This window comes from Nycticebus coucang, chromosome 19 (genome assembly GCF_027406575.1).
Source record: "Nycticebus coucang isolate mNycCou1 chromosome 19, mNycCou1.pri, whole genome shotgun sequence".
In the NCBI taxonomy this organism is placed as follows: domain Eukaryota; kingdom Metazoa; phylum Chordata; class Mammalia; order Primates; family Lorisidae; genus Nycticebus; species Nycticebus coucang.
In genome coordinates this window covers 59,099,033-59,171,121 of record NC_069798.1, presented here as the reverse complement: position 1 = coordinate 59,171,121, position 72,089 = coordinate 59,099,033, and the positions used below count along the sequence as shown (strand labels likewise).

Genomic DNA, 72,089 nt, shown 5'->3' with positions numbered 1-72,089 from the left:
TGCCAATGCCAACTCTGCTCAACAATTTTGTCCTTTACTTAATACTTCATGAAATCTGATCACAAAACAAAATTAGATGAGTTTGGCCTGATTTGCTCTTGGTGACTCAATGACCATCACTTTCTTTCTGAAAGGCAAACAAACTGCCTCAGCACCTTTCTGTTCTTTTTCTGGAAATGCACAGCAGATCTCTTCAAGTTTTACCTCACTGTGACTTTAGAGCTTCTGGGTTTCCCTGTTGGTTGTGTGAGCTGCCCTTGTCTGTTGCACATTATGTTAAAATCTGAGCTTATTAGCATCATCTTTTGTAGCTGCATGTGTTTTTTTAATATTGTAGTATTTGTCCCTGCATTAGATTCCTTAGTTATTTGGGGTTTTAGAAAGTATACAGCACATAGTTCAATAGTTTTTAAATTTCTTCCCTTTGATCTCCAACCTTTGTCTTCATGTTTCTCAGGCTTCCTTCATATAAATTCAATCTTTTCCTGTTCGTCAAATTTAGATTCAGAGTTTTGATTCTCCTTAATTCATTCATTATTCACTACATTATTAAGGTATTGCTATGCTCAGTGATAATATTAAGATTTGTCTGTTAAAGAGTTTATCAAAAAGATTAATTTATCCTCAAGGCTAATAAAACAAAATGTAGCAGTTGACCCAGCCCTATTTATTAAAAATCTATTCCTTCCCCATTGAATTCTTATTGTACCCTTCTCAAAATCAATTGACTATAATGTAAGGATTATATGTAAGGAAGGAAACATTCTCCTTCCTGAGAGTAGGTAATTATTCATCTATAGTTTCTTCTAGGTTCTATTTTTAACTTTTTATTTTTAGGCAGCCAAGAATTTGATATAAATAATTAAAAAAATTATCAAGGAAAAGATTAGATTTATCAGAATTTGCTAGTATATCTCTACAGCAAGCTATGATTTCTGTAGAGACAGCTAGGGACCTGTGAAAGAGTGCGTGTGCAGAGAATTGCAAGTTGGAATCCCGTGTATTCCATGTACTCTGTGTCCCTCCTAATAAACTACATGTTCCTCTGGGGAAGGACTGTGTGCTGCTCACGTGGGTCTTTCTAGCATCTTTCTTTGCATCTAGTACATCCTGTGCATTCTGTTTTTTGTTTTGATAGATTGAGTAAATGAAAGAATGATATTTGGGTGTGGCCAAAGAAGAATAATATAAAAGCACAGCAGGCCTGCTTCTAGACTGATTACATGCCAGGGGTAATGACAGAGCCGAAAAGGTTTTATGATTGAAAGATAATTCCATTGACTGACCTTCACACCCATATTTCTTACTTCCATAGGATTGTGGATACAGTGTATAAATATTCTTTAGTGCCCAATTGGAAGTTTGGAAGACTAAAACAAATCTGTGGAACTCTGATTTTCGAGGGAGGCAACTGCAAAGAAATGATCAACTTACAATGCTATCTGAATTAAATTTGATCATATGGAACCTTCTTTGTGCATGATTTAAAAAAACTCATGAAGATAGGTCTCATTTATCCTTTTACACTTAATGACTGATATTTAGAACTATTTTATTACTATCATTCAAAAATAGTATTAAGTCTTTGCGCTTTGGGATAGGGTTTAGGCTTTAGAGCATGAGGGAGCACGTTGGGGTGAGCAGAAATTGGACAAGGACAAATATAAGACTGTGGTGAGCCAAAGGCTATCCTTGAGACTTTTCTAATATATAACAGAAATTTCGCCACATGGTAACTCTGGGTCTATCTTATTCATTTCTAGGTACATTCACCTGCTGTATAATAATTTAATAATTTTTTGTTGAATGATAACTTAATATAAAAATAACACATAAATAAGATATGGAAATATGGAAGAACTTCAAGCACTGAAACTTCTTGATTAGAAGAAGCATGTCTCATACTTTTTCGTAGGAAACTGATTTATTGGTATATAATACACATACAACAACATTTATGCATTCACCATCTGATAGACATTTGTTTCTATTTTTGGCCATTATGAATGACACCAATATAAACATTTGTGTACCAGATTTTGTGAGGGCATACATTTTCATTTCTCAGTATAGGAGTAGGATTGATGGGCCATGTAAATATAATAACTCTGCCAGGCTATTTTCCAAATTGTACCATTTTGTTTGCCAAAGTGGCCACACCATTTTATGTTCCAGTTTTTCTATATCTTCACCAACACTTGTCATTATCTATCTTTTTGATTATAACCATACGAGTAGATGTGAAGTAGTATCTCATTGAAGCTTTAATTTGCATTTTCCCTAAAAACTAACAATGTTTGGCATTTTAAAATATTCTTATTGCTTATTTGCAAATTACCTTTGAAAAAGTTTCTATTGAAATCATTTGCCTATTTTCTAATTTTGTTTTTGTCTTTTTATTTTTGAGTTGTAAAAGTTGTTTATATTTTCTGGATGCAAGTCTTTATCAAAGATAGGGTTTACAAATATCTTCTTTTTGTGAATTGTTTTTCAGTTTCTTGCAGCACAGAAGTTTTTGATTTTGATGAATTCTAATCAATTTTTTTGGTAGCGTGTTTTTGGTATATTTAAGAAGCCTAACCTAAGGTCGCAAAGATTTACATTTGTATTTTCTTCTAAGAAATTTTCAGTTTTAGCTCTTAGGCCTTTGGTCAATTTTGAGTAAATTTTTATGTGTGGTGTCAATTAAAGTCCAACTTTATTCTTTTGTATGAATATTGAAGACAGTGAAGTGCTGGCATCAGGATAGAAATATAGGTGAATGACAGAATTGAGAATCCGGAAATAAATCAAGAAGTTTCAGTGCTTGAAGTTCTTCCATATTTCCATATCTTATTTATGTGTTACTTTTATATTAAGTTATCATTCAACAAAAAATTATTAAATTATTATACAGCAGGTGAATGTACCTAGAAATGAATAAGATAGACCCAGAGTTACCATGTGGCGAAATTTCTGTTATATATTAGAAAAGTCTCAAGGATAGCCTCTGGCTCACCACAGTCTTATATTTGTCCTTGTCCAATTTCTGCTCACCCCAACGTGCTCCCTCATGCTTTAAAGCCTAAACCCTATCCCAAAGGGCAAAGACTTAATACTGTTTTTGAATGATAGTAATAAAATAGTTCTAAATATCAGTCATTAAGTGTAAAAGGATAAATGAGACCTATCTTCATGAGTTTTTTTAAATCATGCACAAAGAAGGTTCCATATGATCAAATTTAATTCAGATAGCATTATAAGTTGATCATTTCTTTGCAGTTGCCTCCCTCGAAAATCAGAGTTCCACAGATTTGTTTTAGTCTTCCAAACTTCCAATTGGGCACTAAAGAATATTTATACACTGTATCCACAATCCTATGGAAGTAAGAAATATGGGTGTGAAGGTCAGTCAATGGAATTATCTTTCAATCATAAAACCTTTTCGGCTCTGTCATTACCCCTGGCATGTAATCAGTCTAGAAGCAGGCCTGCTGTGCTTTTATATTATTCTTCTTTGGCCACACCCAAATATCATTCTTTCATTTACTCAATCCATCAAAACAAAAAACAGAATGCACAGGATGTACTAGATGCAAAGAAAGATGCTAGAAAGACTCACGTGAGCAGCACACAGTCCTTCCCCAGAGGAACATGTAGTTTATTAGGAGGGACACAGAATACATGGAATACATGGGATTCCAACTTGCAATTCTCTGCACATGCACTCTTTCACAGGGCCCTAGCTGTCTCTACAGAAATCACAGCTTGCTGTAGAGATATACTAGCAAATTCTGATAAATCTAATCTTTTCCTTGATAATTTTTTTAATTATTTATATCAAATTCTTGGCTGCCTAAAAATAAAAAGTTAAAAATAGAACCTAGAAGAAACTATAGATGAATAATTACCTACTCTCAGGAAGGAGAATGTTTCTTCTATTTTTAACTTTTTATTTTCAGTTAGCCAAGAATTTATTTTGGTCTATGATGTGAGGTAGGGATTTAAATCAGTTCTTTCTCCTAGATACCTAGCCAATGTCCCTAGCACTGTTGGTGAATTACCAAGTCCTTTCTTAATTGGCATTGCTTCTTCTGTCATCTAATTAGTTTTTATGTATGATAAAGTCAAAACATTTGTAAAAATAATATGATCATTATTTATAAAATAATGGTAGCAACTTTATTGAATTGTTGCGAGGTATGAATGAAATAATATGTGTAGGTAATGTACTCCATATCACACCAAAGCTCTCAACTAGAAATAGTGATTAGTTTAGCCCAGTGGAGAACAGGTTCTGTCCAATCTAACCAGTCTTCACTGGGTGGAATGGAAAAAGATGGAATTATTAGTTAATCTGTACTTCCTTCATGGGAATGGAAAAAGGAAAGCCCCCTTCTCTATATAAAAAATACTTTTTCCTAATGGCAATTTGGCAAATTTGGCAAAAATTACAAAGAATAGAACCCTTCATTGTAATCTATATTTCTTTGATTAGCTATAAGGTAAGCATTTGTTCATGTTCACTGGCATTTTTACATTTTATTTCATTTTCTGTTAAGTATATTTTTACATACATTGCCACTTTTAAAACCTGAGTAATTTGTATTTTCTTAATGATTTATTCATATGCTTTTGATGTTGTATATATTAGCTGTACATATATTGCAAATGTTCTCCCATTTCTGCCCCATTTGACCCTTACATTTGATCATTTCATTCAAAGTGTAGACATTTTAATTTTTATTAAACCAAATTTATCTCTCTTTTTCTTTATAACTTTTGCAGGAGAATTTGTTCTTTTTTTTTAATTTGTATCTGTAATTAATTTCAAACTTAATGGAAGCTACAATAATGAAAAAATGATTACCTTTTGGGAGGCCTAGAAGGGAAGGATCACTTAAGGCCAGGAATTTGATATTAGTCTGGTCAATATAATGAGACCCCCATCTCTACAAAAAGAATTTTTTTTATCAAACAGGCATAGTCGTGCACAACTGTAGTGCCCCTGCTTGAATTTCATTCTGTAATTGTGTTTTTCTCTTGCATGGACATGCAGTTGTTTATCTATTGATTTTATTGGTATTACATACATTGAATACTTGCTTTTCCATTCTTGTTGACACTTTACTAAGAAAAATGTTCTTCAAGTCCATCCAGGTTAATACAGAAGATGTAAAATATCCAACTTTTTATGGCTAAATAGTAATATTTCATGGTATCACAGTTTGTTGGTCTATTCATGAGTTGATGGGCACTTGGATTGACTCCACATCTTGAGAAATGCACATAAAAACCACCATGAGATATCAACTAACCCCAATAAGAATAGCTCACATCACAAAATCCCCAAACTACAGACTCTGGTGTGCACATGGAGAGAAAAAAACACTTTTACATAGCTGGTGGGATTGCAAACTAATACAGCCTCTATAGAAAGAAGTATAGAGAATCCTCAAAGAGCTAAAAGTAAACCTTCCATTTGACTCTGCAATCCCATTACTAGGGATCTACCCAAAAGGAAAAAAAATCATTTTACCATAAGGATATTTGCACTGGGATGTTCATCACAGCTCAGTCATATTTTGCTTTCAAAATCTCATCTAAAATGTTTTAAGAAAAATATGTTCATTCTTTGAGACATTGGCTCTGCTCATGGAAAATTTATGGGTTACCCACATGAATATGTGACTCTGGTCTGCACCAGTTCATTGGTCATAAGGTGGTAAATGAGACTGTGTTTTGCAGTTTCAATTTCCAAATAAATTTGATCCCAGACACACACCTTCCTCAGCCACCCAGTCATTACATCAAGAGAAGCCATGGAGACAAAAGTGTTGATGCAAAGTGTTTCCACTACTGGAAAAGCAACTCCTACATCAAGTAGTGATGAACAATGTACAGAGACATTAGAATACACTTTATGGGGGCAAGACATGATTGCAAGAGGGACTTTACCAAACAATTGCAATCAGAGTAACCTGGCTTATTGTACCTTCAATGAATCCCCAACAATAAAAAAAAAATAATTAAAAAAAAAAAGAATATGAATAAGGACAAATTATTGAGGGTCTGGTTGATTGGGTTTCTCCTAAACATCTGCTCTTTATATTGAAGGAAAAATGAGAAATGAAAAAAAAGAAAAACCTTTTGTGAGTTTCAGGTTCTTCTAAGTTCTATTTGATTAAAACCTCAGAACTCAAGCATATAATCAAAATCAGCAGTGTCCAGCTCTTCTTGGCTGTCTAATATCATGCGTGTTTATGAAAAGACCATGAAACAATTTTGTGAATAATAAGTGATTTTTTAAATCTGATCCTTTTGTGTGACAGATAATACAAGGAGCTATCAAGGACACAGGTGACAAAGCTAGGGCCCTCTAACTTCAGTATGTCCCTGCAAATATCCACAGATAGTTTTTTCTCTTAAATAACTTGTTTCCTTTAGAAATTACTATTGATTTTACAGTTGTTTTTAATGTGTTTTGTTGTTCATTTAGATTTGAGACTGTCAGTAAAGATACATTAATTTTAAAATATTGGTAAGGAATTTTCCTACAATGCATATGAGTTTAGAGAGCAGAGTTCAACTTTAAAAATCATGCCATAAAGCAAAGATGGAATCAAATCTAGGAAAAACAATGCTGGGAACAATAGCCTGTGTCAATGTGATTCCAAACTCTGAACCCAGCAGGGTCTCTGTGCAGCCCCCAACTGCCTCATCTTATGGATTGCTCTGAAGAGGTGACATACGTCACTGAAGAATTAGACCCATTCTTCCTTAGTCAGTATTCTCTTTATCTCGGCCTATGGCATAGCCCCAAAATTGCAAAAGGTCATAAAGGTTTAGATCTAGAAAGATGCCAAAGAGGAAAATAATTTCCCCTTTCTCCAAATATCATGCATTTCCCATGTGCCTGTATGGATTTCTTTTTTGTTTTTGTTGTTGCAGTTTTTGGCCAGGGCCGGGTTTGAACCTGCCACCTCTGACAAATGTGGTTGGCGCCCTACTCCTTGAGCCACAGGCACCACCCCAGTATGGATTTCTGTAATTCTACACTCGTAGATATATTTCTTTGGCCATAAAAATTTTAAAGGTGAGAAGTTGTACTGGCAGGGACTGTGCAAGAGTGCCAAAGTTACACATATTTATCATAAATGGGGTCATGCAAACTAATCGGTAAAACCCTAGCTCTACATCAGCAATGAAGATCAGCACCTACTCGTTACAGCCATGAGGGAATCTGGATTAACATGCTTCCAAAAGGACTAAAACTATGCTTCTGTTTCATTATCCACAAATTAAGGGTTTAGATAAAGGGAACTGTAATATTCCTCTCAGCTCTGACATTCTGCAATTTCATACGTGGCACAAGATGTAATAGGGTGCTGTATTTTTGTATATGCTAATTGAATAGGAGGATGATGACTGGATTAACTGGTAATCATACCAAGATGTTAAGACTGAAAGACCTCATTAAATGTCATACTCGGGGATTCAACCTTCTTACACACCCCCAACCACTAAAATTTAACCTCTGATTCATTTATTAATAGGCATGTACTGAGTGCTTACTATATACCAGATATTCATATAACAAAAACTTCTATTACACCCGTGGTCAAACTTTATCAGGCTTAGAAGGGTTTAGGGACTCACTACAAACATATCCTAGTCCCTAAAAACAAGAATGAGAATGGTATTTGCTCTTGTTCTGGCTGCTATTGTTGTTTTTTTCCTTACTGTTCAATTATCTTCTTTACAAACATCACCCAGTAGCCAGAATTTGTACCACCTGATTTGTGGACACACCCTTAGATGTAGCAACGCTTTTAGCAAACTCCTACTGAACTTCAAGAACCATTTGCATCTACCATGGAGACAATCTCTTTAATCTCAAGCAACCATGCTCTTGAAGATGAGTTGAAGAAGATATGAAAGACTAAACTGTAGAGTAGGCAAAATATGCCCAAATCCTTCATCTCCACCTCCAAAATCCCTACCTCACCTATAGACACACAGCCCAGCACTACCTCATGTAATACCTATTCCTTTAATCAGCATTCTCTTGCTGTATCCCAAACCCTAATAGTCAGGCCCCAATCAGAAATTGACCTTTCCTTCACTCCCTTTGAGATTGTAGACATCAATTGGCTGATCTAATAAACCAATGCTAAGAGAAACCTTCCTCTAATATATGTGGCCTTCTCTAGATACCCCTGGCCTTGGTGGACAACCACTTACATCTCAGTGGGGAGTATTTTCAACCATGTGAAAGAGGATGTCAGGATTTTTGGCAAACTTGTAAGTAGAATGCTGGAAATAAGCAATTGCTAACTTCCTTGAACTAAAATGTATGATTGTGTATCTATACAGGGTATCTACCATCAAAAGGATTTCTTCAGTCTTTCTCAATAGAATATAATAAATAAAGAGGCAAATATATAAGCTAGAGTCCCAGTGGCCTTTAGAACAGTCTGATGGGGTTAATTAGGTTGATACTATGCCCAAGATCTTAGAAATGACCTTTTAAATCAACGGGAATTGTGTGATTACATGATTATCTTATGCATGAAACAGCAACACTCATAAATCACACTAAAGATCTTAAAGCTTTAAGATCTCAGGATCAGTAAAAAGAGGAAAAATGAAATGACCCCCGGGAACGTCTTTAATCTATTACTGTACGTGGATTCACTATTATTAGCAAACATGAACTGAATTCTCCCAAGTATTTGAAGTTTGGCAAACCCAGGGTTTTCCCCTTGCAACTCCCCCACATTGGGCAAACATGCTGCACTCTTCAGGCCACAATGTCATAATGAAAGATTCGAGTCTATAGCATCTTGGAGAGCCCTATGACTTTAAAGACTTACTGTTCCTCCCTGCCATGCAGCATATACCTAAGTGTGAATTGTATTTCTTATAGCAAAGCTGATAAATCAAAGTTTATTCCATATAATTCTGTTTCTGAATGGTTCAAAGTCTACCACTTCCATAAGTTTTTCTCAGCTCATTCTTTCTGTCTCTTACCCTCCCCTACTATCTAATTATTACCTTTCTATGGCATGTTTCACTTAATTATACACCTGTCACTGTGATCCCTGGGGGAAGTCATGTATTGTGTATCTGTGGGAAACTGAGACATGCTCACTGACTGATTCTGTTGACTGATACCATTTGACTCTAGGCACTGAGGGCACCTCCTTGAAAGTAAAACATATTTTGAAGGTGACAGTGTGACAGCAACTTCCAACTTTCATCAATAGTGTTTTGATTGATTTCTTTTTTTTTAATTTTTTTTTATTGTTAAATCAAAGCTGTGTGCAATTGAGGGGTACAATGTGCGGGTTTCATATACAACAGTTTGATGATTGATTTCTAACAAGATGAATAAAGAAATATCATTCATCCTAGGATAAGAAATAGAAGTAATCCTGACTCCAAGGGAAGAAGGGTCTTCTTCTGCTTCAAAAGCTGAGACTTGAAAGTTTAGACAGAAGGGAGCTCCAGACCTGGCCTTCCTGTCCCCTTCCTTAGAAAAATGCCTGTATGTGTGCATGATTTAACAAAACACAGCATCAACATGTCAGTATAACTGCAGAGAGTCCAGATCTATGCTGGTGAGAAAACCAATGGGTTGAAGACATCTCCCACCTTATCCTCTAAACACTATTCCTCTTCCAGAAATAGTAGGTAACTTTAGCCTTAGATCAACAAAGAGCTTTGTTTCAGTGGACAGGAGTATCCTACCACTGTGGTGTAGCCTGACTTGAGCTCTATATGTCCAAGTCACCCAGATCACTCAGCAGTGGATAAAGTCATACACACAGGTCACCTGTGTTTCAACAGAGATAATGGCCAAGGCAATAGAATGAGACTCCTCTGTAGACTTACATGGGTATTTCTTTTTTTTCCTCAGTATTACAGTATTCTAGTAATCAAGACTGATTCATTGGAGCAAGTGTGCATTCTACAGGCTTGAATATTATCGTGATAAGGAGTTCCTGAAAGAAAACTTTTATGTAGAAAGTAAGATAAATTAGCACTCTGGAAGGCTGAAGCAGGAGGATCACTTGAGGTCAGAAATTTGAGGCCAACCTGAACAAGAAGATTCCATCTCTACCAAAAATAGAAAAATTAGCCAAGTGTGTGACAGGTGCCTATAGTCTCAGGTACTCGGGAGGCTGAGGCAGGAGGATTGCTTAAACTCAGGAGTTTGAGGTTGCTGTGAGCTATAGTGATGCCATGGCACTTCAACCCGGGTGACAGAGTGAAACCTTCTCAAAAAAGTAAAATGACTAATAAGAGTCATTTAATTTGAACAAAGTGAAAAAAAAGTAACCTAATATTATGCCCAAATTGATAAACATTAATTTTTAAATGATAACTTATTTTATTTTTAATTTCATAATTCTTTTTTTTTAAATTTCGGAATATTATGAGGGTACATACATTTTGGTTACGTAATTTGCTTTTGTACATGTTAGGTCAAATTATAAGTGTACTCTTCACTCAGAAAGTGTGCATCTTACCTGTCAAATTTACCTCTGCTGTTTCACTTCTATATGTCTATTTTATCTGATTTGAACTCTTCCTCCCACCCCACACCACACACACACAGAGAGAGACAATTCCACCAGTTTATGCAGTTAAATGTGCAGGGAGAATGGGAACCAAAGAGCCATTCTTGGCAAGGGAAAACACCTCCAAAAAAGGTGGAAAATGGAGAAATAAGCTGAGTGAGGCGGAATAAAAACAGTTTAGCTAGCTTAATTTTAACCAGCAGCTAAATTACTTATCTGAGTAGTTTCTACTTTTACTAGAATCCTAGACTGTAAGGGATACAGCTTACAAACACCCCTCCTGCATCTGTAAACACTCAGAAGAAGAAAAGCCATAGAGGAAGCTGCATGCAAGGCCTGGGAAGGAACATTAACCAGGCCATCCCCTGCCCAGTCAACGGTCAAAGCAAATATCCATTGTGAGGATCTGTATTATGTCCAGGGCAGAGATCAAGGGAACTTGAGTCCTGAAACATGGGCAAGAGGGCTTGTACAATAATCATGGAGGAAAACGCCTTTGGGTGGAGATCAGAAGAAAATTCTTCTTTTCCACCGATTCTTCAGAGAAGCCCAATGCTGTCACATCTGCTCCACAGAAAACTAGAGGGGATTAACTCCCCCAAGGGATCTGTGTGCGTGACCACAAACAGGAGGCTGCCCCCACACGAGGCTCAGGTTTTGGATTTCTCAAGACTGCTCGGACCCTTAAAGTTAATGATTATAGACAGAATAAGAACTAACAAGCTCACTCAGAGAAACTGCTGACGTTTTTGTTCCCTTCTTCAGCTTACCCTCTGGGCTAATGAGGAAATAGCCTTCAATAAAAGCTGAGTGGAACAAAGGCTCAGGCCACTCGCTGGAACCCCACAAACTAGTGGAGGTCACCTGTGTTCCCACCTTTGAAAACTATTCTGCATGTCCTGTCTCTATCTCTCACTGCTTTTAACTTTATTTCTCTTCAGTAGATAACCACCAGCTCCACAGGTCTTAAAGGACCCTGCCCCCAGGGCGTGACCTGGGCAAAATGTCATTGGTTGTTTCCTCTTATGAAAGAATGATCCACTATATGATTTTATATTGAAGTACTGACATCTGGGCCCATAGAAACCCCAGTACACCCAACACTGAATTCAGTCTATTTCCTGCAAACTGGCTTTCCTCTGTGAAAGTTGTCAGAATCGCATGGAGTCACTGTGTCAGGTCCTTAAAAAATGAACCCAAGGAAAACCAGGAAGGGAAGGTTCTCGGGCATGTGAGCCTGATAACAAGAACAATCACAAAAGACTCTGTGAAAACCACAGCTTGGTGCAAAGGCTTTTCCACCTTATGTGGAGAATACATCTCCAAAGCTATCTGTCCAGCAAATGCTTGTCCCTCCATGGACTGACACTACCCTCATTATTGACTCTTGTAGCCAAGAATAATTCAAAACAACTCATGAACTCATGTAATCCTACTTGTCTGGACTTATAGAACTTTCTCTTGCCTCAGCCTCCTTCAATATTACATAGTTTACTATGTAAGGCACAAATGTTGCCATTGCAGTGCTACTCCTGAATACATATCATCTGAATACATACAGAGTTTCCATCTCTGTTTGTTATTTAGTTTATCTCCTCCTATGTGTTTTATCTTATAGAATGGTCTCGCCATCTGTTTATTCACTTCAGTTTAAAAGCTTGAAGGTTTTGTTGATTTTTCCTTCTGTTTCCCCACCCCCATACTCAAGCCAGCATCAAGGTGCTTTGCTTTTACCTGCCAAACTTCTCTGCATTCTCTCCTCTGTTGTCTGGTTTTCCTACCATTTCCCTGGTATACACCTTTCTTGTGTTTATTTTGTACTGTTTCAACAGCCTCTGATCACTTTCCTATCTCCTACTGAGTTCCCCTATTTCAATGCATCTCCCCCTTGCAAATGCACAGCTGCTAGCCAGCATGCAGGACAATCTCCTGAGTGTGGCTCTAGGCCCTCCACACCTGCATCTTGCCTTTTTCCCCACTCTTCCCAAACACACACACTATAGTCACGCAGGCCCCTACCATGCTCCCAAACACATCTTTCTTTTTCACTGTTCTTGCCTTCCTCTCCAAGGATAGTTTCCACCTCACCCTTATCCTATCTGAGAGATCCTCACCATCCTCCAGGGCTGGGCGGGAGCATAACTTCTGCCACCATTGTCCCATCCTGGTAATGCTGGTCCTGTGTGTGCTCCACAATTAAGGCATTAAGTCTCTACTGAACCTGCACAATGAAGCCACACTTTGCTTATAGGAAATGGGTCTTACCCTAAGGACAAGGTTATTCATGGAATCTGTCTCCATAGAAAAGCAAGAGCCTCACACTTGAAAGCAGAACCAAGGGTGAAGACATCAGTTTGGACTACAAAAGTTTCCTGGGGGCCAAAAGACAGATCTTTGATGAGTTGGTTTGGCATGGGGCACCTTGTTCTACAGCAGCGGTTCTCAACCTGGGGGTCACGACCCACAGGAACTGTATTAAAGGGCCGCAGCATTAGGAAGGTTGAGAACCACTGTTCTAAGGACATGTGGAGATCTAAGACGCAAGCACCCAGGCAAGGTGTCTGAAGATGTGCCAGCCTCATGGGGCTAACAGAGTTTCTCAACATGGGAGCCTTGAAAACTGCCTAGAATTACCTGTGGTGTTTATTCCAAAACACTTCCTCTTTTGCCTACCTTCAATAATGAATCAGAACCCAAAGGAATGGGACCTCAGTATCTGCAATTTACCAAGATTCTCATGAGATTCGGATGCATACAAAACTTTTAGAACTTCTGGAATGAGGGTCAAGGCATCTCCTAACAGCAAGCAAAACAAGACAAGGCTACCAACACCCAGGCTTCAGCGCTGGATTCCACCCAGAAGGCCTAATTCTCATTAAAGAGACTCAGTATTTTCATGGGTTAATTGCAATAAAGCATCAAATGGTACTGGAATGTAGGGAACAAATTTAGGAAGGCAGTCAATTGGTTTGTCAAACTGCAAGGACAGCAGGGGCGGAGTTGAAGAGAAAGCAAAGAACAATTAACACAAGTTCAGGAAACAAAGTGAAGGTCAAGGTACCAGTCTCTACCTGACCCAGGGTTTTCATGGTGCAAATAAATGCAGTAGTGTACACGTATAAAGCATCTAGCACATGCCTGGTACAGAGTAGATCCCAACAGACGTCACGTGCTCCAGGATTGTTTCCACTGATTTTTCTTTTACATGTGCAATTTGCTAAATCATTTTGAAGATTCTAAGAAAGCTAAACCAAGTGGGCACTGCTCCCTAGCCTCACAGGCCTGGCACTCACAGAACTAACTACATCCCGTAAGTGGAGGCTGAGTTCACTGGTCTCATGTAGACAGATGCTCATGCCCAGGGAGGTGCCCTGGGCACATCATTGCTCCCACTCACTCGGACACAGTGCCACTGCCTCCACAGGCCACTCTGCTGAATATTCTGGTCTCCACCTGAATAGGGAAGGAAATCCTAGTCTCACATGGTATAAGATGAGGTCCCAAAAGACTGAGGTAAAAAACACCCAAGACAAATGTGTAAAGGAAGCAAAAGATGGTGACATTGGTCACAGAGTGGGTCCTGGGACTGTCTTTTCAAGTTTCCTCTGGCAAAGGGCTTAAATATCACAGAAAAGTCAGAGTGGTTGTCACTATTCTCCTGGTGTGCAGGGCCCATTGACCAGGGTTCCCTTTGGTTCACCTGCAAGAGACCTGTAGGTCTTTCTATGTGGTGCAAAAGTACCTCCATCACTCATCCACACATAATATTAGCCTACAAATGTAGCAGATCCTTCACCATCGAAGGGAATGAACTTCATATTTATCAAAATGACAAGCCTATAAATCAGTATTTGATGATGTCTCTCAGAATTCCATTTACTCAACACTTCAGGTTGCAATTATGGCTATGCATGCTGATTTACTGCCTCTTCCACTTGACTCGATGCTCCAGGATAGCCTACCATTCCTATCTGGCTCATCACTGTATCCCCAGCACATACCAAAATGCTTGGCAAGTAGTAGACACTAAATAAGTACTTTTTGAATGGATGAATGTCATATCATGATTGATTTTCTTAGGACACAACTTTTTAATCTGAGGTTCAACAGGGTCTTTGAACCCATGAAAGTTTAATCAAAATGTTGTGATATATACTATATAATTTACTAGGTAATAGCATTCCCTTTAGTTCTGAAAGCGGTCTGTGGCCTCCTGAAGATTTAGAACTACTGAATATTTTTTCCATGAAAATTTAATGTATACATAGAAGAGCCTTTTATATCTAGGCTATAAAAGACAGAATCTGGTTAGGATATACATGTAGGAGATAGTTCTGCTCCAAGATTAATTATGTGGCTTTTAACAATGGTTCGATTTACTCGTTTGGTAAATGAAGAGTTAAAATAGATGATTCTTATACCGTAGAAGAGAGGGTCTTATCTTTTGAAGTTTTTTTTGCAAAAGATGATATAACACAAAGGACCAATTAACAGAATTTGTTCTCATCTCTCCTAGCTTTTACCTGTTACCTTGAGCAAGTAATAAGACCTCTCTGAACAAAATCAGGAAAATGATACATACCTATTTTAAAGGTTTGTTATAAAGGTTCGTGAAGTTTTGTATGTGAAAGTATCTTACAAACTATAAAAGAATATACGAATGTAGAGGACTATTATTAGTCTCAGAAGTGAAAATCCCAGGGTATTTTTAGTTTGGTAGTGGTTTCAAGGAGCCTGGACCAATAGTGTGTGATAACTGTGACTTGTCAAAGTATGTTCATGTAGGTCACCAAGGCTTCTGTTTGAAAAGTCGTCCAGTTAAAGGAGAGAAAGTACCCCCATTTAAATCCTCCAGAGAGACTAGTGTGGACAGGGAACCCTAAAATTAGGTTGTAATCTCAGTTCAAGCACCATGGTGCACCAAGCAACAATGTCAAGCCAAAAGCCCTGTATGGTTTTGGTGGGGCTCACTCAAGCCTAAGGAAGTTTCGAATGTTACTCAGAGACTAACTCAAATACAGAATGATAACACCAGGGTTACACAGATCCAAGAAAGCAAGCTTCCCCTATCCCACTTACTCCCCATCTATAAAAACAAACAAACCAACAAAAAACGTAGCATTCATTGGGAAAACACTGTCCTTCTCCAAGTGTAATGAAAATAACTCTTGGTGTAAAAATAATATATCAGATCCACAAAAACCCAAAATGAGGATAACGATGTGTTCCGTGATGGAGGGACAGATAAGACTCTCAGAAGAGATAACATTGAAATAATCCTGAGCATTCCCAATAAAAATGAGTAGGATTTTCACCTCTGTGAGGAAACATGTGTTGTCTACTTTTATCCCACATGCCTAGAACAATTCCTTGCACATAATAGGTGTTCAATGAATGTTTGTTGAATTGAACTAAATGAGTGCAATGAACATTTGTTTCTTGCCTTTCTTACCTTGCTTTTTTCTCACAATAGCTCCAGTTTTTATTTTTAATCCCACATTTGCCCAATGCTCAGTTTTTATTTTTAATTCCACATTTGCCCAATGCTCAGAATTCCACTGTGGAATTCACCCCAGCCCTACATGTAGCACACATGATCAAGACAGGAGCCAACCAACATATAGCCTTGCTCTGTCTGCACTTGTTGGTGCAGCAGGGAATTTGTACATTCAACAAACACTTATTAAGCACCTACTGTATCAGGCACTGTTGTAGGCACTAGAGATACAGCACACCCAAAATGGAAAAGGCCTTTGCCCTCATGGAATTTATACAGGGGTGGAGAGGAAACTGTATACAAATAAATAAATATAGATTTCTTTTTATATAATCTTCATGTACGTACGTATCTGCCTATATATGTATACATGTGTGTGTGTGCTTGCACTGTGGAGAATGGATGGAAGAAGAGCAAGATGTGTAGCAACTTAGAAATTTGTCACAGTTTTCTGGAGGAGGGCCTGTAGAGTTTGAGTGAGGATAGTAGCAGCAGAGAAACTGGGGGATCTGAGAGATATCAGGACATAAAATTGGTTGTGTGGGGTGAAGCAGAGAAACTATTGTGGAAAATGATGAGTCCAGCTTGACATCTGAGTAAATGGAGTTGCCATATGTAAAGACAGGGAACACGAGAGGTAAAGCAGGTGTATGGGAGAGATCACTGATTCAGTGTGGGCCTAACACTCGGGGTGTTTGTGATATGGTCATGTGCGTTTGTCACAGGGAAGCTGGATATGTGGCTGGCTCTGAAGGCAGAGCTAGGAGATAAAGATGGGAGAGTCAGTGGCAGCTTATGACTGAAGTCAGGGAATTGTATTAGTAATGAAAGGGGACCCTGGTGGTTCAATCCTGAAAATATATGAGGAACTCCTACAACTTCATAGTAAAAAACAAAAAAAAAAATTATGTGCTTTTTTTTGTTATGTATTTTTCTTTATATATATATTTTTATTAAGTCAAATACACATAGATCATGAATACATTTATGCATATGTGGGGTACAGTGTGTTGATTATTTTTTAATAGATATTTCTCCAAAGAAGACATGCAAATAACCAATAGGTATATGAACAATGCTTAATGTCATGAATCATTGGGGAAATACAACCCAAAATCACAATGAGATAGACTCTCAACACCTGTTAGGATTGCTCCTATCAAAAACTCAAAAGTATTGGAAAGGAAGTAGAGAAATTGTACTCTGTTAGTGATGATGTAAAATGATGCAGCCACTATGGAAACAACATGGAGTTTCCTCCTAAAATTTAAAATAGAACTACCACGTGGTCCAGCCATTCAACTTGTGGGGATTAATCCAAAAGATTTGAAATCAGGATCTCAAAGAGATGTTAGAACTCCAGCATTTATTGCAGCACTATTCACAATGGTGAAGATGTGGATACAACTTACATGCCCATCAGTAGATGAACAGATAAAGAAAATGAGATATATATAATACATACAATGGAATCCTATTCAGCCTTAAAAAGAAAGAAATTTGTAATAAGGGACATCATGGATGACCCTGGGGATCATTACGCCGAGTGAAATAAGCCAAGCATAGAAAGACAAATACCACAGGACTCCATATACAAGTACTTCAGCTATCTAAAATATAATGGAGACTTAAAAACTGTGACACGAGGGGTGGAGCAAGATGGCGGCCGAGTAACAGCTTCCCTGCAACTGGGCACGGTGAGTCTGGGGAGATAAGACTCCAGGCATCTCTGGCTGGTGGGATCTGCCTATAATTATCCCTTTGAGGATACAGGGAGTCAGCAAGGGACTTCTGGACCCCAAGAGGAGGACAAAAACAGTGGAAAACTGGCAAGTGGTTGTGTGTGTTCGATCGACCTAATCCCACCGGCAGCCATAAGTACAAGCAGCACTGAGATTGCAAACCAGAAAGGCCTTACCTGTGAACTGTCTCAGTGTTTTAGGACTTGGCACTCAGTTGAACTGCCTTGGGGAGAGCTTGAGCAGGAGTGCGGAGAATTTTGGACATTGTCTATGGCCCCAGACTGAGCTGCTGACCGGACGGAGCTAATAGTGTTCAGCTGTGGGCCACAGGGAGCCATTGTGAGAGAACTGCTCTGGCAAACTCCACCCTCAGGGTCGCAGAGCAAGGATCGGGCAGGAGCTAGTAACCTAGTGACTGAACAGCCTAAAGGTGGGAACTGAGCTGCCTTACAGCCTTAACCCTCAGGGGAAGAGTGAGACCAGTTTTGGCACACTGGAGCCTCGGGCTGTTGCCCTGCATAGAGTGCTGTGGCATCACAGCTCATAGCAACGTCAAACTCCTGGGCTTGGTGCTGCCTGGACCTCCATAAGAGCTGGGCCATGACCCGCCACCCATGCTCACTGGGCCTCTGAATGCCCTAACCAGGAACTGCGGGAGCTATGCAACCCTGCATCCTCCCTCCTGTACCCTCCCTGCCCCCACACTGGCCCGCTTATCTGGCCAGGGACTCTGGTAGCTGCGTGCCCTCTGGAGCCCTCCCTGCCTCTGTGCAGAGCCCTTCTCCTAGCCAGAGACTGATGGAGCCTTGGGCTCTCTGTGCCAAAGTCACTGGGGTGCCAGGCACTCCCAGAACCATGCACAACACCTCCCACTCTGTTGCTGGATCCGGGTGTGTCACACTCCAGAGCTGCTTCCACAACCAGAACTCCCTGGTGGGGGCAGCCCCAGAGGAACTACACAGGGTCACTCCCTACAAAGATCCAGCAACAATAGAGTGATCCTGCTGGGGTCTAATCTCGGAGAGACACCTCCCCAACTCTGAGGATGGCCAGAGGCAATGATGAAAAACAATAATGAGGCAAAATCAACAGAAAAACTCTGGCAATATGAATAATCAGAGTAGATAAACTCCCCCAAGGATCAATGGGGCAGACACAGCACAAGATCCCATGCACAAACAAATAGCTGAGATGTCAGAAATCGAATTCAGAATCTGGATAACAAATAAGATTGAATTCGAATTCCAAGCAGTAACCCAAAAGATATCTCAAGAATTCCATGAATTCAAAGACCAAAGGACCAAAGATTTTGACACATTGAGAGAAGAAGTTGCAGCCCTCAAAGATCTGAGAAACACAGTAGAATCCCTCAATAACAGAATGGAGCAAGCAGAAGAAAGGATTTCTGACATTGAAGACAAAGCTTTCGAATGCTCTCAAACTCTCAGAGAGGAAGAGAAATGGAGGGCAAAAACAGATCACTCTCTCAGAGAGCTCTCGGATAATTCGAAGAAAACTAATATTTGTCTTATAGGGATCCCGGAAAGTGATGAAGTGGCTTCACAAGGCACAGAGTCTCTGCTCCATGAGATTATGAAGGAGAACTTTCCAGACATGCCAAGAGATTCTGAAATTCAGATAGCAGACAGTTTCAGAACTCCAGCACGACTCAACCCAAATAAGACATCCCCCAGACACATCATAATCAATTTCACTAAAGTTAATATGAAGGAGAAAATTCTGAAAGCAGCCAGATGAAAGAAAACCATCCCCTACAAAGGCAAGAATATTAGAATAACTGCAGATCTCTCTGCTGAAATCTTTCAAGCTGGAAGAGGATGGTCATCGACTTTTAATCTCCTAAAACAAAATAATTTTCAACCCAGGATCCTGTACCCAGCTAAACTGAGTTTCATTTATGACAGAGAAATTAAATACATCAATGATATTCACATGTTGAAGAAATTTGCCATAACTAAACCAGCTCTCCAGGATATTCTCAGACCTATCCTCCATAAAGACCAGCATAATCCTCCACCACAAAAGTAAACCCACCCAGAAAATTTTGATCAAATTCCAACTTCCACAGTTGCAAAAGGATTAAAAATGTCCACCGGACTCTCAAAAGGCTTATCAATATTCTCAATTAATGTGAATGGTTTAAATTGTCCTCTAAAGAGGCACAGGTTGGCTGACTGGATACAAAAACTCAAGCCAGATATCTGCTGCATACAAGAATCGCATCTTACATTAAAAGACAAATATAGAATCAAGGTGAAGGGATGGTCATCTATACTCCAGGCAAATGGAAAACAGAAAAAAACAGGCATTGCAATCCTATTCACAGATGCAATAGGCTTTAAACCAACCAAAATAAGGAAGGATAAGGATGGACACTTCATATTTGTTAATGGTAATACTCAATATGATGAGATTTCAATTATTAATATTTATCCACCCAACCATAACACACCTCAATTTATAAGAGAAACTCTAACAGACATTAGCAACTTGATTTCATCCAGTTCCATAGTAGTTGGAGATTTTAACACCCCTTTAGCAGTGCTAGATAGGTCCTCCAAAAAGAAGCTAAGCAAAGAAATTTTAGATTTAAACTCAACCATTCAACATCTGGACTTAAAAGACATCTACAGAACATTTCATCCCAACAAAACTGAATGCACATTCTTCTCATCAGCCCATGGAACATACTCCAAAATCGACCACATCCTAGGCCACAAATCTAACCTCAGCAAATTTTAAAAAATATAAATTATTCCTTGCCATCATGGAATAAAAGTTGAACTCAATAACAATAGGAACCTGCATACCCATACAAAAACATGGAAGCTAAACAACCTTATGCTGAAGGATAGATGGGTTATAGATGAGATTAAGAAGGAAATCACCAAATTTTTGGAACAAAACAACAATCAAGATACGAATTACCAGAACCTCTGGGATACTGCAAAGGCAGTCCTAAGAGGGAAATTCATAGCACTGCAAGCCTTCCTCAAGAAAATGGAAAGAGAGGAAGTTAATAACTTAATGGGACATCACAAGCAACTGGAGAAGGAAGAACACTCCAATCCCAAACCCAGCAGAAGAAAAGAAATAACCAAAATCAGAGCAGAATTAAATGAAATTGAAAACAAAAGAATTATACAACAGATCAATAAATCCAAAAGTTGGTTTTTTGAAAAGATCAATAAAATTGATAAACCTTTGGCCAACCTAACCAGGAAAAAAAAAAGAGTAAAATCTCTAATTTCATCAATCAGAAATGGTAATGATGAAAGAACAACAGACCCCTCAGAAATCAAAAAAATCCTTAACGAATACTATAAGAAACTCTACTCTCAGAAATATGAAAATCTGAAAGAAATCAACCAATACCTGGAAGTACGCCACCTACCAAGACTTAGCCAGAAAGAAGTGGAAATGTTGAACAGGCCTATATCAAGTTCTGAAATAGCATCAACTATATAAAATTTCCCTAAAAAGAAAAGCCCAGGACCAGATGGCTTTACGTCAGAATTCTACCAAACCTTTAAAGAGGAACTATATTACCTATATTACCAAACCTCTTCCAAAATATAGAAAAAGAAGGAATATTACCCAACACATTCTATGAAGCAAACATCACCTTGATCCCCAAACCAGGGAAAGACCCAACAAGAAAAGAAAATTATAGACCAATATCACTAATGAATATTGATGCTAAAATACTCAATAAGATCCTAACAAACAGAATCCAACAACACATCAAAAAAATTATACACCACAACCAAGTGGGATTTATCCCAGGGTCTCAAGGCTGGTTCAATGTACATAAATCTATAAAGGTAATTCAGCACATAAACAAACTAAAAAATAAGGACCATATGATTCTTTCAATTGATGCAGAAAAAGCTTTTGATAATATCCAGCATCCCTTCATGATCAGAGCACTTAAGAAAATTGGTATAGAAGGGACATTTCTTAAACTAATAGAGGCCATCTACAGCAAACCCACAGCCAATATTGTATTGAATGGAGTTAAATTGAAATCATTTCCACTTAGATCAGGAACCAGGCAAGGTTGCCCATTGTCTCCATGCTCTTTAACATTGTAATGGAAGTTTTAGCCACTGCAATTAGGGAAGAAAAGGCAATCAAGGGTATCCACATAGGGTCAGAAGAGATCAAACTTTCACTCTTTGCAGATGATATGATTGTATATGTGGAAAACACTAGGGATTCTACTACAAAACTTTAGAAGTGATCAAGGAATACAGCAATGTCTCAGGCTACAAAATCAATACCCATAAATCTGTAGCCTTTATATATATCAACAATAACCAAGCCAAAAAAACAGTCAAGGACTCTATTCCTTTCACACTAATGCCAAAGAAGATGAAATATTTGGGTGTATACCTAACCATGGACGTGAAAGATCTCTATAAAGAGAAGTATGAAACTTTAAGAAAAGAAATAGCTGAAGATGTTAACAAATGGAAAAACATACCATGCTCATGGCTGGGAAGAATCAACATTGTTAAAATGTCTATACTACCCAAAGCAATATATAATTTTAATGCAATCCCATTAAAGCTCCATTGCATATTTCAAAGACCTTGAAAAAATAATACTTCGTTTTATATAGAATCAGAAAAAACCTCGGATAGCCAAAACATTACTCAGCAATAAAAACAAAGCAGGAGTAAATCACGCTACCAGACCTGAGACTGTACTATAAATCAAACAGCATGATATTGGCACAAAAACAGAGAAGTAGATGTCTGGAACAGAATAGAGAACCAAGAGATGAGACCAGCTACTTACTGTTGATCTTTGACAAGCCAATTAAAAACATTCAGTGGGGAACAGATTCCCTATTTAACAAATGGTGCTGGGTGAACTGGCTGGAAACCTGTAAAAGATTGAAACTGGACCCACACCTTTCACCATTAACTAAGATAGACTCTCACTGGATAAAATATTTAAACTTAAGACATGACACTATAAGAATACTTGAAGAAAGTGCAGGGAAAACTCTTGAAGGAATCGGCCTGGGGAATATTTTATGAGGAGGACTCCCCAGGCAATTGAAGCAGTATCAAAAATACACTACTGGGACCTGATCAAACTAAAAAGCTTCGGAACAGCCAAGGACATAGTAAGTAAAGCAAGCAGACAGCCCTCAGAATGGGAGAAAATATTTGCAGGTTATACCTCCGAGAAAGGTCTAATAACCAGAATCCACAGAGAACTCAAACATATTAGCAAGAAAAGAACACGTGATCCCATCTCAGGGTGGGCAAGGGACTTGAAGAGAAACTTCTCTAAAGAAGATAGAAGCATGATCTACAAACACATGAAAAAAAGCTCATCATCCTTAATCATCAAAGAAATACAAATCAAAACAACTTTGAGATATCACCTAACCCCAGTAAGAGTAGCCCACATAACAAAATCCCCAAACCAGAGATGCTGGCATGGATGTGGAGAAAAGGGCACACTTCTACACTGCTGGTGGGAATGCACACTAATACGTTCCTTCTGGAAGGATGTTTGGAGAATACTTAGAGACCTAAAAATAGACCTGCCATTCGATCCTATAATTCCTTTACTAGGTTTATACCCAGAAGACCAAATATCACAATTTGTACCAGACATGTTTATTGCAGCCCAATTCATAATTGCTAAGTCATGGAAGAAGCCCAAGTGCCCATTGACCCATGAATGGACTAGCAAATTGTGGTACGTATACCAAATTGTGGTACTGCCCATGGAATATTATGCAGCCTTAAAGAAAGATGGAGACTTTACCTCTTTCATGTTTACATGGATGGAGCTGGAACATATTCTTCTTAGCAAAGTATCTCAGGAATGGAAGAAAAAGTATCCAATGTACTCAGCCCTACTATGAAGCTAAATTATAGCTTTCACATGAAGACTATAATCCAACTATAGCACAAGACTATGGGGAAAAGGCCTAGGAAGGGGAAGGGAGGGGGGAGGTTAGGGTCGAGGGAGGGTAATGGGTGGGGCCACACCTACGGTGCATCTTAGAATTGGTACAGGTGAAACTTACTAAATGCAGAATACAAATGTCTACATACAATAACTAAGAAAATGCCATGAAGGCTACGTTAAACAGTTTGATGAGAATATTTCAGATTGTATATGAAACCAGCACGTTGTACCCCTTGATTGCACTAATGTACACAGCTATGATTTAACAATAAAATAAAAATAAAAATAAATAAAATAAAATACAGTGGAACCGCCATAGTTGACCACCTCCTTTTCCTGGCCACCTCCTCAAGTTGACCTGTTTTTCTAGACCTCACAAGTGACACTTGTTTGCATCAGTACAGCAGGCCTAGTTCCTGGTGTTGACCACCTCCATACATTAACTAGTTTGTTACAGTCCCTGGGGTGGTCAACTTACAGATGTTCTACTGGTAGTTAAATTCATGGAATCAGAGTGGAATGGAGGAGGGGAGAAATGGGAAGTTACAAATCAAAGTGCATAAATGTTCAGTTAGGCCAGATGAATAAGCCCTAGTGATATGCTATAAAACACTCTACCTGTAGTCAACAATAATATATATTTTTCTTTCGAGACGGAGTCTCACTATGTCGCCCTCAGTAGAGTACCGTAGCGTTACAGCTCACGGCAACCTCTAATTCTTGGGATTAAGCGATTCTCTTGCCTCAGCCTCCCAAGTCGCTGGGACTATAGGCGCCCGCCACAACGCCCAGCTATTTTTTGTTGCAGTTGTCATTGTTGTTTTAACAGGCCCCAGCCGGGTTCAAACCTGCCATTCTGGGTGTATGTGGCCAGTGCCCTAACCACTGAGCTATGGGCACTGACCCAGCAATAATGTATTGTTGTACATTTAAGTTTAAGAGTTTAGAGCTCAAGCAAAGAGTTGTTACCATAATAAAAAAACATATATATTTTAAGCAGGATGAGGGAGTGCCCATAATAAAACTTAAAGAATGTTAACATACAAGGGGCAGCAGCAGAGGTGAAGAGTGCATATCTTGGCGTTAAGGGAAAGGAAACACTTCAAAAAAGTCCCAGAAAAGCGGGAACAAAGGTTTAAGGCTGGAATTTACAGATGGAGAGAAAAGCCCTTGACAGCTGGTAGTTCGAGAAGCCCGGCCTCGCTGTTATAGCGTGACGAACAGCGCCATCTGGTGGACGATAAGATGAACACACGCGATGGACAATTTTCTTAATTGTTATGGCGTTGTTTTTTGGTTTTTGGTTTTTGTTTTATTGTTGGGAATTCATTGAGGGAACAAAGAATCGGGTTACCCTGATTGCATTTGTTAGGTAAGGTACCTCTTATAATTGTGTCATGCCCCCAAGAGATGTGTCACTCACCAGCACTGTTTTTTGACTTGGCATGAACCTTAAGAGTTAGTATTTTTCTTTCTTTTCTTTTTTTTTTTTTTATTGTTGGGGATTCATCGAGGGTACAATAAGCCAGGTTACACTGATTGCATTTGGTAGGTAAAGTCCCTCTTGCAATCATGTCTTGCCCCCAGAAGGTGTGGCACACACCAAGGCCCTAGCCCCCTCCCTCCTTCCCTCTCTCTGCTTTTCCTCCCCCCCATAACCTTAATTGTCATTAATTGTCTTCATATCAAAATTGAGTACATACGATTCATGCTTCTCCATTCTTGTGATGCCTTACTAAGAATGTGTTCCACTTCCATCCAGGTTAATACGAAGTATGTAAAGTCTCCATTTTTTTTAATAGCGGAATAGTATTCCATGGTATACATATACCACAGCTTGTTAATCCATTCCTGGAATGGTGGGCATTTAGGCTGTGTTTTTCAAAGGAGACAGAAGCAGGCCACTATGTCTCCACAAAGGTAACAAAGTTTGATTTCCCCACAAGGTAAGCCAGTTCTCAAGGGACAAAACTGGGACTCGTGCCTGGTTTGTTAGCTACCAAGCCAATTCCATGTTCACACTATACTGACCTCCAGGGGACTATAAATTATAGAAAGCCCGGGAAGTGGATTGATTGTGATCTAGATGTCTGCCAGGGTCTCCCTGCTCCTCAAGGCCTGCACAGTGTTGGCTCGAATCCCCATCCCCTGCCCTGTGGAGTGCCCTCTGCCTTTCTAGGTGTATGTGAGTTCCCTGTCACCTGTAGTTCCAGAATCTTCTTCCAGTGAATTTGCATCCTCAGTCTTGCATCTCAGAGCTGTCCCTTCTTCCCATCCCCGCCAACCACCCAAACATGGAAGCAAAGCCTTTCTGGGCGTCAGGGTTGAGATCACCATCATGGCTCGCACTCCTGCCTCTTACCCCCAGGAATAAGAGGATAGATGAAAATTTACCTGATAACCTTGTGGACAAGACAGAGAAAGGAAATGAAAGTCTGGTTAGGAGTTTTGTGGTTAAGTGGTCAGATAGCTGTCTATTTGATGCTCAAGACAATTATTTAAATGAAGAAATAAATCCATGATTGAGCGTGATATGTTTAATATTACTGAATACAGGGCATAAATCTAATTTGCTGCTTCCTTTGCCTCCATTACTTGTGATGAGTTTTTGTGACAAAGAGAATAACACCTGGGCTGGCCTCATGTCCACCAGTTCAGCAGGCTTACTCTCACACCAGTAGCTTTGCAATGATACTTCCCTGAGGTTGGGAAGACCTTTTCTAGCACATGGAAAGCTATTAACCTAATTACCCAATCTGTTGAATTCCTGCTTTCCCCTAAGTCAGCAAATAAAAAGAATTAAAGGCAAGGGAAAACAGCTCATCCCAACTTCCCAGGAACAGCCTTTAGCAGCTGGCGAAATTTAGCAATCCACACAGCCTCTTAAAGGCCTGTTTATTTGGTTGCAGTACATAAGTGCCCATCTCCCACAGTACCTAAGCTTTCGTTCTTAGACATAAAACTCCCTTCACCCTTCGTTCCCTTCACTAGGTATCTTCCCTGAGGAATGATGGAGCTAGAGATGGGAATTCCCCATTTTGGACCACAGGTTGACTGAGGTGCAGGCCAGAGTGACAGCTAAGGAGTGCAATCATGTCTCAACTTGTCATCACAGCCAACAGGATGTGCCCTGCAACATCACCGGCTATTGGGTCCTCACCAGCCCTTTCCCTCAGGGTGGGTGTGTTCTCGTCAGCATGACCTACTTCCCATCACTTTATTTACTCTTAAAATCTACCTACTTTTAGTTGGTCTAATTTCATATAGAATTATTATCTTAACAAAGTAAAATATTGAATTAATGATGATGTCGGCAATGGTAATAATAATAGTAATATTCATCATGCGATGATGCTTTTATTTCTTTTGCAAATTTCGCTGAGTAGAGAACAGGGCCATTGCTGGCCTATAGAATACATTTTTGTGAATTCAAAAGAGGTGACCCGTCCTCAGATAAAGGCCCACACCATGGTAGCCCTGCTATGTGAGCGGGACACAAACTTGACTTTAGCCCCCTCTCGCCCTCTCTGTAGGATACCTTTGTGCAGGAATCAACCCACACAATCATAGGCAATAGTGCTCATGTAGGGGAAACCTGATTAAAGAGCAAAACACTGTGGTAGGCTACAGGAAAAGAGACAGATCTGTGTTTATACTCGAACAGGAAAAAAATACTATATTTTGCTGTGTATAATACACACATTTTGGGCCCAAACTTTCAGGGGAAAAAAAATCTTCTGTTTAATTTTTTAATTCAAATTTTTATTTGTTTATATTTAGGTACTTGTTTTTTGTATTATGAAGGAATTCTAGCATTTCTTAACATATTATGGTAGTTATACTTTTGATGCATAAGCATAAATAAAAGAATTAAAGACATATGGATATAGAATTTAGTATTACCCATATATAATGCATGTCCTTGTTTTTCCTCTCAAAACTTTGGGCAAAAAAATGTGCATTACATACAGCAAAATGCAATATATAGTGTGGGAGAGAAGAAGCTGGCTGCACTTGACATTCCTACCCCTCTCAGTAACACTTGTGGGATTTCTAGAGGGAGAAGAGTAATTTCACCGTGAATGTGAACTCCTACAATTGACACAGGGGAGTCTTGGCCTTGGGTGTTCCCATTCTCCTGCCAGAGAGAGAGGGGCAATCATTCCTCTTCACCTTGAGAAGGCCAGGCTTGTTCCCAGTTTCAAAGAGGGGCGGCAGCCCCTTGTCCATGCTTTTAGGGATAGAGGTGGCAGTCAGCTCCATGTAGATGGATGGGTGAGGATGGGCTCAAGTGGAACGTTTGTCCCAGCCTTGTGAACTATAGGTGTCAAGAGGACTCTCAGAGATCACTGAGAAAAGGGCTCTTCCTTCCTCAGGTACAGGTGGAACCTGAGCGGCAGGCGGAGGAGAGGCTTGGATACTGAAATCCAGGGTTTCTGATCTCCCACCTCAGGGTTCTTTCCACAGCACCCACCCAGCATCCTGAAAAATCTGGATTTTTCTCCCCAACTCTGTTTCCCAGATGAGGTGACTTTTTCCCCAAACTAGCTCCACTAAACAATAGTCCTCCGAGATGCAGTGTGACAAGCAGATTTAGAGGTCAACATTATAAATTTAGGAAACCAAGCACTTTATAAACTTGGGGATTTGGGAAAGCTCTGCCAGAGATTCAGAAAACACGTTTACTTCACAAACACATAGAAAAGTGCAAAGAACCTGCTTAGCTTGGTTCAACACATTCTTCTTGAGAGTTTTCCAACCATGGCACAGGGAAGATGAGTCAAATTAGGCTTTCTCCCCTGAAAGCCACAAGGTGTCCAATAGTTTTGATTAATGATGATTAAGCCAGCAGGTGCCATGTGTTCCTAAGTAATCACCATTAGTGTTTAACTTGGAGCCACCATTGTTCTGGCTGTTCTGTGAAGCCACAAGCCTTTCCACCTGTGGGGAAGAGAATTGTCTTCTGCTAGCTTTCCTGCACCCACAAGCTGAATGAAGGTGGGGGTCCCTATGCCTGCTCACTGACCACCATGAGTTGGATAAAGGGCATGTCACAGCTACCTTGAGTTCCTCAATTCTTTTTTGGTTTGTCCGAATCCAGCGCAAACCTTTTTTGGCTTCAATAATTGGCATGACACCTGGACTCTTATTTTCACAGAGTTTCTCATTGCCCACGGAACTACCGTTCTTCCAGATGCACATTTAGAAACACAAACCAACTTGGTTTTAACATCAGAGAAGCCCTGGGTGGTGCCTGTGGCTCAGTGGGTAGGGCCCTGGCCCCATATACCAAGGGTGGTGGGTTCGAGCCCGGCCCCGGCCAAACTGCAAGAACAACAACAAAAAAAAATCAGAGAAGCTCTTTGTGTGTCCAATGGACAACCAATCCAACTCTATTTTCCATAATCAAAATTACATATTAATATTGCTATTTGTTAGTGTGGATACCATGATATATAGGAGGTATGAAGGAGCCCAAGGTACAGACAGGAGAGTTGTCAGTTCCGGTGATGTGGGTCTGCCAAGACTCCTCGAAGGCGGTTGAAATTTCCAGGAACCTGTCAGTTTCTATCTCATCACTACTAGAGAATAACACCATTTACTTTGTTCTAGAATCTGGGACAAGAATTCATGGTAAGTGAAACCCTTTGATCTCTCCTTTTAAAAGGCTTTCTTGTGAAAGCAGCTATTAGCATCTAGGCGGAGGATGATGACAGAGACAAAAGCCATTGAACAGGTAAATTCCCATCTCCTAAATCTTTCATGACAGTGGATGGGGCAGAGGGTGAGAATGTTGTACAAATGGTTTCTAGTCCCAGAGCTAAAACTGAAAGAAGGAAGCATTTTTAATCTGGTGTCAGTTGCAAAGGGGGTACAGCTGACTAGATAGAACCCTCAAAAAAACAGAATTTTTGGAAAATTGTACGACCTTCAACCGGAAATATTTAAAAAGTAAACCTTTCTGGAAGGTTGACCTATTGTGCAAATGTGTAACTGTTTCATTTTTAACTACATTCATCCGTCTTCTAATTAACATAATATTTCATTATTAACATAAACAGAAGATATCTGCCCTTCAAGGCAAATGGTTTAATTCACCAAGTAAGTTTTGTAATAGAATCAAATCACGGTGATTAAAAGTGTAGGCTGTGCAGTGAGATAGCTGAGGTTCAAACCCTAACCATGCAACCTGCTGACCCTCTGTGATCAGCCAGCCTTTTGTATCATGTGCCTGAACTTCAGTCTTTTTCATCTCGAACAGGTCCTCCTAGGGTTATGGAAGCTGAATTATAATAAATGTTATACTTATCAAAGTGCCCAGCGCATAATAATTACTCCTAGAATGGCAGTGGTGCTAGTAGGAGCCATAGTTAGAAAAAGTTATCGTTAATCGTGATTTAACAACAACAATAATAACAATAAAAGGATAGAGCGACACTGGTAGAACCACTTTGGAAAACTATTTGACACTGTTGGGCAAAACTAGGTATTTGCATAACCTGTGGTTCAGTGATCCTATGTGTGTATGTATGTTATATTTGTATATACTTATCTATAACCATCAGGAATGTATACTTCACCGAAAAACATACACTAGAATGTTCATAATAATACTGCTTGTAATAGCCAAATGCTGGAAATATCCAAATGCTCATCAAGAGTAGAATGCATAAATAACTTGTGATAGTCACAATTTTTAGAACAGTGCATAGCAATAAAACTGATCCGGAATGACACACAAGGATAGGGATGGCCTTGGCACAGCCCAACAGGAAGGATCACATACCATCTGATTGCACAGATACAAAACAGGCAAAAGATTATGTGTATGTTCGTGTTGCTAGAAAATACTGGCTCTTGTTGGAAGGGGGGCACGTGCAGTAACCAGAGGCTGTCACTGGGAGTTTCTGAAGCTCTGGATCTGGGAGCCAGGTACCTGGGTGTGTTCAGTTTATAAAATGTCATTTACTCATTTACTTATACATATGGCAAAGTACACGTGCTATGAAAAAAAGTTTTAAAAGAAAAATGTATTCTGATAGCATTCTGATAGCTCGAAGGGATAGTTATAAGTGTAAAGACCTAAACTACCTAACCCCTGAACCTGAGTTTCCAAATCCACAGTCTGTTACAGAATTGGGGGAGGGATTGAATAAAATTAAAGGATCTGAAAGTGTCCAACTCACAGTGTGTTCTCAGTGAAAGGTGATACAATCTTACCCTGCTACAGGGAATCGTTTGTACTTTGATTGACATGAACACAGCGTTAACATTGGAGATGAGATTTTTTTTGGTCAAAAACTATCTTTAATGCAACTTCTCTTCCCCCAACACTCATAACAGAACTATGCATGCAACAGGGATACTCAAGCAACACTGATTCGTCTATTAATTTAAAATACATGCTTTAAAAAGAAGAATTTAGAGTTTGTGAAGAAAATTATTCACACTGGGTGAGGTAACTCATGCCTGTGATCCCAGCACTTTGGGAGGGAAAGGTGGGAATGTTGCTTCAGGCTCAGTTTGTTGAGACGATGTGTAAAGTACAATCTGCCTGCAAAGATCAGAAACAGTAAAGAAAAAAGGGGGGCAGAAGTAGTGGGAGGCAGTGTGGAGACCCACAGCATGTGGTCGCTGTGGCAGTGGGAAGGCAAAGGCCCCAGCCCTAACTGACAGGGAAAGACTGGGCGGTGCTGCAGCGCACCTGCCCTAGGAAGTCAGAATGGATTTCAAAAATTTGGAATAGAGAAAATTTGCTGGAAAGGTCTCAAAAGACCTTGATGATAATTACAATGGAATAATTCATAAGCACAATAATAAAGTGAAATGTGAGGAAACTGCTGGTGTCTATTTTCTTTGTTGTTGTTGTTGTTGTTGTTTTTGTTTGTTTGCAGTTTGGCCAGGGCCAGGTTCGTACACACCACCCTCGGTGTATCGGGCCGGTGCCCTACCCACTGAGCCACAGGCGCCGCCCCTGATGTCTATTTTCCACATTTTTATTCCATATGATTAAAATAAATTAATGAAATTAAATTATGCATAGATTGTGGACAACAGGGCTTTTACTTAGGGAGACCTTGACTTAGGAGGTGGGGGGACAAGACAGGGGCTTCCTCCTCCAGGCCTGTGACTAGGGAGTCTCTGTGCTGTTCTGTCCTTCCCCACAAGTTAGCAAATTCTAGAATAATTTTCCCCCCAAATATTGTCTTTTGAAGCTTTGTTTTTAGCTTTTTCTGTAGAGGTGGACATTCATTTATTTTTTTAAAAAACTGCTCTTACATCCCTGAGGATGTGAAATATCATGTAATCTAAATTTCAAAATCATTTGAGATTTCCAAAGCCTGAATTTCTTTAAATTTCAGATTTATTTGAAGGGACATACAATTAGGTTCCATTGTTTGCATTGTAAGGTGAAGTCCAAATTGTGAGTTGTGGTCGTGTCTTCCACCCAGGAATGTCCCAACACGTATGCTTGAACTTTGCTCCCTCTGAATCTCCTCCGCTGTCCCCCCTTCTTGAATTCAGTTGAATGAAATGTAAAATTTAAACTCACACAATTTTGCTTCTAAAGCCCCGTCGTCTTGTTCCCAGGCCTCCTGTTAGGTGAGGGCTTTTGCCCTAGACTTGTGGCCGCATTACTCGGAGCTGTTTGGTTACTTAACCTCCAAGGACAACCCCCCTCACCCCGACCTGCCCCTGAAGTTCGGGGACCGTCCTGACCTGACACCGCTGCCGCCTTCCCTTCCGGTGAATGCTGGCGGCCCTGAGATTCTCAGCAGCTTCCCAGTGAGGTTTCAAAGCTAAGCAAAGCACTGTCACGAGACTGTCCATCTCTCTACCCTGCAGGTGGCTGTCACTGTGGATGGAGTGGAGGAGAAGCCCCCGAGCTACGCGCGTGCCCACCATGGCGTGAGCACCGCCGCCCCGCATCTCCCCAGGGACAGCTGGTGCCTGAGTCACAGTCGCGATTTCCATCAACCATCCTGCCCTTCCCTTCGGGTTCCACAAGCACTCTGGGGCCTCCGCGTCACCTGGCTTCTCCCTCCACAGCCCACGGCACATGCCAGTCCCTGGAGGAACGCCCTGTCCCCTCCCTGCCTTTCAGGGCGCAGTACCTGGAGCCGAAGGTGAGCGCGTCACCCTGTCTGCAGGTGAGCGCATCACCCTGTGCACCCTTCAGGCCCCGGGGCGCTGCTGCTGCTCTGTCCTGGCCAAGAGGTGAGGCCAGGACAGATTGCCTTGGAAACCTTGGGTGGCCTCTGGGTCCCCTGTGATGCATGAGTCACCGCAAAGCCACCAGAGGGAGCCCCAGTGCTAGTCCCAAGATGGGGAGTCCCTCCAGGAGCACTGGGTTTCGAGAACAGGGCGGCAGCCAAGTCCGAGCCCTGCTAGTACCGATTTGGATGTGTTATTAAAAATGAGCCCATTTTCCTCATAAAATAGTTAAGCACCAGGTTAAAATAGTTAATTCTAGGGTCATTGCGAGAATAAGCAAAGGAATGAATAGAGCCCACTGGGGCATTCAGCCTCCGTTTGTCGGGGCTTACTGCCACATGGAAGACAGCGGCATCCTGTGCAGAGGTTGGGAGGTCTAGCTCTGGACTCAATCTCAAAATGCACTTAATAAGAAAAGACAATATTTTAAACATAAATAGCTTACTTCCTACCATTACATTTTTTTTTTGTAGAGACAGAGTTTCACTTTATAGCCCTCGGTAGAGTGCCGTGGCCTCACACAGCTCACAGCAACCTCCAACTCCTGGGCTTAAGCGATTCTCTTGCCTCAGCCTCCCAAGTAGCTGGGACTACAGGCGCCTGCCACAACGCCTGGCTATTTTTTGGTTGCAGTTTGGCCGGGGCCGGGTTTGAACGCGCCACCCTCAGTATATGGGGCTGGCGCCTTACCGACTGAGCCACAGGCGCCGCCCCCTACCATTACGTTTTTGAGGGTGGGCCTAGAGTGTAACGGCCTGGTGAATACCCCATGCCCTCCCGGAAGGCCTCGGCCTTCATCACACACTGTCAGGTGGCTGAAAGTCAACCCAGCACTGCCCTGGTCCTTTCCTCCCAGGATGAAAGAGGGATGGGAGGGAAAAGGAGAGCTGAGGGCCAGGAAGAAAGTAAAGCGGGGGACAATAACGATTCTTACTCCTTTATAGTCTACATCAGTCCCCCCCCAAAACATTGACATAATGGGATGCTTTTGTAAATGAATGAGTTGGTTCTATTTCAAAATAGTAAATCTAACTTCATGGAGAAAAACAAGGCATGTAATTAATTAGTATTTTACTGTGAATAGCATAGGAAAAATTCAATATGGAATCCTGGAACAAGAAAAAATCTATTTATAATGAATGGCACAGAAGAGATGGGGGAAGGAATGTCCCAAATTTTCATTAAATACATCCTTTAGGTAGTGAATTAATACATGAACCTGCAACATGGGTAGCTTATTAAACCAGCTTTACAAATCACTATTAATGTAAGTTACCAACTTGCTATCAAAAGTAACTAAACACATAGACTTTGAAAAAAAATGTGGCAAGGCAGAGTGAGCTGTTTAATGGCTTCACTGGTAATTCCTGTAGGTATTTGGTTCTTTTCCTTTTCCCACCACCACATTAGACAAAGAGACAAGTTCCTTCAACATTCACAAAATTATTTTATTGGCTATTTTGAGAGCCCCTGTGCATTTCAATCCCTGATGTCCAAGATTCAAAACCTTGTGAGACAGTTAGAAACCCCTGCTACCCGTCTAGCACCGACCAAATGACCAGGTAGACACCCATCAAAAGAGAAAGTCAATTTTTCAGGAAGATGTGACTTTCCCCTTGGGGTCTTGCACTTTAGCTACTAGAGGTCTTTAATTCCTTACCTAACATTCCACAATCTAAAAAGTTCTGTAAACAGTATATTTTCACAACCTGGTAGCATAATTATTTCCCAGCAAAATTTGACCACTTGTAGGATACTTAGAGACTATCTATTCTGTGTAAATATTCTACATTTGTTGCAGATATATATATGTTAATTTGTAAGGTCTCAGACTCTGTCAGTGGAGTTCCAAAACATATAGAATGTGCAACATCCTTTCTAAAATTCTAAAAATTTGGACTTTGAAAAAACATCTGCCTCCTAGAAACATAAGGCCTCCTAAGCATGTGCCCAACTTTGCTGAGAGCCAGTGAAATTTTATGGGTCCTATCACCACAGTTTCTTTAGTCTTTCAGGAAAATAAGGACATCTAGAACATTCTATATGCCATGGAAAGAGGACATAGCTCTCAGAATAAGATCCTTTACCAAGGGTGACATAGTAAGACTCTGTCTTAAAAAAAAAAAAATCCTCCAGATCCTCCTTCTGGGAATTTTCTTTGTGGAAGATAATATTTCTGCCGACAACCCTGGACAGTTTGTCAAATAATGAATAAATATTTTTCCTCTAAGGTGATTCCTTTCCATTAAAAGCGTCTGACATTGTCTTCTATGGAGGAAAAAAGAAGAAGAATTGGAAAAGGTGAGCCTGTTAGCATGAGGGCTACATATGATAAGACTGGTTACTTCCCGATCCAGCAACATTAACAATCTATCATATTTAGAAAAGGATTCCCTGGATAGAAATTTACATCCACTGAAAAGTCGGGGGGAGGGGGAGACTTAATTTGGAACTATGCTATTTAAGGAGAACAGAATTTGCCAAAGAACACGACATTCCGAGTTTTGTTGTGCCTGATGATGTAAATGAATGGGTGGTCAGCATTGAACTCATCCTTGTGCTGCAGGATGCGTGACCCTGGCACCTCAATGGAATCCCCACCATCTTCAGTTATTTCTAAGCACACTCTGTGAATAACATTTGATAGGGCCACTCCCTTGGTCTCTGACATTCCAGAGAAATCAGATGTTGCTTCATTAAAGATATTTTTCAGCCCTAGGTTTTCCAGACTAGCCTTGGGATCAATACTCTTTTCCACCTTAAATTTTGGAATGGAGAGTTTGACTTTGGCGTTGGCCATGGTGCTGGGATTTGTCCACTGCAACAGCGACTCTGAGCTGAGTTGTTTTTCAATCTGAAGAACAAAAAGGAAAAAAGATTATTTTTACTTATTTCTAATGGTAAAGATCTTGCTTGACTAAAAGCATAAAATTTTACAAGAAGCCTCGTTTTGAAGCTGTCTGGATGGACTACCCAGCTTTTTTCTCCTCCCTTCACCCTACATCAATGCTCCCTTTGCACTGAAATTTATGAGGGCAGGAGTTTTGTTTTATTTTGTCTTAAGTTATAGAGTAGCTTTAGAGAAACAAATGTATGGATTATGATGTTGTATACACAATAGTCAGAAAAACATAAAATTAGAAAGGTCTTTTTTTTTTTTTTTTTTTTTGGCAGTTTTTGGCCAGGGCTGGGTTTGAACCCGCCACCTCCGGCATATGGGGCCGGTGCCCACAGGCACCACCTATTTAGAAAAGTTTTTATACATACTCTTGAATGCTTATTCCAATTTCTCTATGAGGAAATCCAAAATATTTATGTACTAGGTATGGCATCAAATTTGATAAATTAAAGCTACAGTTACTCTTTTTTTAAAATGGGAACTTGAACTCTCTGAGCCATTCTTTAAGATCATAGGTGGCAAATGCGTATATTTTGGCTGGTTTAAAAAATGAAATATATGTAATGAAGCATAAAATCACTGAGTCATAAAATTCTTCATCAAGCAAATTTCAGATTTCTCCTTGTCCTCACAATCTTCTCACTAGTTAGAGGAGAAACACATGTACAACTGAGAACGATAGCACCTTGACTTTTATTTTCTTGGAGCAATAGTACCCCAGCATTACTCATGTGAAACCTACAAAAATCAGGGACATAGCAAGGTCAAAAGCTGGGCTGTTTCCTTTCTTCTTAGTATTTTTTTTTTTTTGAAAGGGAGGGAACCTTTGTACGCTCTTGCTATTCTATTATGATTACTTTTCAGTGGGTATTGTTTAAAGTTTTGGACAAATTATTAGGATAAAAAGATTGTTATAAGTCACCCTAGTCTTTGAACCAATAGGTACACATATTCCCTATTTCAATTTACCACCCACAAGGGGGAGGAGGAGAAAAATACATTCATAACTCAAAAAGACTACATAAAAGGAAACAAGTATTTTCCTTCTGTTGCATACATGTTATGGGTTGAACCGTGCCACTCAAGCCATATGTTGAAGTCCTAAGTGAGGTGCCTCACAATGTGACATTGTTTTGGAAATAGGATCATTGCAGATGTAATTAGTGAAGATCATCAGAGATCCTTAGGATGGGCCCTAACCCAATATTCCTGGTGTCCTTGGAGAAAGAGGGATGTGGACACAGCCAGACATGCACACAGGGAGAAAGGCACATGAGGACCCAGGCAGAGATCAAGGGGAGCATTTACAGGCCTGGGAACCCCAAAGAGTACCAGCAACCTCCAGAAGTCAGGGGAGATTCCCCCTCATGGCCCTCAAAGGGGACCAGCCCTGCTGACACCCTGATCTTGGCTTTGCAGCCTCCATAAGTGAGAGAAGATAAATTTCTGCTGTTTCAGCCACTCAATTCATGGCACTTTCTTATGGCAGCCCCAACAAACTGATACAATATGTATTCTTAAATATTCCTTTCTGAAATTCAAAAGATCATTTTCTGTAGTTCTATACTGTAAAAAGAAAAAAAGCTGGCACTCATTTAAGGGTATTTTAGTAAGTAAGGGAAAATCCAAAACAGCTTAATAGTGGCTGATAGATTAAGGCATGAGACCAAGTTAAAAAAGAGAGAGAACAAAAGCCAGGGAAGGGATAAGGACAGAAATTCAGTTAATGAAGTGATGGATAAAACAGAATGACAACTAAAGTTAAGACGGGGACAAGGTCAGACTGTCCCCTGGAAAGTCAACAAGTAACTGAGGGCAGACTGGAAAACCAGCAAGTGATCCCTGGCCCTTCAGAGAGCCTCATCTTCCTTCCTGGCAAAGGGCTAAGGCCCAGGTGTAGGGAGCAAGAAGGGAAGCCAGGGAGGGCACCTGCTGGAGAGCCCCAGGCAGCTGGCCTGGGAAGGCAGCAGAGGGAATGCCAAAACTCCATTCACCAGCAGATCAAACCACTACTTTTCTTTAAACCTTATGCCTTAATAGTCTGTATAAATATAAATATAATAATGTTACAATATAAAATACTTACATATACTACATATTATAAAGTATAGTATAATAATATAATCTGTGTAACATAAAAATTTGAAGAATAAAATCTCATATCTGTGTGTATATATTAAGACTCCCACAAATGTACAAGGACAGTAAAACTTAATGTAGACTATGGACTTGAGTTAATAATAACGTAACAATTGTAACAAAAGTACCTCACTAATGCAAGATGCTAATAAATAGGAGGAACTGTAGGATTGGGGGGGAAGAGGGAGTATGTGGGAACTCTCCCTACTTTCTGCTCATTTTTATGTAAGCCTGAAACTGGTCTAAAAATTACAGCAAGCCTACTAATTTAAAAACGAAGAAAGGCCAGGAGCGGTGGCTCACGCCTGTAATCCTAGCACTCTGGGAGGCCAAGGTGGGTGGATTGCCTGAGCTCACAGGTTTGAGACCAGCCTGAGCCAGAGCAAGACCTCATCTCTAAAATTAGCTGGGCATTATGGTGGGAGCCATAGTCTCAGCTTGTCGGGAGGCTGAGGCAAGAAAATCGCTTGAGCCCAAGAGTTCGAGGTTGCTGTGAGCTATGACGCCATGGCACTCTACCAAGGGTGACAAAGTGAGCTCTGTCTTCAAAATATAAATAAAATAAAAAATAAATAAGGAGGCGGAGCATGATGGCGGATGGGACGGACATGTAACCCATCTCTCCCAAGTCATCAGGTGAGAGAAAGAGGGGTCTGGACTCTTTCCCCACGTGGATTATTGGTATGGACAGACAGCTGGAGATGCTCAGCAAATTGGCGGATTGCTGTATATGAGGTGTAATTTAAAACCACGGACTCTGTTGTAGAGATTTTCCCTGCTTGGCCATGCTGGCTAGCAGGCCCCTCCCTCATGGAGGACAGAAGTCTGCAACTCCTAGCAAAACCCAATTGATGAAAATTTATTCCTGACCTGAGTGTGGCACCCTAAAGTGGAGCCAGTCAGAACCACAAGGTGCTAAGCAACCCGATAGAAAATTGAAGGGAAGGGATCCCACCCGGGAAACAGACATTTTGAATTATCCAAAATGGCAGAAACCTTCCCTCAGAACAACAGGAGTGATTAAATAGACCAGACCATTCCTGGTGAGGAATATTGGAGCGGGCTGGCAGTTCAGGCTGTGCAGTGAAATGGCAGGTGGCTGGACTCAAAAGTCTAGATTCAAGTGAGACTCTGAGCCACAAAAACAGAGGATAAGGTTTCTGTGCACTGCAGCCACGAGGCCGGTGGCAGCAGCAGAGGCCAGCAACAGCCCCGGGAGCCGGTAGCAGCCAGCACCCTCCCCCACAGCTGATTGCAGTCACCAGTCTTCAGGAGAATGTGGGAGCAGAGTGGAAAGATTTGTAAAGCATGGACTCTTGCACTGAGTTGGGAGGTCAGATAGGAGTGCTGTTTGGAACAGAGCAGCTGAGGTTACGCAACAATTAGATAATAAACTTTTACAGAAACTCCAAAATGGTGACCAGCCAGATAGGGTGGTTACTGTGGTAACAGTATAAACTGTGAATCACATATAAGCCTGGGAACTACTCCTACAGTGCCACCTGGTGTCCAGAAAGTATATTGCATTATAACTATATTCCTATGAAAGTCGATCCCTACAATCATACATATGCATGTATATTTCTACATATATACAAGAATAGGACTTTTGTGGTTGTTGCCTTTTTTTCATTCCCCACTATTTTCTTGGAGGAGCTATTGTTAATTTTTATTATATTTTTTATATATACTTTTTTTTATTTTTTGTATTTTTCATTTTTTCTTTCTTCTTTTTTAACATTTTTATGAACACTACTTTTTTTTTCTCTTCCTTCTCTCTTCCTCTTCTTCCATCCTTACATTTCTGAGAGTGCTTACATCCGATTTTTAGAGGTTTTTTTGTTTGTTTGTTTTGTTTGTATGATTTTTACCTTTTTGTCAATTATTTTACAATTATCATTTTTATTGTAGTTGTTTTTCATTGTTGTTGTCATTGTTGTTATCTGTATGTCTATGTGTTTCTGATTGTTTGTGCATCTATGGGCTTGTGTGTCTGGTAGCCTTTTTATCTGTTTATTTGCTCATTTGGTCTCAATGAGTTTGGTGTTTTGACATGCAATTCTGAGACCCCAGCACTCCCCTCCACTCTCAATTGAGGTCTGGAGGCCTGTCCCTCAGGAGTCCAGATTCTTGGGTGATTTCTTGAGGGGTGTGGACAGGGCCTGGACTGCAGCTGGTCAGTGCTGATTCTGCGGCACAGGAGTGAAGAGACAAAAAACAGCTGAGAGGGAATCACGCTGGAATGGCAGTGCCCCGAGGTGCAGAGCAGCAGCCGTTTTTGACAACAATAAGGCCCACCCCCGGATATCCTGAAGCCACACACCCTGTCTCCCTGGGCAACCAGGGAATACTGGGCATCTTCTCAGATGGCAACCACCGTGGAACAGACCTGGGACTGAAACACAGGCTCCGTGAGTAAAGGATTTGCCTGAGGTTGGTATCAGCCTGGGTACAGTCTAGAAAACGCAGTCACAGAGCCGGGAAATTCTCAGGGTGGGGCTGACCCAGAGGACTGCTTTACTGAGCCTAAGACGCACCTGGTCCTCAAGGGATCATCAGCCTATAGACAAAGGAAGGCAGGAGGCTAGAGCTGACAACTAACTGTGCTGCAAATACAAACCTGCAGGAGTAAAGACAGGGCCTGAGGCACAGGTTTTGGGAACTGAAATCAGCTCTTCTTCTACAGAGGAATTAAGCAGGGACAGAAACAGACTCCCACAAAGTTGTTCTGTTCTGCCAGTAACATCAATCAGAGGCAGAGCTGGAACTGAGTGAATACTCCCCAGCCTCCATCAAGCACCTGAGGTTGTCAGGCCTCACTTCCCCCTACTGGATAGAGGCAGAGAGCAGCAGCCTGGCTGAACAGATACAGATTTCCTTGTGATTCAGTCAGGTGCAAACCTCTGAAGTATCTGCTCACTGGAGACAACTGGGTCACAGCCCTACATGGCTATCAGTGACTGGGTGTGACAGAGGTGCAAGGTGGGGAAGGAGGTATCAACCTTCCCAGACTAATCTAATTGCTGGGTGGGCCCTCCTGACTTCACGGAGCACCGGAGCAAGTCATATCTGAGTTGTCACCAGACCCCTCCGATCCAGTTGCCAGAGACCTTTGAAACTCTCCCACCTGGACAGGTGCTGACTGAGACCATTGATTTAGACCTTTTTAACTGAGCCAATAGCCTAAGGACTATTCAAGTGGTGCCCTGGGTGTGTGGCTGTAGGAACATTTGATTTTCCTTTTCCAAGCCTGTGGGGGGCGGGGTGGCATAATTGCTGGTATTTCTCCACAGCTGAGACTTCAACCCAGAGTAACTGTTTCACTAGGGTCGAACAGAGACCAGCAGAAATCAAGACAGAACGACTTAGCCCCACCACACCAAATAGGTCCCCAGTTTCTCAGGCAATAACACTGTACGGATCCTCTACAAAGCTCCAGGGGAAAAGTCAAATGGTGTAAAGTAATCATGGTGCAGAATCAGCAGAAAAACTCTGTTAACATGAATAATCAGAATAGATCAACCCCCACCCCCCGCAAGGAAAGATATGGCAGATGTAACTGAGGATCCCATCCATAAACAGCTGACCGAGATGTCAGAAATCGATTTCAGAATTTGGATTGCAAACAACATTAATAGAATGAAAGAAAATTTGGAATTAGAACTTAGAAGAGCAATTCAAGTCAGAATTAGAAATTCGAGGAGAAATTCAAAAGTTGTCTCAAGAATTTAATGAATTTAAAGACAAAACCACCAAAGATTTTGATGCACTGAAGCAAGAATTTGCAGCCCTCAAAGATCTGAAAAAATACAGTAGAATCCCAAAGTAACAGACTGGAGCAGGCAGAAGAAAGGATTTCTGACATTGAAGACAAAGCCTTTGAACACTCGCAAACTCTCAAAGAGGAAGAGAAATGGAGGGCAAAAATGGATCATTCTCTCAGAGAGCTCTGGAATAATTCAAAGAAGGCAAATATCCACCTCATTGGAATTCCCAAAAGTGATGAAGTGGCCTCACAAGGCACAGAGGCCCTTCTCCATGAAATTATGAAAGAGAACTTTCCAGACATGCCAAGAGATACTGAAATTCAGATAGCAGACAATTTCAGAACCCCAGCACGACTCAATCCAAATAATACATCCACCAGGCATATCATAATTAACTTCACTAGTGCTAATATGAAGGAGAAAATTCTGAAAGCAGCCACATGCAAGAACTCCATCACCTACAAAGGGAAGAATATTAGAATGACTACAGATCTCTCTGCTGAAACTTTTCAAGCCAGAAGAGGGTGCTCATCGACTTTTAATCTCCTAAAACAAAATAACTTTCAACCTTGGATCCTGTATCCAGCTAAAATGAGTTTCATTTATGATGGAGAAATTAAATAATTTAATGACATTCATATGTGGAAGAAATTTGCCATAATCAAACCAGCTCTTCAGGATATTCTAAGACCTATCCTCCATAATGACCAGCCTAATCCTCTATCACAAAAGTAAACTCATTCAGAAACTTTTGATCAAACTCCAACTTCCACAATGGCGAAAGGATCAAAAATGTCCACTGGACTTTAAAAAAATTTGATACCCAAAATTTTACCAGACTTATCAATATTCTCCATTAATGTGAACGGCTTAAACTGTCCTCTAAAGAGGCACAGGTTAGCTGACTGGGTACAAAAACTCAGGCCAGATATTTGCTGCATACAAGAGTCACATCTTATCTTAAAAAATAAATATAGACTCAGGGTGAAAGGATGGTCGTCCATATTTCAGGCAAATGGTAATCAGAAAAAAGAAGGTGTTGCAATTCTATTTGTAGACATAATAGGCTTTAAACCAATAATAGTAAAGAAAGATAAGAATGGTCACTTCATATTTTTTAAGGGTAATACTCAATATGATGAGATTTCAATTATGAAAATTTATGCACCCAACCAGAATGCGCCTCAATTTATAAGAGAAACTCTAACAGACATGAGCGATTTGATTTCTTCCAGCTCCATCATAGTTGGAGATTTCAGCACTCCTTTGGCAGTGTTGGATTGACCCTCCAATAAGAATCTGAGCAAAGAAATTTTAGATTTAAACCGAACCATACAACATTCGGATTCAGACGACATCTACAGAACATTTAATTCCAACAAAACTAAATACATGTACTTCTCATCAGCCCATGGAACATACTCCAAAATCAATCACATCTTAGGTCACAAGTCTAACCTCAGTAAATTTAAAGGAATAGAAATTATTCTTTGCATCCTCTCAGAACACCATGGAATAAAAGTTGAACTCAGTAACAACAGGAATCTGCATGCTCATACAAAAACATGGAAGTTAAATAACCTTACGCTGAATGATAGCTAGGTCAGAGATGAGATTAACAAGGAAATCGCCAAATTTTTGGAATAAAATGACAATGAAGACACGAATTATCAGAACCTCTGGGATACTGCAAAGGCAGCCCTAAGAGGGAAATTTATAGCACTGCAAGCCTTCCCCAAGAGAACGGAAAGAGAGGAAGTTAACAACTTAATGGGACATCTCTTGCAACTGGAAAAGGAAGAACATTCCAACCCCAAACTCAGTAGAAGAAAAGAAATAATCAAAATTAGAGCAGAATTAAATGAATTTGAAAACAAAAGAATTAGACAACAGATCAATAAACCAAAAAGATGGTTTTTTAGAAAAGGTCAATAAAATAGATAAACCTTTGGCTAACCTAACCAGGAAAAAAAGAGTAAAATCTCTAATTTCATCAACAGAAATGACAAAGATGAAATAAAAACAGACTCCTCAGAAAGTCAAAAAATCCTTAATGAATATTACAAGAAAATTTATTCTCAGAAATATGAAAATCTGAAGGAAATTGACCAATACTTGGAAGCATGTCACCCTCCCAGACTTAACCAGAATTAAGTGGAAATGTTGAACAGGCCAATATCAAGTTCTGAAATAGCATCAACCATACAAGATCTCCCTAAAAAGAAAAGCCCGGGACCAGACAGCTTCACATAAGAATTCTACCAAACCTTTAAAGAGGAACTAGTACCTATATTACTCAACTTGTTCCAAATGTAGAAAAAGAAGGAAGACTTCCCAACACGTTCTATGAAGCAAATATCACCCTGATCCCCAAACCAGGAAAAGACCCAACAAGAAAAGAAAATTATAGACCAATATCACTAATGAATATAGATGCAAAAATATTCAACAAATCCTAACAAACAGAATCCAGCAACATAACAAATTATACACCGTGACCAAGTCGCTTTTATCCCAGGGTCTCAAGGCTGGTTTAATATATGTAAATAATCTATAAGTATAATCCAGCACATAAACAAATTAAAAAACAAAGACCATATGATTCTCTCAATTGATGCAGAAAAAGCTTTCGATAATATCCAGCATCCCTTCATAATCAGAACACTTAAGAAAATTGGTATAGAAGGGACATTTCTTAAACTGATAGAGGCCATCTACAGCAAACCCACAGCCAATATTGAATGGAGTTAAACTGAAATCATTTCCACTCAGATCAGGAAACACATACCATGCTCATGGCTGGGAAGAATCAACATTGCTAAAATGTCCATACTACCCAAAGCAATATACAATTTTAATGCAATCCCTATTAAAGCTCCACTGTCATACTTTAAAGATCTTGAAAAAATAATACTTCATTTTATATGGAATCAGAAAAATCCTCAAAGAGCCAAGACATTACTCAGAAATAAAAACAAAGCAAGAGGAATCATGCTACCAGACATCAGACTATGCTATAAATCAATAGTGATCAAAACAGCATGGTACTGGCACAAAAACAGAGAAGTAGATGTCTGGAACAGAATAGAGGACCAAGAGATGAATCCAGTTACTTACCGTTATCTGATCTTTAACAAGCCAATTAAAAACATTCAGTGGGGAAAAGATTCCCTATATAACAAATGGTGCTGGGTGAACTGGCTGGCAACCTGTAGAAGACTGAAACTGGACCCACACCTTTCACCATTAACTAAGATAGACTCTCACTGGATTAAAGATTTAAACTTAAGACATGAAACTATAAAAATACTAGAAGAGAGTGCAGGGAAAACCCTTGAAGAAATCGGTCTGGGCAAGCATTTTATGAGGAGGACCCCCCGGGCAATTGAAGCAACTTCAAAAATACACTACTGGGACCTGATCAAACTAAAAAGCTTCTGCACAGCCAAGAACACAGTAAGTAAAGCAAGCAGACAACCCTCAGAATGGGAGAAGATATTTGCAAGTTGTGTCTCCGACAAATGTTTAATAACCAGAATCCACAGAGAACTCAAACATATAAGCAAGAAAAGAACAAGTGATCCCATCACAGGCTGGGCAAGGGACTTGAAGAGAAACTTCTCTGAAGAAGACAGGCGCATGGCCTACAGACATATGAAAAAATGCTCATCATCTTTAATAATCAAAGAAATGAAAATCAAAACTACCGTGAGATACCATCTAACTCCAGTAAGATTAGCCCATATCACAAAATCCCAAGACCAGAGATGTTGGCATGGATGTAGAAAAAAGGGAACACTTCTACACTGCTGGTGAGAATGCAAATTAATACATTCCTTTTGGAAAGATGTGTGGAGAACACTTAGATATCTAAAAATAGATCTGCCATTCAATCCTATAATTCCTCTACTAGGTATATACCCAGAAGACCAAAAATCACATCATAACAAAGATATTTGTACCAGAATGTTTATTGCGGCCCAATTCATAATTGCTAAGTCATGGAAAAAGCCCAGGTGCCCATAAATCCACGAATGGATTAATAAACTGTGGTATAGGTACACCATGGAATATTATGCAGCCTTAAAGAAAGATGGAAACTTTACCTCTTTCATGTTTACATGGATGGAGCTGGAACATATTCTTCTTAGTAAAGTATCTCAAGAATGGAAGAAAAAGTATGCAATGTACTCAGCCCTGCTATGAAACTCATTTATGGCTTTCATTGGTGGGGTTACACCTGTGGTGCATCTTACAAGGATACATGTGAAACTCAGTAAATGTAGAATATAATTGTCTTAACACAATAGCTAAGAAAATGCCAGGAAGGCTTTGTCAACCATTGTGATAAAAATGCATCAAACTGTGCATAAAACCAGTGTATCGTGCCCCATGATCGCATTAATGTATACAGCTATGATTTAATAATAATAAAATAACGAAAATAAATAAATAAAACAAAGAAAGAGGGGGTGGGAGAGCCTTTGCTCTCACAATAGAGGACTGGCCGGTATATAGCAATTTGGTGCCTACCTGCTGAGAAGATGAGGGAGGTGCTCCAGCCTAGAGTTGGGAACATGCCCCCAACCTTCCTGGGCTCAAATCCTAATTCTGCATACCGTTGATGAGTTATGAGACCATGCACTAGTTACCTACTCCTCCCCTCTATGCCTCAATTCTATCATTGGTACATAAAAAATGGAAAATGCCTCCCACTCATTGGACTGTCGTAAGAGTTAAATGAGATTGTGCACACAGGCAAATTAGCTGGTTCTTGATACCTTGTAAGTGCTGAATAAATGTTAGATGTTTCTAATACTAAGGAGTAAAGGCCCCAGAAGGACCCAGGAACTCTTGGAGGTCACTGAGCCAGTGGCAGTCAGGCAGGGCTGTACCCAGTTATCACATCCACAAGCATCTCTGTCCACGCATCACCTTGCCATGGGGGGGGAGGGTGGGTGCACCTTGGTGTAAACACCTGCCTCCTCCTTACCTTCTCCAAGCCTGTTGACTCGTCCTCCACGTCCTTGGGTAGTAGGATGAGCATGCTGAGATGCTTATTTTGGAAAGGGATTTCTATGATCTTAGCATTGATACTGTCAATGTTGCCCATGCAGAACGTGGCCTCCAGATTCATCATTTGTACTGGTTTGGTGTCTGTCTGTGAAAGGAAAGATTTGGACTGCTTACTTTTACACAAGCATAAATACATATACACATAGACACACATACGTACACATACGCATATATATGCAACCATATGTAATGTGTATTTACAATACAATATATAATATAGAGAGATACAAATTAGTTCTTATTACAGTGTCAAACAGTCATGGCTTATGATCCATCCACTGGGATCCAAACTGTACTATATAACCAAAACCTCAGAGACTGTCCTGTGAAAAGTTTATGATTTCTTTTAGAAAGTTCATGCACTTTATAATCCCGTGTGTTATACATTACAGGAACTCTATGCAATACTACAGGGTGTCTCAAAAGCCACCATACCTAGGGAAAAAATGAGAAATTGTCATTAAATGTTCCTTTATTTAAAAAACATTCTTTACAAAATTTTAGAAAATACTCTCAACATGTTGGCCCACTGTTTCTACCCAGACACACAGTCTTCTCTCCTGGTCATGGTGAACACTTGCCAAGATATCTTTTGATATGTGATTTTCCTAAGTATGGAGACTTTTGGAACACCCTGTATGTTACATAGATAAAACACTGAAAATAAGGCAGTATGGCCGAAAACACGGGCAAAGTCGAAGTTAGTCTTAATAGGTGCCTAGAATTATGAGATCTTTAAACTATTCCGGAGGGAGCTAACTTGAAAATAAATTCTACTGCACATCCACATGTGTATTTATACGGCTCTTCCTAACAGAACACCTAATTTTTTAAACTCAGCACACAGCAAGACCACACCGTATTTGTTTTGACCTCTCTGTTAGTCTTTAGCTTGAATCACCCACCCCTCCCAGGACTGGTACTTCATCTGCCTGGGCAGATGAAGACACTCAGGATTGGAAATAAGAACCTTGAGTTTTAGTCTCAAATGTGACATAAACAGATGCTGCGACCCCGAACATGTCATTTGACCTCTCTGGGCCTCAGTATCTTTGTCAGTGGAATGAGAAAACTGGTAAATTCAGAATCATGGTTACTATTTGGGAGGAAGAAAGAGAGCTAGGATGAGGTGGCAGAACACCAACCAGGCAGTGCAACTGTCATTATGCTTTTTCTTTCAGATCTCTGAAATAAATAAGGCAAAATATTAAGTTTACAAAGTTGGCTGACAGGTAGATTGGAATTTGTCTTATTATTCTCTTTAATTTTCTGTAGGCTTGGAACTTTTCATGATTTAAAAAAAGAGAATGTTTAAAAAATTTATTTCTAAGTTCCTTTGAGCTTCACACCCTACAACAGACCCATGAAAGGGTCTTACTGCCCAGGTCCTCACCTTCAGGTGCCACCCAGGCCTGTCCTTCTCTCTGCCCCCATTACTATCTCACCTCTTGTCTTTGCTCCAGAGGTAACTGATTGGCTAAAGGAAAATTCATTCATATAAGAAGTAAAAACTAAGCCAGGCACAGTGGCAGGGGGCCTGTAGTCCCAGCAACTCAGGCTGCTGAGCCAAGAGGATTGCTCAAGCCCAAGAGTTTGAGGTTGCTCTGAGCTATGACACCAAAGCACTCTACCCAGAGTGACAGAGTGAGACTCTGTCTCAAAAAAAGAAAAAAAAAGTAAATGACTGATAGAAATTGTGCATAATTTATTACCTTGATATATACTTCCCATGAGATTTTTGCCTGTTCACTGAATCTCCTTGGGGGGAAATATCAAGCTTCATATCAGGCCTGTGAGGACACTGTAGGAAAACTTTTATCTGGGATCTTCCAACAGTAATCTGAACCTTAATCTTATTTGTTTTACCTTTTTTACATACCTCTATTTGAACACTTGCCAGAGTTAGAAATATTTATTTAAGTGATTGTCTTTCCACTCCTCCCCCCCAAAAAAAACACTAGAATATAATCAAAGCAGAATCATGTCTTATTTTCTGGGTATGTCCCAGCTCACTAAATATTTGGTTGTTAAATACTTGTAGATTTTAATTCTATGTGTCATCAGAAGTAGAATATGGTAAAAAAAACATGTCACTTTTGAAATCAACTGATAATTCTTGCTGAGCCACATTTATTCCCCCCAAAGAAGTTATTATCTAAAAATATATTCATCCTAAAGAAATTTGTCTAGAAATCTCATCAAGTTTGATTGCTAACAGTTTCTGAACTTACTGTTGTAGCTCCCACAAAGTATCATCAATTTTACTTATTAGTACTGAACATGGGTACAATAATTTATTTTCTGAAACACAAGTCGAGACACATCTTCTGAAACCAGGACCAAATAAAGACTATATATCCCAAAAAATAGAGTACCATTGCTTCTCAGCCTTTTGGCTAAAATCAAGTGTAGAAAATATAGTACCATACATATACAAATACATGGAAATATGTTTTGTCAGAATAGATACTATACTAAATATATATCTTTTTTTATTTTCTCTATACATGTACATGTGTTTATTTGGTTTCCACTTTTTGCCTTCACAAAATTAAAAAGGCTTAAAATTCAATAACAATGTTTAAGATAAGGACTAGAAACAAAAACCTTATAAAGAATGAACAAAGATAAATACATTTGAAAAAGAAATCAGATGATTGCTGCAATGAAATATTGAGCAATAATAATAATGCAAAAAAAGTAACATTCACATTGTCAGATAAAAGTATGTCTATTATAGAATGCTTTGACTCTGATATATATCTTTTGACCTTAAAGATGTATCTTATTATAACTTAAATATAAATATAATATAACTTCACTAATTTAACCTAACCCTTAAAGGAGACACCACAGGACATGAGAGAATGTTTAGTGATGCCACTCAAAAAGTTTAGGGGCTCACAAAACCAATGAAAGGATTCAACAAAAGTAATAACATCTGCATGCAAAAGGAGGGTGTGTCCCCACACATGCTTGAGTAGCGTTTTATTGCTTTATTAAATGAAACACTGAGAGATCAATGACATTTCAATCCTTATTAATTCCATTCATAGAGTCTGAGTTTCCAGGATCTGATATAACATAGCTTTATGATTTAGTAACAAGAATAAAAGAAAAGCCCACATCCTTCCTCCCTTCTCAAAGATACTCATTAGCACCTTATTAAATGCGAAAACTACAAAGACACAAAAGTCCATGATCTACTCAGTGACTAGGGCAACATTTTCATAATGTTCCTTCCAAGCTGGCTGTAGGGCCTTGAGAAGAGGCCCTATTAACATGTTTCAGGTTTCATTTAAACAGTTAGGCACCCTTTGCCAGCCCAGCCAAGGGTAGAGAGCCAACCACCAATCAAATGGCAAGAAAGGCTGCATGAACACCATCAGGGCTGCTGGGGCCAACATCCCTCCCCAACTCAAAGCAGAAACTGTATAAAGTCACATTTCATGTCAGCTCTGAATAAAAGCCATGCTCAAAACTCAAAGACCTGTGCATGAAAAACACAAAGTCTGAAGAGTCTAAGGTTGTGTCCCTAGAATCTCAGCCACACCTCTTGTGTACAAGGTCAGTCCTGTCCCTACAGTCAGCATTGAGGAGACCACTGCCACCAGGAAGCTAAGCTCAGGACAAGGAAAAAGGAGGACTTCCTGGCTTCCCACTCCCACACCAACATTCTGGGTACTTTGAGTAAGGAGCAATGACAGTTGTTATTATTCTGTTCGGGTGAAAATGCCCATGAGACTTTGCATAGGGACCCCTGGTAGCACTAAAGGCTAAACAGCTTTTATCTGCTGACCCTCAGGAATTGATTAATCACTCAGCAAATTTGCTGAGCTTGTATTATTATGTCAGAGCCATGGGCAGGAGTTGCAGGCACTAAGAGACATAGGCATTGTCCCTGCCCTTAAAAAGCCCATGGACTAGTGGAGATCTAGGTAAGTAAAAAGTTAGATTTCACTGTGAAAAGCACAGTCAGGCAAGGGAGCATGAATTAAAAACTCCAGGGAAATAAAAGAGTAATGGAAGCCAGCTAACCCAAGTATAAATCGCATCTTGATGGGCTTTTCCTCCTGATTTTTAGCATTAAGAAGGTGCTACTATTAATATATTTGGCAAAAACAAAAGTGATTGATGCTAGGTACTCAAGGTGCTGGGAGAAACATGAAAACTAAAACTGATGCAGAGAAACTAAAAGGTAAATAATCTGCCTTCAAGTATTGTGCTAACTGAAGTATTGCTTTAAGTCTAGATTCTTCACACAAGTCCGATCCCATCAAATGAGACCACATCACTTCATTGTATCAATTCCTGGGTTTTCCAGTTCTCTAATGAAATGAGCCAAATATCCAGTCCTAGTTCTTTGGTTTTGTTTACAAAAGAAATATTTTACCTGTTTCTATTAATTATTTTTAACATATTTACCTCAATAGTATTAATGAGATTGGCCTGCAATACAGGCTTCTGATTCTTCCCCAAAATTACTTCCCAGTTTTGTTTTTTTACAATGAACAAGTATCTCATACCATCTTATAAATTATAAATTAAAATACCAGAACTGCTATTTCACTATCCATAGGTGAGAAATTGAGATCATGAAGAAGTAAATCAATCAGGAACAAGACTTATAAATGGTCAAGATTCCATGATAATCCAAAAGCCTCTCACAGATAAGGTTGGAATTGTTTGTTTTCTCCTCTCTTCTTTTCCTGTCTTGCTAAAATTCCCAAATATTTGTAGCTATTTTCTACCTGATGATTTTGCTTTTCTCACTGGGTTGTAAGTTCTATAAAGTTTCACTCAGGCCTCTGAAGACATTCTAGAAAGAAGTGAGGGCGGCACCTGTGGCTCAAGGAGTAGGGCGCCAGTCCCGTATGCCGGAGGTGGCGGGTTCAAACCCAACCCCGGCCAAAAAACCACAAAAAAAAAAAAAAAACCTTAGGCTCAAGAAGTGAAAAAGGGTCTCTGGATTATAGTTCTTTTTCTGTCTCTTGCCACCCAGCTGTTCATCCCAGGAAAGGGACCTCCTTTTCCTTCAGATCCCTCATTGGAATGAGCTCCTATGCCCCCTCTGTTGCTAGTATTTTTCACATCTCTAATTTGGATCCTTTTATTACCCCATGCTGCCTCATATACCTTGTTGACTCTGAAAGGACATTCTTTTGTTTCTGATTCAGGAAATTTCTTCATCCACTTTCCAACAAAGTAGGCAGCATTAACCACGAGGATTTTAGTCTGGTCATTCACACTGTTGTCAGCTAAAATACTCTCAAAGTGACCTGCAAGGATTTTAGAAAAACGCAAATAGCAGAGTTATTATTCCAAACCACATCTGATATTTGCAGGCATATTTTTTCACCATTTACCACTTTCTAGACTCCTATCCCTTAAGGTCTGGTATCCAAGACCATTTAATTTTAGAAGGACTCTTTTCCTTTCTTCTACCTTGGATTTAACAAAGAGATCATGGAAGAAGAATGAAGGAGAGCGGAGAGAAAAAAAAGACAAGAACTAAGAAGAAAAGCACAATTACCACTTTTAAATGTCTATTCTGTGTCAGGCAGTATGCAACGTATTTGATATATACATATTGGTCCCCACTTTATACATGAGAAAGCTGAGACACATTGGTGACGTTAAGTCACTGGCCTAAGATGACATACAAGCAAAGGTAGGTTCAGGATTCAAATCCAGGGCTTTCTGACTCCGTAGTCTGAGCTCTTGAATGAAAATGCATGATCATTTGCTTTACATCTGGCCCTGTGCTCAACATTTTCTCATATATTATCTCGTTTTTTCACAACAGTCCTATAAGGCAAAGATTATTATCCCCATTTTACACTAATAGACTGAGGCTTAGAAAGACCAAGTGGCTGTCCTAGTTCACTCAGCTGGAAAGTATGTCTGAAGGCCCTCTCCTTCACCCCATAGCTATCCACCCACTTTGCCAACTGCACTCCTTGCAGGCTGGCTGTGTGCCTCAATGTCACCTGAAATCACTATGGGACTCAAAGATAACTAATCATTATAGAGCACAAATCCCCAGTAGCCAAAATAGTTCAAGGGTGACAATATCTTAATAAAAAGAACTTCTCACAGTTGAACAGAATTTGAATTTTTTGCATAAGGTTTTTATTTACCTAATCTCTGATTTTCACATCAATGTGCAGGGTCCACTTCAACAGTTCCATGACCTCTGTATGAAGGGCCATATGTTCGACTTAATATTCAGCTATCACCATCTTAAAATTCTTATTAAATTTTTAAATAAGGGACTATGCATTTTCATTTTTGCGCTGAACCACACAAATTATTTTGCTGGTTTTTCCAAGGCTAAATGATGTGTTAAAGCTCTATCAGTGTCACTGAAGAAACTGGAAGAGCAAAGATGGATGGAAGCCAGTAAGTAATAGAGCTTCAGCTTAAATCCTGAGCTTCTAACTTCAACTTCACAAGGCTTTTCACTAAATTACCTTCTGCTTGGCTTAGCGCACTTAGCACAGTGGTTATGGCGCCAGACACATACACTGAGAGTGGTGTGTTCCAACTCGGTCCCCGCCAGCTAAACAACTGCAACAAAAAAATAGCCGGGCATTGTGGCAGGTGCCTGTAGTCCCAGCTACTGGGGAGGCTGAGGCAAGAGAATCGCTTAAGCCCAGGAGTTTGAGGTTGCTGTGAGCTGTGACGCCAAAGCACTTTACAGAGGGCTGCATTATGAGACTCTGTCTCAAAATAAATAAGTAAATAACCTTCCCCAGTCAAGACCATAAATGCATTAAGATGGTGAAATAAAAGCCCCTTTGAGAGAAAATACAATTTAGAAATTCTGAAAACAAACCTATTTCACAGCAATTTAAACAGGTACTGCTTTTTGCTTTTAATTTTTTAAATTGTATTTAACCTGATGTTACATATACCAAAGCTTTTTCTTTACATATGAAGCCAAAGAAACTTCAAATGAAGTATATTTTTATGTATGATATATATGTATGCATATGTGTGTGCTCGTTTGTGTATCTACGGGTACCATCTGTTGGTTTATATTACCTAATTTGATCCTCACAGCAACCAGGTAAAAATTAGATCACGTCATATGTGGCCCATTTTACAGTAAGTTGAGGCTCCATTTGCAAATATAATTGCAATGCCGTTATAATATAATACAGTTACTAAATGGCTGTGCTTGGATTTGACTGTAGATGCTGAGTGAATCCAGAGTGTTTTCTATGTCCTCACCCTGCGGTTACCGCCCTAAGAAACCCCTTTCCTCCTGAATCAGCTCCGGGGCACCGCAGTTGCCAGCGCTGGTCATTCTCACAGGAAGTGAGTCTCCCTTGCTCCGGAAGTGTATCTCCATCTCGCCGCAGAAGACAGTGATTGCCCAGGCGCTTCTCGCCGTTATGAATAGGTGCTTTTTCCCAGTGAGCCCTTTCCTATACAGATATAAATATATCCCTTGGGGAGGGGGACATAGTGACTGATTAACTCAAAATTCTCTTAGTTCCAATTCCTTTCTAGTAAGAAAGATGACTCACTGGGAATTTTAACGGAGGGAGGAGGTGTGGAGAAGGGAGACTCCTCGGGAAGCCCTGAGCTAGAGACTGGACGGGGAGGTGCTGTGAGAGCAGCGACCAGCAGGGGGAGCTGTGGCACTGAGGACACGCTTCCTCTGAGATTTATTGTTTTTTTCTACGGATGGAAGTTTGCCTAGGACCCCATGTCATTTTTTCCATATTAAATTTGTAGAATTTTTGCGCTGGAAGTGGTGTTGGGGATCATGAAGTCCAGTTTCCAAATTTTAAAACCAGCTTTATGATATGCCCAAAGTCATACTTTGATAAAGGCACAGCTGGGACTCCACTAGAGCATATGGCAAGTGGTGGGAGATCGAGGCCAGGAGGACTAAAACCGAAGCGCCATCAGTTACTGCCAAGTGGAGTGATGATGCAAAAAATGCCCAGAAATCAAGTTGTTGACATGACTTGACAGGGCAAGAATCTAGCTTGTGTACAAAAATATTCAGGAATCCTCCAGATGTTCATTTCTTTAATGCTAGGAGCAAGGATACATAGAAAGTAGTATCTGTCTACTTAGAGATCTATAGCAGAACAAGTGAAGGGTACTTGCCATCTGTGAGATCCTTAATTGAGTTGTTGATCTGACCTTTCGTTTCTTCCAATTTATCTTTGAAGTCTACGGTTTCCAATTCTTTAGCATAGGGTCTCTTAGTACAGCTGATGAACTCCTGAAAAACATACAGTTCATAAAATCACAAAGTACTTAAAGTCTATAGTGAAGCCATTGCATTGTCACACTGTTCTAAAAAAAGGATTCTTTTTCTCTCACTCTTTTTTTTTTTTTTTTGGCTTTTGTTTTAATTTCAGATTAATAAGAGGGTACAAACGATTACATTACAATGTTTGCATTTGTTAGGTAAAGTCCCTGTTGTAGTTGTTCTGCACACCCAGGAGGTGTGCCACAAAAAGTGTCTTAAATACCTAGTCCCATGGATCGATAACACTATATGAATTGAAACCTCATGTAGAAGTTCGTGGATTTTCTTTGTAGCGGACTTTTTTTGCAATTATAAGACAATTCCAATTGTTAAATGCATCCACCAATTTAGTATCTGCTTTGGGGAAAACAAAAGAAACACTGTGTTAAATATACCCAAATATAATATGGATTCCAATTTCAGAAACATTAAAATGTTCTACATACATTTTCACATATATGTTAGAATAGAGAAAATGTGCAGAAAAGAGAACTATAAGCATTAAACTCTTGTCCTCGCTGAAATAAATAAATATTCTACGGCTCTTGCTACTCAAAGTGTGATCCAAACTGGCACTGCAGTATCACCTGAGACCTTGATACGAATGAAGCACCTCAGGCCCCAGCCCAGGCCTGCTGAATCAGAATGTGCATTTTAACAAAACTTGCACGTGTTTTATCTACGCATTTAAGTTAGGAAACACAGTGCTATAGAGAACAGAGCAGTGGATCCAAGACTTAATACTTGTTAAAAGTACAAAACCCTAAGTCCCTTCTCCACTGACCTTGATTTAATAAATCTGAGGCCAAGAATGTGCCCTTTTAACCCCTAGGTAGTTCTGATGCAAGTGGTTCTACATAGACCACACTTGTTCAGACTATTAGCTAGTAAATTTGCGGATGTTGTACAACCAACAGAAGCAATAGAAAGCAGTCTTCAAAAAATATTTACAACTCCTACCCTGGTTGAAATAATTCCAAATATTGAATGAAAGTTCAACAAAACTAAACATAACTTTAATAAATGTCATGTCAGTCATTTCACTTCTAAGCACAAGGCTCTTTGAATTTCTTCAGAGAAGCTACAGCCTCAGCCAATAAACTTCAGTTAATTGCACACTAACCTTGGGCCTGACTGTTGCCATTGACTGAGAGAACGGGTGCTACCTAAGAACATCAGAAAGCCTCAGCAAGATGAAGGGCCTCCATTGTCCTCACTCTCAGCAACAAAAATGTATTAATCAGCGCCTTAAGGATCAGCTAGGGAGCTTTTAGAAATTTTCCATTTTCAGGCTCCAAATCATATCTGAGATTTTTTTAGTTCCCCAGGTGATTGTTGGAACAAAAATGATTGTGTATATACGTCTTTAAGCAACAATAGCAAACTCACAACCGTATCTGGTTATCCATGTCCTCAAAAGATCTCGAATAGAAAAACCAATACCCACCACAGAAAGCTGTAAAATTGTACTTAATCTTTAACTGGGAGTCTAGCCTTTAGATTTGGAAAGCTGGAAATTCTGACAATCCAAACAGGAAGTAAATCAATTCGACATGACATGTATTCTAGAATATTGGTTATGTGTTTCAAATTTTAAAAATATCATGGTATAGGGCAGCGCCTGTGGCTCAGTCAGTAGGGCGCCCGCCCCATATACCGAGGGTGGCGGGTTCAAACCCGGCCCCAGCCAAACTGCGACCAAAAAATAGCCGGGTGTTGTGGCGGGCGCCTGTAGTCCCAGCTACTGGGGAGGCTGAGGCAAGAGAATCGCTTAAGCCCAGGAGTTGGAGGTTGCTGTGAGCTGTGTGAGGCCACGGCACTCTACCGAGGGCATTAAAGTGAAACTCTGTCTCTACAAAATAAAAAAAACATAGTCAAAAAATATATATCATGGTATACTCTGGGGCCCAATGTAAGTAACACAGTGTTTTCTGTATGATTCCTTCAAGATATGGCTGATCTTAAATAACCAGTGCTGCCTTGTGTAGACATCCATCTGAACACCCTAGTAAAACAAACAAAACCAATCTGTGACTGATGAAAACTATTGATTCATAGCTACTGTTTTTCTTATTGATTTTGAGGAACATAAGAGCATTGTGTGCCTAAACAAATTAGGTGGAGAGCTTAAAACATTGTCCCAAGCCATATGTCCTAATGTTTATGGAGAAAAATATTTAAATCATGAGGTGTCATACACTCCTTGTCCAAATAAACTGCTGAGCAGATACACTTATTAGAGAGTCAATAACTACATTCTCCTTTCTCTCAGAGGATGCTAAAAGGAAAGGTAAGATTTATGAGTGTTTAAAGAGGGAAGGGGAAGCCCACAGCTTCTCTATATTTTGAGCTAGATGTGACCACAATTGATTCCCACTGTATTCAACCACTCCATGGAGTTTTACTTAATTTATCAAGCCTCAAACAATAAATGAACACCCTAGAAACTCACTGATAAAAGTTATAGGTCTAACAACGCAGAAGTGCTACTCCAGGTTTTAAAAAAAACGCTAGATGGTACTAACTGCTTTAAAGAACTTACCGTTGAAGGATTCAGGGATTTGTCTACATAGAGCCGTTTGATTAGTTTCAGTGAGTAAAAGGAACTGAGTTTGTTGACATCCGATGTTACTGTTTGAAATCCAAAGGGCACATCTTTGACATTCTCAAAATGAAGAACCTGTTAAAAGAAAAATCCATTACCCAGAAAGCAGTGCCTCTTCCCACTGAAGTGGACACATGACAATAGCCAGTCTCCTGGGGGTGAACTAAGTCTCCCTGTTCATTTGTTCCCATAAAGCAAGGCTTCTCGGCCTTGGTGCTGTGGACATACTGGGCTTGAGAATCCTGAGTATTGCAGGGGACTCGGCAGCATCCCTGACCTATAGATACAGTAGCACTCTGTCCCTTTCTGTAGCAACCAAAAATGTCTCCAGACGTTGCCAAATGTCCACAGAATGGGAAGCAGAGGACAAAATGTTCCCAGTTGAGAAACACGACCCTAAAGACAGTTTTCGTAATTCACTAGAGGGAAAATCTGTCCTTTCTTCAAAGTGATGCCCTTACTGCTCACACAGAAAGATTTTCAAACTTGAAAAAAGATGAAGCAGGTTGTAATTTCTACCAATTTTAATGCCAGGAGAGATAATCATTAGGCAGGAATCAGATTCCAGGACAGAAGCACCTCTAGGCAGAGTATCCTCTCCTTCTAGATGCTTCAGGAAGAGCCAGATGAATGGACACACCATGGATGACAGGCAACCACAGCACATGCTGGGCTTCCCTGGGAGCCCTGCCTTTGAGTTCCAGCCTTCATCTACTAAAAATAAAATCTTGTCAACTCTTCAGAGCCTTCTTTTCCCCTCTGTAAAATGGACTGAGAGTACTATTATCCTGAGTTGTGATGAAGATTACGCTTCTTATGTAAAACACCTAAAATATCATATGGATTCAAATTGTTAGTTATTATTTTTATAGTGATATCCTAAGCCATTTCAAGCCAGCATGCTCTCATTTGCATGACTTAAATCCTTGTATTTTGGTCCTGACATTTTTTTTGTTGTTGTTCCAACCAATTACAGTCCAGCGTCTTCTCTATTTTCTGGCGCCACAAAATGTGATGTCAGCATAAGATGACTCTCTTCACACCATAACTCATGATGGCCACACCCTGATACCACACCTCAGGTAATGCCACCAAACCAGCACATTGTGAATCACAGTGCCTCGGCCTGGCAGGGTCAAATTGGCTGGTCCCAGGTGGTTCATAACTCTCATGTCTAATGATGGGGGAAGGAGACCACAAAACTAGAGTCCAGGTAACTGCTAAGGAATCAATTACATGTACTGAGAAGACCTTGGTTATGATTTGGGAACATCCCCACTACCAGGTATTTCTCTTGTCTGCCCTCTCTCTAATGGAAGATGAGATATAGTGGGAGATGGAGTAGGGAATATGGGGTGGAGAGTTCAGGGTGAGGACAAATAAGAAGACACATCTCTTCCTGGGACCACAGCCACTCCCTGAAGTCCCACATGTAAATTCTTCATCTTGACCTTAACAACATTTTGTGGGTCATACTTTCTGGGGATTTCTAGATACGAGAAGGTGTTCATTTTTTAAAGGCTTATAAGCTCATGGAAAAAAGATTCTGTTGAAACTAGAATGAAATGGAATTAGAAGAACATTCACCTATTATCAAAAAGTACATGAGGTAAAATGGAACAGTCAGGAAAATCATCTCATTTGAAGCTCTAAGAACTTTACAAAGCTAGATAATCAACCCCAGCCAAAAAGAAATCCTTAAAAAATTATAGAAGTTCCTTGATGTACAATGAGGTTGTGTCCTGATCAAACCATTGTTAGTTGAAAATATCTCAAGTCAAAATGAAAAGCATGTGATTACCTGGAAGATCTCCAAGTGCTCAATCACAACCTGGGGCATGCTCTAAATATGGGTTGCAGGACCCATAAATGAACTTCCACATTTAAAAATAGATTAAGAGAGTCCTGGAACTGCCACACCTCTCAGTCCTGAGCAATTCTGACCACAAAGTCTCCATTCATTTCTCACCCTAGGTACTGCCTTTGGGTTTTAATAACAGTATTCCCACTTAAGAAATGAGGCATGGTGTTTACCTGTCCAATTTCACTTGCTGTATCCCCTTTGGCACCAACTTGAGCAAGTGATAGAGAAGTGGAGAGACAGATTGGAGAAAAAATTACATTGCCCACTGGCTCCTTATCACACAGTTGTTTAAAAAGATCAACAGCAAAAGCCGAGTTTGCCAGTTGCAGGGCATCCATGGTGAGCCTGGAAGCAAGAGCAAGGGAGAAATTAATTTCTAGACCATGTTTAAGGTGTTCTAAACTGCTTCCTGCCAACACAATAAGAATTCTATTTCAACAAAGTACTGATCCTTAGTAGGAAAGAGAAAGGAACTTTCAGTAAATTCCAAAAGCAAGCCAGCTGGGGTCCAGAAAGTCCCCTGGGTGTGCAGCTTTGCCTGGAGTCTACAAACTTGGACCTGCTCAGCCACGTGCCACTTGATAAGAGCCCACAGGTCACACCTGTTCTTCAGCAAGTGGCCAGAGGAGTTGACAGCACAAATCAAAACTGGCTTTATTGATCACAGATTGCTTCATTCAGGATTGCAGTTAAACCATACAAAATTGAAATTTGTAATGATTAAAAATAATCAAATTACATAAGTTTTGTGTGGTTCTATTTAATATTTAGTAAGTGTTATGGGTCAAGTGGTGTCCCCCAAAAAGGTATGTCAAAATCCTAATCCCCAGTGAATGCCTGTGAATGTCAGCTTATGTGGAAATAGGGTCTCTGCTGGTCCTTCACTAAGTAGTTCAGATGAGGTCAAGCTGGAGTTAGCTGGGCCTCATCCAGTGAGACCGGTGTCCTTATGAGAATAAGAGGAAAGACAAACAGACACGCAGAGAGGGCAGCTGATGAGACACCAGGGAGCATGTCCTGTGACAGGGGAGGCAGAGGTGGGAGTGATGCTTCTCCAAGCCAAGAAATGCTAAGAATTGCTGTCAACACCAGAAAGTAGAGAAAGGTGTGGAATAGCTTCTCTCCTGAAGGCTTCCGAGAGAACACGGGCCTGCTGACATCTTTATTTCCAAGCGCTGGCCTCCAGACGTGGGGGACAATAGAACTGTTGTTGTTTTAAGCCACCCAGTTTGTCCCTTGACCTTGGCAATCTCTAAAACCCTCTCAGGGGGTCCATGAGGTCAAAACTGTTTCCATGATAATACTTAGATGTTATTTGCCTTTTTTACTCTCACTCTCTCTCACAGACATACAGTGGAGTTTTCCAGAGGCTGTATGATATGTCTTCTAGTGAGCCAAATATTGAAGAAATTTGCAGAAATGAATAACAATGTCACTCTTCTCCCTGCGATGTTTTGCTTTAGAAAATATTTATTTTATGAAAATGTTATTCATATTAACATACAATAGTTACATTGTTGTTATTTTTAACTAGCAATTATTTCAAAATTTTTCCAGTTGGAATTTCTAGTTTGTTAAATACTGATAGATATAATACCCACTTTAAAATAAAAAACAACTCTTTGAGGTCCTCAAAGTAATTTTTAGGTGAATGAAGTAGTTCTGAGGTTGAAAAAGATTGAGAATCACTACCCTAATTAGAGGTCTACCTGCCTATTTAGTCTAGTAGTTACTGGTTGACTCCCAAGCCCCTAGGTAAGTTCAAACAGTCAGGGCTTCTTTTTCTGGAAGCCAAGCTGAGCTGCATAGATTCTCAAGGCTTTGCCTGACCCCAGGAGAGCATGTTCTCAGGGACTTCACTTGATATTACTACCCTTGGGTGATTAGGGCATGGACCAGGGCCGGAACCTTTCCCCCTGACAGTCAGACGCACGTACACAGATGGACAGTGAATGTAACCTCAAAGGTCTTCAGGTAGGACACACAGCCTGGTGCCGGAAAGTGAACTCCTCTACACAAGACAGAGGCTTTCCCTTAGCCAAGACCCAAGAGTGTGATAGAGCCAAATGCATGAACAGGATGGCAATTTACACCTTGTTCCTGGACAGAAATTCAAAGTGTAGACATGAAAATAAGATCTAGGAGTGGGCCCCTGGTCTTCAAATATTTCTTTAGAATTCTCCCTTTTATGGGATCGATGGCTTGTGTATGGGATGGACTCAAATACATATCTCAGAGTCTGAGCGAGTTCATTCGCAGAGAGAATGTTTTGTTGACCCAGTCAAACAAAACATTGCTCATCTCCACCTACTTTTCCTTCTCTCTATGTCCCCGATCAGTACAGCTAGTGCAGCCCGGTGTTCCCATCACAAATCTCCCAGAACATAACGTGAAGTCAGGTTGGGCATCTTACTTTTCTTTAGAGCCCCCACATCCTTATTTCTTCCTCTTGATGCAGGGGCAAGAGCCACGGGGTGACTCACAGCCGGTGGAAGCTGACCGTGCTAGGCATGTCCTGACACCGGCTGAGTGTACAGAGACAAAATTGGGGAGGCCTGCGGAGAGTTTCAACCCGCCTGCCCACCACTGGGGATACTAGAAAAACCTCCTCACTTTTGGAACAGACTTACAGAATAAGAAGTCTGGCTTCCTCCAGAGGGAATCTCACACTGATAATGCTGAGTTTGTCTACACCTAAAACTCAGCATGTACACGGAGTCCTGAGCTATTTCTTCACCAAACAGAAAAGCCTAAACCCAGACCCCTCCAAGCTCTTAACACTGCCGCAACTTGGGGCCCAATTACACAGATAATAATATGACAATACTCAAACTATGCTTTAACAAACACAGTAGTTCTCCCCAGCAGTATTTGCTACTCTCAGGAAGAGAAATTAGAATAATTTGGCATCATTAATAACCAACTGTACTTTTTATGATGTCCTTTGTGTAGAAAAACTTTCAGACCTTGTTCTAATCTGCTGAGGGAATTTGACCACAAACACCTAGAAATAGATCCTAGAAGTGGATCGCAGGGTTAGGAAATGTTCGTTTTACCATTTTTCAACCAGAGCATCATTCATTCACTCATTCATTCATTCAAACATTTTGGGATACCCTTAGCCTAAATGACTCTGTGAGTGAAAGATGTGGCTTCTAGCGCAGTTAATTACACAACACAGCTAACTATGCTGCAGCTCAAGGCTTAGACCCAGGTCCCTGTTAAGGAATGTAGATCAGTGCACACCTAACATCCCACCAGCTGCAGACCCTCCCGTGCATGGTGTCCTCAGTGCATCAGTGCAAATAGTTCTGCCTTCCTGATCATGTGCTGACCAGCCCCCTTCTCAAAAAATTCTCCTTCAGGTTGGGGAAGGGCATGCAGCCCTTAATATCTGTGTTCCCAGAAAGCAGCATTGTTTGATGCAGGCCAAAGGATCAGAAAAGGTCAGGAAGGGAAATTTTTGTACTGGCAAACAATCATCCTCTAAGTAATCAAATATTGCATGGTAAATCTGATCAGTGACTCATAATTAGTCCCAAGTGACCTAAAAACACCCTTGAAGATGATCTGGTCTGAAGTAATTCTAAGGATAACATTGGCCACAACAATTGTTACCTCTCTGTGTAAGACAATCAAAGCATTTAAACAAATCTCAGCAATATTAGCAGTACACACCCAAGAAAAAGCACCAAGTTCCAACATAGACAATTTTTGTATGATCAAATGCTATAAAAATTGTAGGTGCAAGAGATTAGCAATTCCTGTATGGTAAATTTGCACACCTAAGGATTTCTGTTTGAAGTTCTAAAAATCCCTACAATTGTTTTCCATTTGCGACCTTCTTGCAAAGATGTCTTCTTTCATTTCATGAAAATGCTGTAATAATTTTAACAAAGAGAATTTCATTTCTATTGTTTTTGTTGTGTTACATAAATTTACATGACAAGAGAATTTCTTCTATCTTTAGAACACAGAAAACACTACATCTTTTAGTTGCTTCCAAGTTTAAAAGGAACTTTTATTTTACCCAGAGAAAGGTGAGATGGACTTATTTTAAAGGGTAATGTGAATGCAGTTTTAAGAATCTATTTCACAGTGCCTTATTTTGTAATACGGCCTAAAATCACAAACCTTTAAAGTGGGACAAGATCTTTGAGAGGATCTAGGCAGGCCCCACCTCTTCATTTGAGAGATCAGGCAGCTGAAGATGAAGTAAGTCTCCCAGGCCACCCCCGCAGGGAGTGAGAGTGGCAGAACCAGCCCTGGAATTCATTTCTTCCAGCTCCCAGCCTGGGACCTCCCACCACACCTTACCAACTGCGTCCTTGGTAATTTCATCTTTGCTGGCATTTGTTCTCAGAAGGCTCTAGAGTTCCAAAAATTTTACATGTCTGAATTATCCTTTTAAAAATACCTAGATTTCCTGTGTGGGTTTTTTTTTAATCAACACCAAATGTTTTCCCTTTGATTTTCCTGCTTGAGGGGCTCTTGTTCTCTTTTTGCCACTGATGCTCCACACTCTTAATGTTACATTGCTTTTCTCTAACAAGTATCGACTAGTACCCAGTGTGTGTCAGTCAGTGAGGTAGGCCATAAGAAATCCAAGGTGAACAGGAACTCCTGCCCGCAACGAGCTGTCAGCTAGTGGCCTGATAAGTGTGACCAGTGTTTTGCTGAGGTGCACGAGTCTCCACGGGAACCCCCAGGAGCTCACCCATCCTAGAAGCCTCAGTGTTACATCCTCACGGACAGTAACATCTTGGTAAGCACACTAAAGGTGAGTCGTAAAGGGTAAGTAGCAGTGAGCCATGCACAAACCTATGCCACAGAGGACCGGCACTATTCAGAGAGTGTAAGTAGACCCAAATGGTTGGGACGCCTGTACTAGGGTAGCAGACGGGGTGCTGACTTCTCCAGACTTACAGCTTGTCACTGGCCCATATGAGGATTTCCTAAGTGTTTAATGCATTTAAGCCAATGGTCCTCAAACTTTTAGTCTGTGGACCATTTGGGTGAGATAAAGGCTATCTGGATAGGGTGAGTATGTCTGTTCCACTTTGCCTGGGACAGTCCTGGCTTCTCTTGTCCTGGCATTAGTGACAGTGCCCCTTTTACTCTCAAGCATATTCTGATTTGAACAATGTTCATTCTACTTAGAGACCATCAACCACACACATCACAGCTGTATGCATAGTGTTTACATCCATTAAAAACTAGCGTTTCGGGCGGCGCCTGTGGCTCAGTCGGTAAGGCGCCGGCCCCATATACCGAGGGTGGGGGGTTCAAACCCGGCCCCGGCCAACCTGCAACCAAAAAAATAGCCGGGCCTTGTGGCGGGCGCCTGTAGTCCCAGCTACTTGGGAGGCTGAGGCAAGAGAATCGCTTCAGCCCAGGAGTTGGAGGTTGCTGTGAGCTGTGTGAGGCCACGGCACTGTACCGAGGGCCATAAAGTGAGACTCTGTCTCTACAAAAAAAAAAAAAAAAAAAACTAGCGTTTCGCTGAGTTAAAGCATTGTAGATATCAGCCTCACCTGGGTCATTTTATAAATGGAGGTATGGTGAAAAAATCAAAAATTTGGGGTGGCGCCTGTGGCTCAGTTGGTAGGGTGCCAGCCCCATATACCGAGGGGTGGCAGGTTCAAACTCAGCCCCAGCCAAACTGCAACAACAACAACAAAAAATAGCCCAGCGTGGCGGCGCCTGTGGCTCAGTGAGTAGGGCGCCGGCCCCATATGCCAAGGGTGGCGGGTTCAAACCCAGCCCCGGCCAAACTGCAACAAAAAAATAGCCAGGCGTTGTGGCGGGCGCCTGTAGACCCAGCTGCTTGGGAGGCTGAGGCAAGAGAATCGCGTAAGCCCAAGAGTTAGAGGTTGCTGTGAGCCGTGTGACGCCACGGCACTCTACCCGAGGGCGGTACAGTGAGATTCTGTCTCTACAAAAAAAAAAAAGAAAAAAAAAATAGCCAGGTGTTGTGGCGGGTGCCTGTATTCCCAGCTACTTGGGAGGCTGAGGCAAGAGAATCGTCTAAGCCCAGAAGTTGGAGGTTGCTGTGAGCTGTGTGACACCATGGCACTCTACCGAGGGTGAAAAAGTGAGACTTTGTCTCTACAAAAAAAAAAAAAAATCAAAAATTTGGTGTAATTGGTCCTTAGGGAATATTTGTATGGAATGCCTAAAAACATGCCTCTGTTGCCCACATTCTAAGTCTATGAGGAGAAACAGTAGTGCCAGGTAAAGAAAATAGACTTTACAGCTTCTGCAGCGTGAAAGAATGTTATGAGGGTAAATGAAGTGATTAAGTCAGTAAACGTCCATGAAAAGTGCTGTGTGGGTGAGCAAGTTCAATGCTGCTACTCGTAATAAGGTTAATTGCTTTACTTTCCCATGGCAGGAGAGCCTCTGCTTTCCTGATTTTCTGAAATACCCCATCTGCTCCTGTTTCAAGCCTGACCTTGACAGCTGCCCCACCCAATAGATGCCTAACGGTAAACTCAGAGCCAGACTCAGCAGAGACGCTGAGACACTGAGTTGCTGGGACCACATAGCCTCAAAGGCAATCCACAACCAAAGGGATTGAAATAACGCAATTCAAAGTTTTAGGAAGCGAAGATAAAAAAAAAAACTGTTAACTCATTTTCCGTGGAAAATCCTTTCTTCAGACAGGCTTCCATCTCTCTCCATCAAGGACTCACCAAACACTTGAACTGACTGTTAGGGGCTGAGGTTAGAAACCACTTAAAAGTGCTGAAAACCTCCTGGGAGACGCAGGGAGTGAAAAGATGTTAAGCAAACCCGTGGTGTCGTAGAACCATCCTGAGCTGCAACCTTGGAGGCTAGTCTGAACTGTTTCAGCTGTGCCACTTGTAAGCCGTGTGACTTTGGACAACACTCACCTCTCTGCCTTATCCCCATCTACAAAATGAGGGGGCCGAAATGTGTCTAAGAGCCTCTAGCACTGATAAAATGATTACAAGTCTATGGAGATGCCTGGCATGTTAAATTGGTTTTTAGTATGATTCACTCAAATGAGGCCATTAAAAAATGTAGAGCCTATGAATAGGAAACTACAAACAGCCTCATTTTAAAAGTCCAAGAATACACATGAAATGTGTGACTTGTTTACAGTTATATGAAGCCCATAAAGGCAGAGGGAGACTACTTTCTGCCTGGAAGAACAGTTCCAAGTAGATTAACACTGATCCGATGCCTTAAAATGCATAAAAGAACAGTTGGTAAGTCTGAATCTCAGCCCCACATGGCCAACCAGGAAGGCGAGCCAGAGATGAAAATATTTCTCAAATTTCTCCACTTTTTGAGTACCACATCCTTTCAGAAATGAGCATTGTCAAATTCATTCTGAGTTCCAAGGTAGGGCTGAAAATGTCCTCAGAAATATTTTCTCTTCGATGAATTACAGTCACTCCCCCACCCCCACCCCCACCACCCAAACCTCCGAGCCACATTATTTCTTCATATTCTTACCTTGTATGTTAAGTGATTTTACTCCCCTAATGCCCAAAAGGCTGCGAGCTGAAAGTGCTGCCAAGGTAGGAAATGAGAGGTAACAGCACTGAAGCCAACAATTTATCCTTGAAAATAGCCCATTATATCCATCACCTTCACCATCTCCGAAGAGCTCAAACAACTGCTTTATGAATTGCGTAAGAAAAAAACAGCCCCACTTTGCTTACCTGGAGTTACAGTTATCCTGGAAAATGCTTGGAGAAGGAAACGGCAAGCGAGGAGCACAAAGACCTGGAGGTAGGCACAACCCTCTCCTGGCCGAAAGAGCAGCTGGCTCACCTGAACGGTGCCCCGCCCACCGTGGCCACGCCCAGCCTGCCGCTGGCTCACCTGCACGGCGCCCCGCCCACCGTGGCCACGCCCAGCCTGCCGCTGGCTCACCTGCACGGCGCCCAGCCCACCGTGGCCACGCCCAGCCTGCCGCTGGCTCACCTGCACGGCGCCCCGCCCACGTGACCACGCCCACCGCTGCACCCTTGCTCTTACTCACCCCGCTTGGCAGCTTGTCCGTGATTGAAAGAGATGATTCAGGCTGAAGTTGCTGTTGTCTGCACAGCTTCCAAAGGCCTCCAACGTGCTCAGACAGGAAGGGGCTGTCGGCAGATCCTGCTTTGGGCTAAAGACATAACACAATACGTACATAAAGCCAACTCTACTGGCCCACGCAGGGCTGGAAGGTGAAATATTTTGGGAAATAAAAGGAATATATGATGAGAGTAATACTACAAACCTCTCAAACAGGTTAGTGGCACAAAAAGTAATCTTTATCCTTTACACGTAAACTGCAGTAGCTCGTGTAAGATCACAGAGAGAAGTGGATATATACTGTGTACGCCTAAAAATTAGGCATCATTCCCAAAATACTTAATACCAAATTGTTAGGAGAAATTGTTTAATGGAGTGGAAGAGGGAGTTCCCAATAAAATCCTGTGGGTAGGATTACATAGTTTGGGTCTGAAATCTCTTTGTGGAGCTGCTCTTGACGAATTCCTGTTTTCCTGCCTTCCTGTGCCTCCTTCGTTACGCGAGACCTCCTCTCTTCCTGCCACATCTGTTCTGAGCCAGTTGCTTCTCTGCCCCCTATTGTTCACTTACCTACCACATTGTTTCACAAGAATCTATTTATCTTACAGTCTCACCCAGGGCACCGTGAGAATTTTCAAGGTAAGGACGAAGCCTCATTCATTTTTTTTATACCAATGTTTGGTATACACTTGATATACAATATGTGGTTAGAAAATGCTCGTTGACAGAATGAGTGGAAGCAACTCATTATGCTACAGTAAGATTGAGAGCTTCCCCTTCCCCCCCAATCCTGAGTATTTTATTATTAACCAGGATTAAAATCATAAATTAATAGTTGAACTCCGAAAGTAGAATTTCAGGCATTGATGAAAGGCATAAGATCATAGGAGGGGGCTCTGGGCAGGATGCATTTTAAAAATTACCTTATCCAACTGTAGTGGGAAGGATGAGGGTTTGGGAGCAGAGATGAAAATTTGCAAAATGACTTTACCACTCTTTGCTTTAGAAATCTAAACAAAGTACTTAATCTCTGTAGACTCAGATTCTTCATCAGTAACATGAGATCTACTAAGATATAAATATAAATATATATAGAGAGAGAGAGAGAGCACATGCTAGGTGAAGGGACAGTACATACATGTATCTGTCACATAGCAGGTGCTCCCTAATGGTGGCAGTTACTACCACTTCGCCCATTTGTCAGACAGGCTCAGGGAATAAATCACAGTGGCCAAAAGGCTAAAAGCACGATGTTGACACCTAATTTATCACGGTTATTTATGGAACACCTGCTGCATGCTTGTACTATAATCCAAAAAACCCAAGGGACTTGCCCTTAAATCATAAATTTGACTCCTCTCCCTTTTGATGTTTTAATATCCTCTACAACACTCCTGTTCAGTGCTTACCCAGCCTGGGAAGAAACATTTCCAGGAATAGAGATTAACTTAACTTTCACCATTCAAGTTGAAAGTTACAGGCACCATTCAATTCGAGATATAAGACCTGCTTCCTCTCCCCAAAGTGCTTGCCAATAATCCAGTAAGAAGATAAGAAACAAAAGAACTGAAATACCTGGCAGCATACAAGGAATGTGCAAAGGACAAAAGGAGCTCAGAGACAAGGGCGACCTTTTCAGTCTGGAGGTTGGACCATGGAGGTGATGCCTTTGGACATGAGAAGAACATTCAGGCCCGTGAACAAAGCATGAACAAAGGTCCATAGCCAGGTGATAGGTTAAGAAAAGGTTAAAAAGAACGTTTCCTGTCAAAAGCTTTCACTTGCAGAAGTGTCTCTAGAGATAAGAGGACCTACCTGAATGTTCTCACCTTCTCACTGAACCCAAGGAAGGCAAGGAAACACAAGTTCCACGTGTGACCCGGATACAAGACAAACTGTCGAGGCAAAATGGTGATTCCCATTCAGGCACAGGGGTATTACAATTGTGATTCTATATGACTATATTTTTCTCCATGGTGGTCATAAATTTAAGTTCTTAACAATTCTACCTGGAAAAAAGAAAAGTGGGAGTGGATGGAGTTATCCAGGTAGCTTGCATTCTACAAGTCACACATTTTTAAGCCAGTTTCTGGAGAACGTGACGGCTTATTAACTTTAGGAGAGTGTGTCCTCATGAACTTCTTCTTCATTCGCCATGTGGGTTTCTATGCTGCCTCTTCATTTCAACTGTTCATTTTGATTGGAGTCTGTGATTGATTAAATAAGCATTGTTTGAATGTGTCAGACCCTCAGCAAGGCCATGGAACAGACAGATACCAGGAACATTGAGAGCCAGTTATGGATCTCAAGGAGACTACCGCTTAGCTTTTAAATTTCTATGCATCTGATACTACAGTAATTGTTGTAGTGTAAAAAATACCCTATAAGAAAGTGCCTGGAAAGAACGTATTGTCAGTTATGGTAATGTGTGGACTTAGAGGCATAAGATGTATAAGAAAAGGTTCTACCCATACCAATAACTCAGAGGACAGCCATTTTAAAATAACTATGCATTATTTTATCATGTGTAATCTTTAATCTCTCAACTCTTGAAAAGCCTTTTGTGTGGCCTTATGAAAAGCCAACTCTTAAGCCCTTTTCATCTCCCTTACTTTTGATGAAGTTTGAATCTGCAGGAAGCACATATAAAACCAGACTTTTCCGTTTTCTGTGTGTTTTACGATTCTCTTATTACATTTTCTGTTGATTGCTTCCTCCAGCTAAAATCTAAGCAGGAGAAGTGTGGGGTTGTGTTTTATTCACTGATGTATCCCAAGAACTTAGAATGGTATCTCACACGTACTGGGTGTGGAAGGAATGAATGGGAGATAAGCCTACCTAAAAATGAAGTAGATTGCATAAAACTTTGTCAGTTCAAATAATGATGAATTCAATCCATAAATTTAGAATTGGTTTGACACCAGCTACAGTTTCCTACAGTTCTTTTTATAGATACTAAAGATCACTCCATCTGCTTCATCCCAAACATTTAACATTTATAAAATAAATGTTTCTCTAAAGAATATTTAGTGGGAAATGATACACCTATTTGTAGGAAAAAGCATTTGCTCTATAATTTCAAAATAATTCATAACATTCTTCCCTCTCTTTCACTTGCCACAAAAGCCATTTTACTGACCATATATTAAAAAGAGTAGGTTTTTTTTGAGGGGAGAAATATAACTTGAATAATAAATTATTCATTCATTCATTATGCAATTTTAATGAAACAATAATTTCCTCTAGTACAACTAAGTAATCATTGGCCCAAACATTTAATAACCTAGGAAACTGTTTGTCGGTGCTTTTTCTTACTTATAGGTTGAAACTTTGCAAACATTATGACTCTGATTACTCAGCATTCCAGCCGAGAGATGACTTGACACACCCAGCCACTCCCCAGAATAAAGCAAAGGAGCTTTGTTCCAGCATGCTTAGAATCTCTGTCTCCCCTTCTCCCTGTCTTCCTCTCCTTCTCCCTCCTTCCCCCTCCATCTTCCCTTTCCTCTCCTCTATCTCTCCTTTCCTAAGAAGTTTCAGCCACAAACTCCTGAGTATTCTCCCCAGAGAATCTATAGATCATGAAGTGGGTTTTTATTCCCACTGATAAGTACAATTCTCACCGATTCATACAACAGCTCTCCTGTATAATAGTGGGATAATGTTAGCCTCACACATGTCCCAGGAAGTTCACGATAAAGCCTCCCACCTAGTCACTGAGGATTATTATCTCATTTTCACATGTGGAGAGAGTGAGTCAGGAAAGATAAAGTGACCTTGTCTTGAAGCTTCTGACTGAGATAGAAAAAAAATGTTTTAAAAGCCCCAAATTTATATCCTTTACCCTAATACTCCAATGTGAGAATCCAGCAGTTTGATGCCTTTTGTCTTATCAACTTCTAGTGTTGTTCTGGAAGAAATCTTACATTAAATGATAACCTGTTATGGAAAATCAGGTCTGTGAAGTTTTCTACTAAGAAGTAAACTTAAAGGAAAAATAATAATAATAAAATAAGTGAACGTAAAGGAAAAAAAGACAATAGTAAAAAACCAGAAGAGTGAAAGCTGGACCCCAGAGTTAAACTATGGACAACCAGAAAATGGAAGTGGTACAACTTGCATTTCAGATGCCTTATGCTATATGTCAAGGCACAGGAAATTCAAAAATAAATCACTTAGGTTTCGTTGATGAGTGTAGAAAACAGTGACAGTGCCAGAAAGAGAATTTCTCTTGGAGCCAATTCTGATCCACAGTCTGCCGCTCATTATGTATTAACCATTAACTTAACTTCTCTGGGCTTCAGACTCTCCATATTAAGAAGGTGTGGAGAGGCTGGAGAGGTTGCTCACACTGTGAGGAGGCCCAGCTGGGTGGACTGCCTGAGCTCAGGAGACCAGAGCAAGACCCCGTCTCTACTAAAAATAGCAAAACTA

General features: G+C 40.5%; 1 protein-coding gene across 1 annotated transcript; it reads right to left on the bottom strand.

Moving 5' to 3' along the window:
* Positions 1–34,405: 34,405 nt before the first annotated feature.
* SERPINB5 (serpin family B member 5) lies at positions 34,406–67,437 on the bottom strand. The gene is made up of 7 exons (XM_053571821.1): positions 67,298–67,437; positions 59,774–59,948; positions 57,677–57,814; positions 54,987–55,104; positions 51,996–52,138; positions 46,777–46,944; positions 34,406–35,832 (listed from the first exon to the last, which is right to left on the bottom strand). The coding sequence occupies exons 2-7, from the start codon at positions 59,939–59,941 to the stop codon at positions 35,440–35,442; spliced, it is 1,128 nt and encodes a 375-aa protein (XP_053427796.1). The 5' UTR covers positions 59,942–59,948; positions 67,298–67,437; the 3' UTR covers positions 34,406–35,439.
* Positions 67,438–72,089: the final 4,652 nt, after the last annotated feature.

Bases quoted from the DNA above. Each gene is read 5' to 3' on its own strand.
- SERPINB5 (XM_053571821.1), bottom strand. From the start codon at position 59,941: ATGGATGCCCTGCAACTGGCAAACTCGGCTTTTGCTGTTGATCTTTTT. The intron at 55,105-57,676 runs GTAAGTTCTTTA...TATGTTTTTCAG, and splicing joins AATCCCTGAATCCTTCAACG to GAGTTCATCAGCTGTACTAA. The intron at 46,945-51,995 runs GTATATGAGGCA...TTCCTTTCACAG, and splicing joins GTCCTTTCAGAGTCAACAAG to ACAGACACCAAACCAGTACA.